We start from the raw sequence: 66,684 nt of genomic DNA, 5'->3' as shown, positions 1-66,684 counted from the left end.
AATCATAAAGCATCCTTATTAGTCAGGAGATGCAGGGAACAGTGCGTCCAAGTGCCCAGTTCCCAGGCGCCAGCCGAGGGCCGGCCTTATAAGCAGCCTTTCTAAGAAGAGCCTCTCGGATCTGCCAGGTTAACTCTTTTCTGCACCAACACACACAACCATAACCTTGCCCCTGCCCGCACTTCCACGGGTCGCCCTCCTTTCAACCCCAGCAAGGTTCCGCAATGGATGGCCTCGGAACACCTGGGAAAGAAGTCAGTATCCCTTAGGAACCGGCATGGAATAACACAATAACAATAATTTGCATCACTGCATGCTGGGTCACTTTTTATTATCCTCACAGCAGCCTAGTGGGGTAGGAACTAGTGTTAATCCCATGTTACAGCTGAGAGCAACTGAGGCTCAGAGAGGTTAGGTGACTCACCAAGATCACACAGCCCTTAAGCGGAGATGCTGCGACTCCCTCCAGACCTGCCCTCCGCTCGCCTGGCCTCCTAGCCAGTGCACGAAGGGCAGCACGCCAGCTCACGTCCTTCCTCTTCCAGCAGGACTCGCGGGGCCATTAATCAGGAAAACGCAACAGACACAGTGAAGCCGGATGTGAAAGAACTTCCATGATTTCCTTGACACTTAACTCGGTGGATTCCAAAGTATTATAAGACGGCCCTCAACAGGAATTTACTGATGAGTGGGCAGAACCGATGACAACCAAGGGAGTGACACGTCACAGGGATGTAGGCTTGGTGTGGTCCCAGTCATGCAGTCCTCCAACCCATCACACCCCATCAGCCCCAGGCAATGCCTGGGATGTGAGGTGCTCCCCAGGCAGCAGAGACGAGCCAGCTCTGGAGCCTCTATTATAGACACTGCCGACCTCTCCCGTTCATTCTAACCCAGGGGTGGGCAAACTTTTTGACTCGAGGGCCACAATGGGTTCTTAAACTGGACCGGAGGGCCGGAACAAAAGCATGGATGGAGTGTTTGTGTGAACTAATATAAATTCAAAGTAAACATCATTACATAGAAGGGTACAGTCTTTTTTTTTTTTTTTTTTAGTTTTATTCATTTCAAATGGGCCGGATCCGGCCTGCGGGCCGTAGTTTGTCCACGGCTGTTAACCCCAACAACTGTGCTGCCATACACAGATGGGCTTGATCCCATTCCAAGAGTGAGGGCGCATGTCTTCCTTTGCTACCTGGAGATTTTATGAAGGGTTGGATGGGAATATTTGAACTCATAATGGAGAATGAGAACAGTATTCAGTTAATTGCACAGTTAATTAAACATAACATAGACACCAAAGGGCAGATGTGCACCCCCTCTGTTCTGTGATGAGCCCTTCAGCTGCACTGGGAGAAGAGAAAGTTCTCTCTCTGCTCTGACCTGATCCAGCCCCGCTTTCTTCGTTGTGATGCGCTTGTGCTAGGCCCTTTGGGTTCTGGGGCTGCACTGCCCTACTCAGGCGCTGCTCCCTGCACCCCACTCTGTCTGCACATGCCCAGCAGCACGGCCTTTAAAGGAGTTTGCTCCCAGCTCCCACCTCATCCTGGACTCCCTGCTAGATGCCTGCGCTAGGAATGCCTTTCTCGCCCTTTATTTAGTCATCCTGGGCTTTTTCTGTCCTCTGAGTTTGCCTGGCCTGTGGCTGCCCCCTCGGATGCAGTTCTAGGAGAAGTTCTGAAATACCTTTCCTTTGAGAGGGAGGAACACCTTTCCAATCAGCCTGTCTTGCTCAAGATTCTTTGGCTGCAGGGCCCACAAGCCCAGGGCCGGCTCCATGGGTGTCCCACTGTACAGCGGCACGGGTCCCAGGCTTGGAAGGGATCCCCACTGGGTCTCATGCTCTGCTGTCACCACCCTGAAATTCTTAAAAATGTTTGACAAGAGGCCTGCTTTTGCAGTGAGCCCCAAACATTGTGGCTGCTCCTGCATAAAGAATGTGGTCAGGCAGCCCAGGGCCAGAGGCGGGGCCTGGAAAGCCAACAGGATCTCAGCAGGCTTCTCTCTGTGTCTCTCTCTCTGTCTCTCTCGCCTCCCTCCCCGCCCCCACCTTATTTTCTCTCTGAGTGAGACAACGCTGATGCCAGCCCCACCAGAGGTTTTGCCTCCTCTGTTCCAGAATCCGTCCCGATGACAACTTCCGAGGGCAGAGACACGGACGGGCCAGCGGGGACCAGGCGTCCAGCGCTGATTCAGTCAGTTCTGGCTAAGGCACAGGGTCCCTCGGCACCAGCACAGCTTCCACGCAGAAGCAGCAAACAGAGTCAGCAGTTGGCACAAACAAGTCTGCCCTGAAACTTCCTGTGAAACACATTCAACAACCCCTTCCCCCCGCCCTCCCTTCCCCTCCTCCGCCAGCGGCTGTAGCAGCCCGAAGTTCACTGCTTAACCGCCTCCTGCTCACTCTCCCTCGGGCTTGCCTTCTAAGGGGTCGTCAAAAAGTAGTTGGTGATGGATGAGTTGACCTTCGACCTTCAGTCCATTTCCAGCTGAGCTATTGATCTGGGGAAACTCATATCTGCTCTCATCATTTTCTTCCTCCTCCTGTTTACTAATAAAAACAAACCAAGCCAAACCAACAGACTTCACAAAGAGGCCGGGAGGTGAACAACGCACATATCTGTGAAAACGGCCGGTCTGGAGAGAAACTTCACACGCGCACCCACGCACAATGCACAATAGAATGTGTAGTTTCTAAGACGCCGAAGGAAGCGATAGATCTTCGGCCCCTCAAGTCTGACCCTTCGTAACTCAATGCAAAGCTTTCTCTGGGGGGCAGGTCCTGTGCCGGGCAGATAGCGGCCTCCCCAAAGGAAGCCGATTAGACTCTGGGAAATAAATCTTCTTTGCTTCCTTCCTCCCCGAGATGATTAGGAGGAAAGTGCTCCCGCAGTCCCCACCGGGAACAAAGGCCCTGTGTCCGGCGGGGCCCCCCCACCTGACCTCTCATGCATTATGAATCACGCCCTCATGGTCACTGCAGAAAGCCGCCGCGCTCTGAATGGCCACTGCCCGTCCTCGCTGCACACTGCAGGAGCCCTGGGCCCCTTCAGGCTGCTGTGCCCCCACTTGGCCCTCACCAGCCCAGGGGACTGCCAACCCCGGCCATCAATCCCAGCCAGGCCCTCAGCTGGTGCCGCCCTGACCGATGCCTCGGGCTGCAGGTTCCCTTCTCTGGAAGGCTCTTCACTCCCTCTGGACGATCTTCCCCTCCCCATGCGAGGGGCCTGGACCTGCAGGGAGGCCTGCTGCCTAAGAGGAGGGGTGGGCGCAGGATTTGGGGGCAGACACAGCAGTCCTCAAATCTGCCTGCTTCTCAGCTACCACATGGGAGGCTACTTCCCAGCTCCCTGCCCCGTTTCCCTGTCTGCTTAAAGGGGTGATGACAATAATGCTGATATCATGGGGGTGGCCACGTGAGTGTGGGATAAACTCTAGCCACGCCAGCTCTGTGGACCCAGGAGGGGGCTCCCAGGACCAGTGGGTGGAGAGCAGCAGGTGCCCTCTTTATGGCAGAGTAGTAGTCCATGTGTAAAGGCACCACAGCCCTTTCATCCACTCATGTACTGACGGGCATTTGGGCTGCTTCCAGATCTTGGTTATTGTCAATAATGCTGCAGTGAACATAGGGGCACACATATGGAGAAAAGGGACCCCTTGTGCACTGCTGGTGCAAAGCAGTATGGAATTACCTCAAAAAATTAAAAACGGAAACTAACAGTAGGCTGTGAGGGCTCAGAGAGAATGCTAAGTCCAATCTAGACCGAAGGTTGGAAACACCGCCCGCAGGCCTAATCTGCCTGCTGACTGCTTTCCTTGTTTTAAAAAAATGCCAATTGTTTTCTGTCACCGTAAAAATAGGAAGATTTCGGCTCAAATTTATCTTTCCCGAAACGCTTGCCTTCTTTTGACCCAGCAGTCCCACTCCTGGGCTAGACACGATAGAAATGTGTTCATGTAGACCCGGCCAGCATGCTGAGTGGGTCATCCGCGCACCGAAGGGCGGCAGGTTCGATTCCTGGTCAGGGCACATACCAGGTTGCCAATTCCGTCCCAGGTTAGGGCATGTGCATGAGGCAACCGACCAATGTTTCTCTCTCACACTGATGTGTCTCTCCTCTCTCCCGCTGAGTGATCTATCATTTGTCCCAAATTGTAATGTGGAGAGAAAGAAGCCGGACACAAAACAACACCCTGAACACCCTATGGGTGAAGTGTTCACCTAGACCAGCGAGGCGGACGTCCTGTGTTGGAGGTCAGGACAGTGGTCACCTCCGGAGATGGGGGGAGGGGCGGGGGGAGGGGGGTGGGGCTGTGGGGGAGCAGACATGCTCTGATTCATGATCTGGCTGCTGACCTGTGTGCTCAGTTTTCAACCATCCACCCAGCTGTACACTTTCGATGTGAACATCTTTTTCAGGTATGCATGTCACACATTCCTAAAATGACATTTTATTAAAATGACAAAAGTCAGTATGATAAACTATTCACATTTAAAAAAGAAAATCCAGAAGTTCTGTTTTCTCTTAAAAACTCCGAAGCTCCAGAAACGTAAGCCCTCGTGGTCCGGGAAGGCCGGTGCCGGTCCCTGGGCTGGCTTGGCCCGGGCACAACCTCCCCATCTGCCTCCCTCACGTCTGAGCGAGGAAGCTGAGACCCGGAGAGAGGAAGTGGCTCACAGGGGCCACACACCAGTGTGGGCGGCAGAGCGGTGGCTGGAACTTCTGTTCCCAGGCCCTCGGGCCACCCCCCAGCAGGTCCACTGACTTCGTCTGGGCTGGAGGGAGGAAAGGGCACACTCAGGGTGAAGCTGGCGTCTCCTTACGACTGCGGTGAATGGAGGCACAGGCCCTTCCCCTCTGGATTCTAAATCCCTTGACTCCTGGGAGGGAGCTGGGTTCCAGCCCTGTTGCTCTCGAGCTTTCTCTCATGTTGAAAGTAACCGGGACCCATTGACAAAGGGGTACTGACCCCCTGGCGAGGCCTAAGTTGACGGGTGACTTTGCCGAGAGCAGGCGCATTGGGTGACCTCCCTAAGGTCTGGGAGACCTGCGGGCGCTACTGCAGGCAGGTGTCCCCTGGGCATCACAGCGACAGGGAGACGGAAAGTCTCCGGTTCGGCCCCTTCCATGACCGATCCTGTCGTTGCAGCCAGTTCTCTGGGGGTGACTGCCTGGAGCAAAGACAGTGGGAGCGGCAAATAGTCTCCCCTCCCTGGTGCCTGAAATTCCACCATGGAAGCTCGCCTCCCTTATCACTGCTCTTCCCTGGAAGGGCACTGCTTCGCTATCATCAGTCCCTGGCACCTCAGTGGAGGAAGGAACTGGGAGCCAGTGCTCTGAGGTGGAGGCCAGATCCTGAGACCTGGGGGCGAGGGAGGACTGGAGAAGGGGTACGAGGGAGGACTGGAGAGGGGGGCCGGGGAAGAGTCCCGCCACACACAGCTACTGAGCACTTGCTGTGCTCCGTGAGGTCCTTGCCCTCCAGAGAGGGCACTGGAGGGACGAAGGACTGTAATGGAGTGATGGACACATGTCCTGGGCACACAGGAGAGGGGACAAATCACACAGATGGAAGAAGTGTCAAAAGCGGCTTAACTCGCTAAGCCTCCGTTTCCTTATCTGCAAAGAGAGGCTAATATGAGTGGCCACTGAGGAGGACTGTTGTGAAGCCAGGATGAGGAAGGCAGGGAAAGCACTGAGCGTGGTGCCTGCAAGAAGAAGGTGCCGGAGGAGGAGGAGGGGGAGGGGGAGGAGGGGGAGGGGGAGGAGGAGGGGGAGGAGGAGGAGGAGGATAATAGCGAAGCAGAGCCCTTCCAGGGAAGAGCAGTGATAAGGGGGGTGAGCTTCCATGTGGAATTTCAGGCACCAGGGAGGGGAGACTATTTGCCGCTCCCACTGTCTTTGCTCCAGGCGGTCACCCCCAGAGAACTGGCTGCAACGACAGGATCGGTCATGGAAGGGGCCGAACCGGAGACTTTCCGTCTCCCTGTCGCTGTGATGCCCAGGGGACACCTCCCTGTCGCTGTGATGCCCAGGAGGAGGAGGAGGAGGGGGAGGGGGAGGAGGGGGAGGAGGAGGAGGAGGAGGAGGGGGAGGAGGAGGAGGAGGAGGAGGGGGAGGGGGGAGGAGGGGGAGGAGGAGGGGGAGGAGGAGGAGGAGGAGGAGGAGGAGGGGGAGGGGGAGGGGAGGAGGGGGAGGAGGAGGAGGAGGAGGAGGGGGAGGAGGAGGAGGGGGAGGAGGAGGGGAGGAGGAGGGGGAGGAGGAGGAGGAGGGGGAGGAGGAGGAGGGGGAGGGGGAGGAGGAGGAGGAGGAGGAGGAGGAGGAGGAGGAGGGGGAGGAGGAGGAGGAGGGGGAGGGGGAGGAGGGGGAGGAGGAGTGGGAGGGGGAGGAGGGGGAGGAGGAGGAGGAGGAGGAGGAGGAGGAGGGGGAGGGGAAGAGGGGGAGGAGGGGGAGGAGGAGGGGAGGGGAGGAGGGGGAGGAGGAGGAGGGGAGGGGGAAGAGAGGAGGGGGAGGAGGAGGAGGGGGAGGAGGGGAGGAGGAGGAGGAGGAGGAGGGGGAGGGGAAGAGGGGAGGAGGGGGAGGAGGAGGAGGAGGGGAGGGGGAAGAGGGGGAGGAGGAGGAGGGGAGGGGGAAGAGGGGAGGGGGAGGAGGAGGAGGGGAGGAGGGGGAGGAGGAGGAGGGGGAGGAGGGGGAGGAGGAGGAGGGGGAGGCGGAGGGGGAGGAGGAGGAGGAGGAGGAGGGAGAGGAGGAGGGGGAGGGGAGGAGGAGGAGGAGGAGGGAGGGGGAGGGGGAGGGGGAGGGGGAAGAGGGGGAGGAGGGGGAGGAGGAGGGGGAGGAGGGGGAGGAGGGGGAGGAGGAGTAGGAGGGGGAGGGGGAGGGGGAGGAGGAGGGGGAGGGGGAAGAGGAGGGGGAGGGGGAAGAGGAGGGGGAGGGGAGGAGGAGGAGGGGGAGGGGGAGGAGGGGAGGGGGAGGAGGGGGAGGAGGGGGAGGAGGAGGGGGAGGAGGAGGGGGAGGGGGAGGAGGGGGAGGAGGACGGGGAGGGGAGGGGGAGGTGGAGGAGGGGGAGGAGGAGGAGGAGGGGGAGGGGGAGGAGGGGGAGGAGGGGGAGGGGGAGGAGGGGGAGGAGGAGGAGGAGGAGGAGAAGCTCAATAAATGCCAGAGGGAGGAGGGGTTATGGCTGCCCCTAGGGCTGGCCCCTGCCTGGTGAATCCTGCTGACAGTCTCACCAGCTACACATTGTTGGCCCAGACACTGGCTGCTGGCTACACCCCCATCTCTACTTGGTCAATTCAGTCCCTTGGCCTAGAAGCCCCAAGAGTATGGGAACCTTAGTATCTTCCCAATGTCTCCCCAGCAGCTAAAACAATGCCTGCACATGGCTGACACTCAGTATTTGGCTGACACTGAATGAATGAATGAATGAATGAATGAATGAATGAATGAACGAACGAATGAACCTTTCAAGGCTGGCTCAGATGGCATCTCCTCTCTGATTGCTGCCTCCCCTGGGCTCCTGTACCTCTGTTCCCTTCATAAACCCTCATACCTCAATGGTCTCTCGGCACCAAAAAAGAATGAGTTGGTTCTTTGAGGGCAGGAGCAGTGCTTTCTCACCACCAGTGCCTGTCGCTGCGTGTGGGCTCAGGAGGATACATGAATGAAATGAGTCAATGGCTGATAAAGGCGGTGAAGCAGGGGGTGAATGAGGAGGCGAGTGATTAGATGATGAACCCATGAGTGTTGAGCCTCTGGCTTGTGGCCACCAGGAAGCCTAGCTTCCTGTGTCCTCCCTCCCCTCCCACCATCTGCATCTACTTCTGTAGCCAGATCTCCCTCTGCCTCCCTTACAAGGACACGTGTGATTGCATAGGGCCACCTGGGTCACCCAGGGCACTCGCCCCCCTCCCCCTCCAGGTCAAGAATCTCAACTTAATCACACTCACAAGTCACTTTGGTCACAGGTCCCCTCGATTAGGACCTGGACATTGAGGAGCCGTTATTCAACCTACACAGATCTCCCCAAAATGCCCCAGATCTTGCATGGACACCTCCTCAGCCTTCAGATGGCAGCCTAAACTTCGTCATCCACAGGAATTTGAGGTCAGAGAGTCCCGAGTTTGACTTCTGGAATTCCTATGATTTCTCTCTTTCTAGCTTCCCGGAGCCTCCGTCAGCAGACAGTCCATATAATGTAATGGATGCAGTTAACGCCCACACAACGCCCAGCACCTCCCAGGCATATAATCAACCCTGGCTCTGGTCCTGCCTTGACGTTCCCCCTGGGAAACCCACGGTTGGATCCTTGCAAACTAGCAGAGCCTGAAGCACATGGCCTTCCACAGACCTCTTCATCCAAGGCGTTATGGCTGCCCCTAGGGCTGGGCCCTGCCTAGGGCACTACCCAGGGTGCATTTCTACAGAAATGCTGCTGGAAGGGCCAGCTTCTGTTGCTGTGTATTTTAATACATTCCAATAAATGCATAGCAACGAACACCATGACTGTTCCTCTGCATGTCCTGGCATCACAGCAGACATTGCCAGTCTCACATCCGTCACCTTTTGGGAAGATGGACGTCACCCCAGGGGATGCTGAGAGCCACAGAAGCAGCGGCCACCCAGGGCCCACAGCTTGTCTGAGGCAGAATCAGCACGAGAGCCGGGTCCCCACACACCCTGTTCTCTGCGGGACCTTGACTCCAGTGATTGCCTTTGGCATTTGACTTCCCTTAGTTGGTGGGGTGTGTTGTTTCTCAAAAGCCTCCTTGGTGAAGACCCCATGATTGCATGTGCAAAAGCTCAGGTCTGGGACCACAGGCCAGTGGTACCATTCTGGCCGGTGACCTCTGCCTGGTGGGCTGGCCATTCCCCGTGTGGGCTCCTCGCCGGTGTGGGGACGCCTCCCCCGCGCCGACACCTGGCACCCGAAGGCGAAGTGGCAATCAGGTCATCCCAGGGTTGAAATCGGAAACTCTGAAACCAGAGTCCAGAGTAGGGTTTCAGGATTGGAGCAGGAGGATATTATGAAAATGGCCTCTGGCATTAGCTTTTTTTTAACTGAAATAAAGTGCAAGTCATGAATAATGAAAGAGGTGTTGTGTCCTGTTCTTATGATGGATTTCCAGAGCATTTGGGGGAGGTGCTGATGTGGTTGTCACTGCCAGGAGCCCCCAAGAGTCAGTCATCACTACTGAGGTCCCCAAGAGTGGTTGTCACTGCGCCAAGGGGGAAATTTATTCGAAGCATCTGCAGCATCTTCCTCCCCACCTGGTGCCTTACCCATCCCCACCCCCTCTTCCCAGGTTTATTAAAGATTCTTTTTACTTCAGTACAAATAATTACTGAAGTCGCCAGTTTGGCCTTTGGAGAAATCTACACAGCCCATCTCACGAAGCCTAATCAACACAAGATGTGGAAAATTTCCCACACACCCTCCCAGGCCTTGTCACACTGCCAACATTTTAGGACAAAGACAGTGGCCCCATTTACTGAGCGCCCATTACGGCCCAGGTGCCCTCCTATGTGCTAGGAATAGGGAAAGGAAGGGAGCAGAACTGTGAAGGAAAGAAAGTTGCCTGAGGGGCAGAGAGGCCTGGAGGCCAGAGCCTTGGGGGCTGCGCATGGCTCCTGTAACCAGACAAACATTGGGTCCGAGCTGCCTGTCACTACCTGAGCCAATTAAGCAGCGACAGGATTGACATAGATGAGCGTTTATTCCAATGCTGCCGGCAGGCCGGGAGAGCAGCAGGTCATCCACAAAAGTCTGCTCTGCACCCCACCAGAAGTCAGCTGCTTGTATTGGGTAGAAGGACAAACGATTACATGGGGAAGTAGCCAAAGGGTATGCCAGATGGGCAGTTAACAGGTAAGCAGGCTGGAGGTCTGCCAAGGCCTGCAGGTGTGCAAAAGGGCTGGGGGTCTTCCAAGGGCTGGCTATGCTGGTTCTGCAGCAAAGTTGTTAATCTTTCCATGATAATAGGCAGCTCCAAATGGGGAGGAAGGGCTGCATCTCCAGGTGAGCTCCCAGGTCCTGCGTGAGTAGCTGCCAGCCAGCTTAGAATGTGCCTTCTTCAATCAGAATCAAACAATCACGGTTAACAGAGCATGATTCCTATTTCTTACAATTCTAGCTGGTTCCCCAACATTCTATTTCCGCCCCTATAACTCCTCCATAAAGAGGGAGGGGAGAAAGGAAGAGGATAGGAAAAAGAAAGGGAGAGAGAGGGACAGGGAGAGAGAAGAGAGGGGGTGGGGAGAAGAAGGCAGAGGAGGAGGAGAAGGAGAAAATTGATGGGAGGAAGGGAAGAAGAGGGGAGAAAAGGAAAAAAAGACAGAAGCATAGACTTTGGAGCCAACAGACTTGGGTTCAAATCCTAGTTGTGCCACCTCCTAGCTTGTGATCTTAGGCAGGTAGCTCCACTTCTCTGAGCCTCAACTTCCTCTTCTGTAAAAGAGTTCAATATCATATCCCCTGTACAGAAAAGTGATATATGCATGACACATAGTAGGCCCTCAATGAAAATGGAAGCTCCTCCTGCAAGGAAAGGGCTCTTGCTCCCCCTCCCCAAACTACCAACCAATCTCTCACCTCGGCTCAGAGGCTGTAGGGCTGTGGGCTCCAGGGCAGGCCCTGACCTGACCCTTCTTGCACAGATGAAACCTGAGACCCTAAATTGGGCCTGCAGCCCTTGAGGCTTCATGTCTACTGTCAAGAGCCTTTTAGAAAAAATTCTAAGCAGGAGCCAGCTTTTAAGATCCCTGAAGGCTTGTGAGAGCCCTGGGGAGGTGGGGGCTGCCTGCACCCCCTAGAGCTCTCCCGCAGGCCCCTCCCTGACAGCTGGTGTGTCCCACCCCTCCCCCTCCCCACCTCGCCTCCCCCTAGCGGTTCTCAACCTGTGGGTCGCGACCCCTGAAAATACATCCTGCATATCAGATATTTACAATATGATTCATAACAGTAGCAAAATTACAGTTATGAAGTAGCAACGAAAATAATTTTATGGTTGGGTCACAACATGAGGAACTGTATTCAAGGGTCGCGGCATTAGGAAGGTTGAGAACCACTGGCTGAGCCTTGCGGTCAGGGTTTCTCCTCCCTCTTTCTCTCAGTCCAGTAACCGCCCAGCCCCCAATGCCATCTCAGCACAGTCACCAGGCTGCGGAGGTCAGAGCCCACCCCCAGCATCTGCTTGGGGTGCTCATAAATCCACCAGAACAATCCCCACCTGGGGCATCTCCCTGTCACAGGGCGGGAGTGCTCAGCCCACATTGAATATTCACCACTTTTCGTCATTAGAAAAGATTACGTTAGTAAGAAAAAGCTCACAATTTAACCACTAGTTTAACGACAACATTTTTTAAAAATATATATTTATTGATTTTTTTATAGAGAGGAAAAGAGAGGGATAGAGAGCTAGAAACATCGATGAGAGAGAAACATGGATTGGCTGCCTCCTGCACACTCCCCACTGGGGATGCGCCCACAACCAAGGTGCATGCCCTTGATCAGAATCGAACCAGGGACCTTTCAGTTTGCAGGTCAGGTCGACGCTCTATCCACTGAGCCAAACCAGTTAGGGCTAATGACAACATTTTTAAAAATATATATATTTTATTGATTTTTTACAGAGAGGAAGGGAGAGAGATAGACAGTTAGAAACATCGATGAGAGAGAAACATTGATCAGCTGCCTCCTGCACATCCCCCACTAGGGAAGTGCCCGCAACCCAGGAACATGCCCTCGACCGGAATTGAACCCGGGACCCTTCAGTCCACAGGCCGACGCTCTATCCACTGAGCCAAACCGGTTTTGGCCATGACAACATTTTTAAGGCACCTAAAGGAAAACCGGTCCGCCCTCACAGGCCGTTTGATGTAATGACCCTGGGAGTCATTTTCAAGACATACTCCTTATTTGCTGTTTGGAAATATTCCTTAATGACTCTTGAGCTCACTCGGCGCTGAGAGGTCCCGGAGGCCGAGCGGAGGGAGAACCTGGAACTGCACGGGCGCAGGCTGTTCTCATGGCCGGGCAAGTGCCTCTGCAGCGGACTCCAGCCTGAAGCAAGTTGTCTACACTGGACGTGAGATCAGAGTCAAGCCTCAGCTGGTGCTGGGAGGTCCGGGCAGCGCACACAGCAGGCAGCCAGAGGGATGGGTACCCAGGGAGGTGGCATGGGTCAGGCTCAATGCAGAAATGACCCCAGTATTCCCAGCGGAAAGCAATTTGGTACAAGATTCGGTGCTTACAGCACTGATGGCTGGAGCAGGTGCAGCTCCAAGTTCCCCTGCAGGAATCAGCCCAGACACCACAGGACTGACCCACCGGGAGCTGCCATGGTCGGGAGGGTAGGGAAACCAGAAAGTTGCTGAGGGAACACACCCCCAGAACTGCAACCCAGGGGTCAGAGCCCCACGGCTGCCCTGCATGTGCTCTGGACACCCACAAAGCTGGACACGGACGCCAGCATCCCGGTGAGCTTGCTTGCCAAGAGGAAACAGAGACACAGAGAGAGATGGTTCCCCCTCTCTCCTGCCTTCCAAATCTCACGTAAATGCCTCTAATTGGCACAAGCACATTTACACCCAGATCCTAGCTCTAGGAGAGTTTGGGGCACTTTTTAAAAAATATTTTTTTATTTATCTCAGAGAGGAAGGGAGAGGGAGAGAGAGATAGAAACATCAGTGATGAGAATCATTGACCGGCTGCCTTCTGCATCCCCCCTACTGGTGATCAAGCCTGAAACCCAGGCATATGCATGACCAGGAATCAAAACCATGACCTCCTGGTTCAGAGGCCGATGCATAACCACTGAGCAACACTGGCCGAGCTAGGGGATTTATTTTTAACTAAATAAAAGCACTAGAAGGAGGTGAGAGTGAATGCTGAGTAGCAAGTATTATTACCCAGGCGGGGACTACATGCCACAGGAGGTCAAGGACCTAGATGGGGGCCCGGGACACAGGGCAGAATCTGGCCCCAAGGCCCAACAACACATTCATAGTCCCAGCGGCAAGGGGACCATGACATGTGGGCCCTCCCCCCCCAGCTTTCTTGGGTAACCCCAGGGTCCTTCACAGTAATGGCGGTTTATGGCCATTCTGAATTGGGTGATAACCATTCTGAATTGAGTGACAGCCGTTCTTAGCCAAGCACTGTGCTGATGCCTCGTCCATGACCATGTTTCAGATATCTTGCAGCAACATTATAAGATGGAAACTGTTGTTATTGTTTATAAGGGATGAGACTGAAGTTCAAAGATGTTTGTAACTTGCCCATAGTCACACAGCAGGGCCCGATTAGAACCCATTTACTTAATGTCTTTGACTTTCTTTTTTAATGAGAAGACAAATCTGTGCTTCCCTAAATGTAGTTTGTTCCCAAATAGGGAATGCATGGGGAGGAAAATAATACAAGGAACCTTCAGTGGGGGAGAAACCAGACTCTACAGTGTTAAATAGCCCCTGTGCTCCATTCAGAGCCAGCATTCTATTCTAAAAGCAAGCTACCTGCTAAACAGCTGTCACTGCATCCACTTGGGAAGTGACTACCGTGGGGCAGGGAGTGGGGGCAGGGGTGCTATTTCCTGGCGGATACTCTGATCATCCCAGAAGCAACCTACTATATGGTCCCACAGTTGCCATAGCAACTCCCCATCTGGGCTGTTTAAATAAAATCGAGGAAGCATCATCCTCTGTCTCCAGGCAGTTGTAGCTTTGAAGAGGAATTCCTTCCTTCATCCAACAAATATTTAAAAGTGTCATCCAGGGTGGCAAACAAATGCTTATAGAAATCAGACCTTTAACATAAAGAGGGTCACGTAAAAGGATGGCCGGGGAATTAACCCGAGAGCTGGGGCTCTAGGGCCCGAGTGCACCCTTCCCCCCAATCTGCGTGGGCTGTCATAACTCAGTCTCAGCCCCTCCTCGCTCTGCAGGAATGTAATCCACATGTTATTGGATCGTCGGATTTGTCAAAAAAATTGTGAGAGCTGGGTTTTTATGTGAAATCTTTTCATTTTTACACATTAGCAACCAATTCAAAATTTGGGGTGGGGCTCTGAGTGCTGTTGTGTAGGTCATGCTGTGTGTAGGTCGTGCTGTGTGTAGGTCGTGCTGTTGTGTAGGTCATGCTGTAGTGTAGGTCGTGCTGTGTGTAGGTCGTGCTGTGTGCAGGTCATGCTGTAGTGTAGGTCGTGCTGTTGTGTAGGTCGTGCTGTGTGTAGGTCATGCTGTAGTGTAGGTCGTGCTGTGTGTAGGTCGTGCTGTGTGCAGGTCATGCTGTAGTGTAGGTCATGCTATTGTGTAGGTCGTGCTGTGTGGAGGTCGTGCTGTGTGGAGGTCGTGCTGTGTGGAGGTCGTGCTGTAGTGTGGGTCGTGCTGTGTGTAGGTCGTGCTGTAGTGTAGGTCGTGCTGTGTGTAGGTCTTGCTGTGTGTAGGTCCTGCTGTAGTGTAGGTCGTGCTGTGTGGAGGTCGTGCTGTGTGGAGGTCGTGCTGTAGTGTGGGTTGTGCTGTTGTGTAGGTCCTGCTGTGTGTAGGTCCTGCTGTTGTGTAGGTCGTGCTGTTGTGTAGGTCCTGCTGTAGTGTAGGTCGTGCTGTGTGTAGGTCGTGCTGTAGTGTAGGTCGTGCTGTGTGTAGGTCCTGCTGTAGTGTAGGTCGTGCTGTTGTGTAGGTCGTGCTGTGTGTAGGTCCTATTGTAGTGTAGGTCGTGCTGTTGTGTAGGTGGTGCTGTAGTGTAGCTCGTGCTGTTGTGTAGGTCGTGCTGTTGTGTAGGTCGTGCTGTTGTGTAGCTCGTGCTGTTGTGTAGGTCGTGCTGTGTGTAGGTCCTATTGTAGTGTAGGTCGTGCTGTTGTGTAGGTGGTGCTGTAGTGTAGGTCGTGCTGTGTGTAGGTCGTGCTGTGTGTAGGTCAGGCTGTAGTGTAGGTCGTGCTGTAGTGTAGGTGTCGTGCTTGTGTGTAGGTCGTGCTGTGTGTAGGTCATGCTGTAGGGTAGGTCGTGCTGTGTGTAGGTCGTGCTGTGTGTAGGTCGTGCTGTGTGTAGGTCAGTGCTGTTGTGTAGGTCGTGCTGTGTGTAGGTCATGCTGTTGTGTAGGTCGTGCTGTGTGTAGGTTGTGCTGTGTGTAGGTCGCTGTGTGAAGGTCGTGCTGTGTGTAGGTCGTGCTGTGTGTAGGTCGTGCTGTGTGTAGGTCGTGCTGTGTGTAGGTCGTGCTGTGTGTAGGTCGTGCTGTGTGTAGGTCGTGCTGTGTGTAGGTCGTGCTGTGTGTAGGTCGTGCTGTTGTGTAGGTCGTGCTGTTGTGTAGGTCGTGCTGTGTTAGGTCGTGCTGTGTGTCGGTCGTGCTGTATAGGTCGTGCTAGTGTGTGGTCGTGTGTGTAGGTCGTGTGTTTGGTAGGTCGTGCTGTGTGTAGGTCGTGCTGGTGTAGGTCGTGCTGTGTGTAGGTCGTGCTGTTGTGTAGGTCGTGCTGTGTGTAGGTCGTTGCTGTGGTAGGTCGTGCTGTGTGTAGGTCGTGCTGTGTAGGTCGTGCTGTGTGTAGGTCGTGCTGTTGTGTAGGTCGTGCTGTGTAGGTCGTGCTGTAGGTAGGTCGTGCTGTTGGTAGGTCGTGCTGGGTAGGTCGTGCTGTAGTGTAGGTCGTGCTGTGTAGGTCGTGCTGTTGTGTAGGTCGTGCTGCTGTGTAGGTCGTGCTGTAGTGTAGGTCGTGCTGTTGTAGGTATGCTGTGTAGGTCGTGCTGTTGTGTAGGTCGTGCTGTGTGTAGGTCGTGCTGTTGTGTAGGTCGTGCTGTGTGTAGGTCGTGCTGTGTGTAGGTCGTGCTGTGTAGGTCGTGCTGTAGTGTAGGTCATTCTGTGTGTAGGTCGTGCTGTTGTGTAGGTCGTGCTGTGTGTAGGTCGTGCTGTGTAGGTCATGCTGTTGTGTAGGTCGTGCTGTGTGTAGGTCGTGCTGTGTAGGTCGTGCTGTTGTGTAGGTCGTGCTGTGTGTAGGTCATGCTGTGTAGGTCGTGCTGTTGTGTAGGTCGTGCTGTGTGTAGGTCGTGCTGTGTAGGTCGTGCTGTTGTGTAGGTCATGCTGTGTGTAGGTCGTGCTGTGTGTAGGTCGTGCTGTGTAGGTCGTGCTGTTGTGTATGTCGTGCTGTTGTGTAGGTCATTCTGTGTGGAGGTCGTCCTGTAGTGTAGGTCGTGCTGTGTAGCTCGTGCTGTTGTGTAGATCGTGCTGTGTAGGTTGTGCTGTAGTGTAGGTGGTGCTGTTGTGTAGGTCGTGCTGTTGTGTAGATCGTGCTGTGTAGGTCGTGCTGTAGTGTAGGTCATTCTGTGTGTAGGTCGTGCTGTTGTGTAGGTCGTGCTGTTAGGTCGGGCTGTAGTGTGGGTCGTGCAGTGTGTAGGTCGTGCTGTGTGTAGGTCGTGCTGTGTAGGTCGTGCTGTAGTGTGGGTCGTGCAGTCTACCACTCTCGGGGCACCAGTCTCACATAAGGTCTCGTGGGCGGAGCCCCTGCTGCGGTGCATTGGCAAATCATGCAGCTCTGCATGTGCAGTCCAATCACGGTGGGGCCAGATCTGGCTTAGGAGTCACCCGCTTGCCAGTTAAGGTTGGCTACACTAATGATTGTGCAGCCGTCCAGCATCCATCTCCCAGAAGTGCTGGCTGTGGTAGTCTTCACTGTGAAGCATTGTTCAGCGTATACTGGTGAGTGGGAAGAGCAGGTTACCATAACATGAACACAGCATACTCCCCGTTTTTGAAAATGAAATTGTGTGTGCTATGTTAGCAAGCCTGGAAGGCTGTACCCCCAAATGTGACAATAGTTACCTCTAGGAGGCAGATTATCAGACCATTTGTATCTTTATCTAAATATTTTGAGGTCAAGGAATACTTATAAAATGAAAAAATGTAAGTCCGTTCCCAGCATTCTTCTATAATGGAATCAATGTTCCTTTTTCAACCAAAGAGAGAGTGTGGTCAAAACAGTGACTCCAGCTCCAACACGGCAGCCTTGCCCTGAGGCTGGCTTGCCCTACCGGCAGGCTTCAGCCCACCTGCAGGGCTCTGACTCCAAGGGTCGGCCGGGCTCCTGTGATTTGCCTTCACCGAGTTCCCAGATGAGTCCCGGACCAGACAGACACATGGAGAACCACTGGCTCTACCCTCTGTAAAGACCTTCTCCTTAGAGGGTCTAAGAATTGCTTGGTAAACTTGCTAAAACTGCAGATTCTGGAATGATCCCCAAAGAGCATGACTCAGTAAGTCTGGGGCAGGGCCCGGAAATATGCATTTTAGCAAACACGCCAGGTGGTTTTGCTGTGGGTATCTCGGGACACCCTTTGAGAAGCAGGGCACTTCTGTGTGGCACAAGCCCATTTATTTGGGTGGCATCCATTTATTAAGTGAGCATTCACTGACTCCTACACTATGCCAGGCACCGTGCCAGGAGCTGTAGGAGCTGGATGGGTGCCAGAGCAGCAAGCACCCCAGTGGCAGGCTTCTGAGGAGGCTGCTGAGATGGGGTGCAGGGATACAGGAGATGGGGGCCTGGGCAGTGGGTGCCCCAGGGTGTTGTTGAGGGAGGCACCCTGTAGGAGGGTGCTCTGAGCATCTGGGAATATTCATCTTTCAGACCAACCGTTTGGTTCTCTGCAGCAACCAGCCTCATTCCGGTTGGCATTTGAATCTTCAAACTCAAACCTCGTGCTACTGAGAAGCTCCCGTCTGGTTGGCCCTCCACAAACACTGGTGGCTTTCCTTAGCTCCCGCCTGCCTCTTCCACCAGTTCCCCCTCAAACAAGGTCATCAGCCCAGGTGAGCGGGCTGCCTTCCTCCCTGTGGTTGCTGGATGCATTACGGGAACACTCTGTTTGCCTGTTTCAAAACCATTTCTGAACTTCTAAGCCAACAGGAAAACAGAAACTAATCGAACAAATCCCCACCTGCCCATTACTCAGATAATTACACCTCATTGTCGGCATTTCCTTCAGCTCCTTTAAAAACAAATGAAACGGACAGACGCAGCTGACACTCCCCCCGCCCCTCCCCAGGGCTCCCCACTCATTCCCAGGGCATCGGTGTCATTTTGCTCAAGTGCACATACTCATATTACTTACTTTGAAGATTTAGCTTCGCTGCAGTCATTCTGTAATCATCATCGTTTTGCAAATTGCCTTTTACATCACCTTTGTGCCTTGGGCTTTATCGGAAGAGTCGCAGGCTCTTGTCTGTGCACGCCATCCACGGCTTTGCGTGTCCTCAGCAGGGACACGAGACATGGAACTGCCAGGGGGTGAGGCAACCCATGTCGAGTCTGCGCTAGTTCCCTTGGATTTACCGGAAATAACCTGCGACCGACTGTTAGCCCTCCATCCAAGGGGACCTCTTTTCTCTCTTCCCCCAACCCCCCCACCCCCAGCTGCAGGGCCAGCTCCCCGAAACCAGCACAGGCAGACCGAGCCTCCTCCCAGCCTCACACAGAAGGTGTCCCCTTCCCAAGGAGACCTGCAGCCCGCTGCAGCCAAGCCCTCCGGAGCCACGACTCCCTGTGCAGCCCTTGGCCAAGGCCCCACACCTGCCCCAGCCTGCAGCACGCGCCATCCTGCCCCACATGATGGTTAAAAGGGGGACGTGGTGAACGTAATCAGATCAGCCCCTGAAGGTGGGGGAGCTGGACAGGGGCTCAAGGCAGGCGGACAGGTACACAAGACACACACTTACCCTCCAGGGGCGAGACCGGGAACAGAGACAGAGGTGGGAGCCGGCTCCCAGTGGAGGAAGCCGGGAGGTCCCTGGCCTCTGCCTCGCTCGACATTGAACAGGCCTGATCCAGGTCTAAGAGGGCTGTGGGTCCCATTGTTTACGGAGCACCCACATGCCAGGCACAGGGGACAGTCCCTGCCCTGGAGAGAGGTTCACAGTGAGCCGGGAGGGGAGCCAATGAGGGAGGGAGTTCCCGGGGCGCCTGTAACAAATGACCACCAACTAGGCAGCTGACAACAACAGAAACCTGTGGACGAAAATAGGGCTCTATGGAAAGTAACCTCGCAGGTGATGATCATAAGTTCCTACGGGGCAGGCCCTGGTGGGGAGTCACGCCCCCGGCCTCTGACTTCGTCAGTGAAAGGCTGTAAGCCAGCGCTGTCCATTGTCCTCACGCATCCAGGTTAGCACACCTTTGAAATGCCAGAAGTGACACCCTGCGAAGGGATATTACGTTTTCATCTCATGGCACAAATAAACTAATTACTAAAATCCTGCAGCACACTAAAATAATATTTTCTTTTGCCGATATGACCAAAAAAAAGGTATAATTTCTATTCATTCACACCAGATGGCTCTTGTTGTGTTGACTGTTGTCACTTTTTTATCTGACAATCTAAGTGTTAAGAGGAGGTCAGTGCCCCTGACTAAATAGTCAGGTCCTGCAGGATTTAAAAATCCTTGCGGACACTGGACACCGTTTGAAAACTGCTGCTGTGACCCAATCTCTGCTGTTTTCTCCCATCTTCCTGATGTTCCCTCCTTCATTTCAAATGCACAAAAGAAGCTGCAAAACTGTTGTTCTTCAGAGCATGTGAGATCTTGCTCCCCAACATATGTCACCGTTTTGGTTCAAATAAATGCTTATAAAAATTATCTACAGGTTTGGACATTTCTTACATCAACAAATATATTCTGGAGGCTGGAAGTCTGAAATCAAAGTGTTGGCAGGGCGAGCTTCCTTCAGCCGTTAGCGGGTCTGAGGATGTCTACCTGCCTCTTCCAGCTTCTGTGGCTCCAGCTGCTCCTTGGCCTGTGGGCGCATCCCTCCAGCCTCCGTCTCCCCTTCACGTGGCCTCCCCCTCTGTGTGCCAAAGCCCTGTTTCCAAATAAGGACCCGTGCACAGGTTCGGGGCAGATCTTTGGAAAACCACCCATCAGCCCACTAAATGGGTGTTGGGGGACCTTCTAGAAGAGGCAGGGCAGGGCAGAGACCAGTCTCTCCCTAGAGGGAAGAGAGGGGCCTTCAGGAAAGTGCGCGAGGACGGCCAGGTCAGGGGTCCAAGGAGGGAAGCGGACCCATTCCTGGCTGGAGAGACATACAGGGCCCCAGGCCCCTGCTGGGGAGTTTAAACTTGATCACAGGGCCGTGAAAAGCTCCTGGGGTGAGTGTGTGTGTGTGGGGGTGATGGTCAGGTTTACAAGGGCACTGATTACCCTGTGACAGGGTCCCTCTACTTGACTCATTCTGGTGTCTTGTAGTTCACATGCCTCAGTTTTGTCTCTTACTCTGTCCCTGAGGCTGGAACTGCCCCTGAGGTGTTGTTTGTTTTTTTGGGGGGGAAGGGGGAGTCTGAGGCATTATGACCCATATCTACTCACAACATGAGCTAATGAAGAAATGCTTGAACCTGGGACTGCCTGGGTTCAAATCCTGGCTCAGCTGCTTACTAGGTGTGTGTGGGGGGTGGACTGTATTTCTGTTCACAGGTATTTGGTGATAGATCCCTGCCTGGTCACATGACATACCCTGGGTACACCTCAGAGAGGCCGAGTGTCCTCCCGAGGTCACACAGCCTGTAAGCGGCAGAGTTGGGGTTCGAGCCCTTCCTCCGCACCCCGTGCTGGCACCCATTACCAGCCCCCTCCCCACCACCCGAGGGTCTGAGAGCCCTTCCCAAGGCTCACCCAGGTGTCAGCCTGCTCTGCAAACACATCCCCGAGGCATTTGCGTTCTCAACGTTATGCCTGCCGAACCCAGAACTGTAATGGTGGGCCCATGGGTGGTGGTGCCGACAAGCAGGGGGAGAAGGATCTAGTTGCTCCGTCACTTCCTTGGTGTTAGGCTGGAAGGTGCTCCCAGCCAAGCCCAGCCCCAGAACAAGGATGGGCTCCCAGGGCTCTACAGAGAGTAGCCACCATACTGTTACGATAACATCGTGCTAAGCGGTTTGCACAGCTCGGTCTCGTTTAGTCCTCATGTGCATACGTGAGGCAAGGCTGTGGTCTGCATGTGTGTGCCCCCAATTTCACAGGTTGGAATCCTAACGCCCAATGTGATGGCATCAGGTGGGGCTTGTGGGGGTGATCAGGTCATGAGGGTGGAGCCCTCCTGACTGGGATCAGTGCCCTCATAGAGACCCCACAGAGCTCCCTTGCCCCTTCCTTCCAGGTGAGGACACCGTAGGAAGTCTGTGGCCCAGGGAGGGCCCACCCCTGACCATGTGACACCCCGATCTCAGGCTTCAGCCTCCAGGACTATCAGAGGTACGTTCCTGCTGTTTGTGAGTCACCTAGTCCAGCTGTCGCCAACCTTCGGACCTCACGGGCCACCAGTGTCCATGGGCCACCGGTTGGCGACCGCTGGCCTAGCCTATGGTATTTTGCTAGAGCAGCACCACATCTAGGATACGGCCCATTTCAGAGGAGGACACTGAGGCTGGCCCCCTGGCTGGCCACCTCCGACCTGACTCACCTACACGCTGAGCTGCCTCCCGTCCCTCAACGAGTCATCTCCTTGCAGTGACCATTTCGCTTCTTGTCTTTACCTCTCTCCGTGGCTCCCTGAAGCAGCTGGGAGACTGTCATGAGGACAACCTGTCCTGGGGGTGGGGCAGCAGGAGGCCTTCCCCCACCATGGGCTGGGCTCCCCTTTCCAGCCTCAGGGAGCCCCCTCGAGAGTAAAGGCCCAGGAGGGAGGCCGGCAAAGTTGAGAAAGTGATGCCTCCCTTGGGATCAATCAGCCAGGAGCAGCCACCCCTCCCACCCCCGGGGACGCGGGAGCACCCTGCAATCCTGGCTTGTTTCCCGGCGGATCTCCTCTGCCCTGAGCATGAGGGCACTGCAGGCCTAGCCCAGTGCCTGCTCACGGTGAGGGGGGCTTGAAAAAGGTCACAGAGGTCTTGACACTCCTCCCATTGAGAGGTCGGGTCAGTGTCTGCCCCGGAACTTGGGAGCTCACGGCCACTTCCCCAGCGGAGTGCAGCGGAAATGCTGCCCCGGGACTCCGAGGCTTGGTCAGAAAAGGCCGTCGGCCTCTCCCGTATCCTCTGGGACACGCGCTCTGTGGGAAGCCAGCAGCCGTACAGGAGTCCACACCCGACCTGTCCTGCAGAGGAGGCCGTGCCGGGCGCTCCGATCCCAGCCCAGCTGGCCTCCCGGAGGACCGAACATCAGCTGCTGGCCACGCCCAGCCAGTCCATCTGAACACAGCCACATGAGACCCCTGCTAGCAGAACCACCTCGCCCAACGCTTCCTGAATCCCTCCCCCAGAAAATCAAGGGCAAAAGCGAACGGTGGTGGTTTTACACTATTCAACATTGGGCAATCTAGAACAGCTATTGAATAACCAATGAGTCGAGTAACTCAGAGTGTATCTAAGCAAGGAGACCGAGTACCCAGAGCTCCGTCCCTAACCCCTACCAGGCCCCGATGGAGGACAGATTGGGCAGGTAAGGAGCAGGTGGAGGCCAGAAAACACCAGCCCCCTAGCAGGTGCTAGTTACCGGGGAGAAAGATGGTAAAGGCAAGGTCTCTCTCTGCCCTGAGGACCTCATGATCCCATCCAAGCCCTGAGCTGTTCCTTCCGTTAAAACCAAGCTCCTGGACACACAAACCCAGCTCCACCCTCTCTGCCCTTCCCTCGGCAAACATCCCCACGGAGCCTGTGTCCATAGCCCGTCCCTCACCCCTTCGCCTGCTTCACTCCTCTCAGTCCTCAGGTGTCACTTCCTTGGGGAAGCCTCTTGGATGCCTCAGACCAGGCCTAGTCCCTTTGTAATGTTCTCATAGAACCTAGGTTTTCTTCCGGGGGGGGGGGGGGGGCCGTGCGGGGGGGCGATGGGACGACTCATCCTCATCTGTAATTGCCCCAAGTTCTCTGACTGAAGCTAAAAGCCCATAGGCCAGGAAGCCAGAGACCCAGTTTGGCTCCCTCTGTTCTGGGTGTAGGGAAAACCAGGGCAGGCATGATGTAACACTGAGCCCCCACGGGCACCCCCAGAACCATGCTGCTCCTGAAGCCTTCCCACCTATCCCAGTAGGTAACATTGTTGCTGATTTTGCAGGTGTGGAAACGGAGGCCCAGAGAGGTTAGCTAACCCTCCTAAGGCCACACAGCTGTGAGCAGAGGAGCAGGCCCTAGCAGTGACGGCGAACCTATGACACGTGTGTCAGAGGGGACACGCAAACTCATTTTTTTGGTTGATTTTTCTTTGTTAAATGGCATTTGAATATATAAAATAAATATCAAAAATATAAGTCTTTGTTTTACTGTGGTTGCAAAGATCAAAAAATTTCTATATGTGACACGGCACCAGAATTAAGTTAGGGTTTCTCAAAATGCTGGCACGCCGAGCTCAAAGTGTTTGCCATCACTAGCCTAGGAGCATGGGCCATGGGAGGGCCTTCAGCTCCGCGCGGCTCTAGGGCAGCTTGGTCCTGGCCTCACCAGCACCTGGCAGGACTCCTTCTCACTCTGACTCTGGTTTCTGCCCTTTCCCCGCACCCTCCCCTCCCCACACTCAGCTCCCCCAAACCCAGTTGTCTGAGTCAGAAACTCCTCCGGCCTGATTCTGAGCTCTGACGTGCTGGAAGTCCAGGTTTCAAGCTCTAGGACAACCTCAGAAAGGATGTCACAGCCGAGCTAAGGAGGGTGTAGTCTCTCGGCTTTCCCCGAAGAGAGGGGAGGCACCTGGCCACTCAGGAAATACCCATGTCCTGCTGTCCCACCATCTCAACCCCAGGGCCTCCCCACGCCCTCACGCGCTTCAGCACAGGCACCAGGAGACCTAGATTCAAACCCCAGCTCTGCCTCTTTCTAGCTGGGTGGCCTCCGGGGAGTCACTTAGTCTCTTAAGTTGTTTGTTAAAAATTAAATAAGATTTTCAATGTGAATGTGTCTCGCCCTCAGTAGTTCCATAAATGCCTATTAAATCTGAAGATGACAATGGCCTCCTTTGATAGAAACTTTATAAGAAAATCGGACAAATTTGTTTTTTTGAAAAACAAAAAACATTTATTTCTGTAAACTGTTTGAGTGCAGGTTTTCTTCAGAACCCCAACACAGCACAGACTTCCTCCCCCCAAATGAAAGGAGCAGAGAAGAAGAAAAAGAACAATATAAAATGTGCTCATGAAGAACCAGCCCAATCTCATCTTTCTCTGAAAAAAAACACAAAAACATCATCCTTCGAACGTGTGGTGCAGGCTTGGGATTAAAACCACGGGTGCTCTGGTCCCCCAGGGCCGGGCACTGCGCACACAGCCGAGGTGGCAGAGAGGCCGCCGGCCCGCGCTGGCCCTGCTGTCGGCAGAGGACCTTCCCGAAAGTGAAGAATCAGTTCCAGTTCTGCAGAAGTTCCTGTTCCGCACCCCGGCCTCTCTCCCTAACCTCCTGGTCGCCGTGGGAGCCTCTGAAGTTAGCCCTAAAAGACTCCTGTCTACTCTGGGCTCAGACCTCTGCCCCCACTCCCTGCCACAGCGAGACTTCAGCCAAAGGGGTGGGGGCAGACCCTGTGGCAAAGCTAATGCCAGGCAACGTTTAAGGCAAATCTCCTCCCTTCTCCTTCGGTCTGAGTCAGGCCTGGGCTTTGCACCGCCGAGCCCCATCTCTGTAGCTTAGGCAACTCTGAATGAGGTGGGGGAGGGCCCGGGAGCACACTGAGGTCTGAGCCTGACACGTGGGTGGGTGCGTGTGCTGATGAAGGCCGCGTGGATGATGCGGCTGGGGCACAGCTGCCTCCTCAGCGGGAAGCAGGCGGGCCAGCCAAGGAAAACTGGGGTGGCAGCACTGGCCCAGAAGCAACATGAGGTGGCGGAGGAGGCCAGGCTAAGAGAAAGGGTCACCACAGGAGGTGCCTCAGAGCTGATGATGTGCATGATCTTGGCATCACAATGATTTTCTTCAGAACAAGAAAGAGAGGGATGAGAGAAAAGAAAAGAAAGATGTTCCATGAGCTTTGCGAGAGAGGACATAGCAGGACTCATGAGGGAAGCAGGGGAGGGGAGTGGGTTGCAGACAGGGTGGCGGGTGTTGCCTCTCATTGCGTCTCCTCTCCCTGGTGGGCTGGTGGGCTGGTAGCAGAGGCCGCGGTCCCCTCCCCTGGAGAGCAGGCAAATGACGTTGGCAAGGGGCAGGGGGGGGCTGGGTTACTCGGTCTGGGCGTCATAATTGGCTCCCCCGGCCTTCTTGAGTTCGCTCTTGATGAAATCTTCCTCTAGCTCCTTCCGATCACTGATCACAAACTCTTTAGCGAAATTCTGCAAGAACAAAATAAGAGTTCCCCGTAAGAAGGGGCAAGATCTACTACTAAGCATTGCTCGGGCAACACACCAGGAAGTCTTGGCACCTAAAATACTAAGAAATGATAAAAATAAATGGTCTGGCAGAAAATAAACCACACACATGACTAGAGATAAGAAAATGGGTAAAGTCAAGTTACTGTGTAGTCCCAAGACCATGGAGATGGGCCCAGGTCAGATGTGGGTTTGAATTCTGGCTCCGTCATTTTCTGGCTCTTTACCTTGGACACGTTCCTTCAACACTCTGTGCCTCAGTTGCCTCATCTGTGAAAAATCACTGCTCAGACCTTCTGGGCTGCGCGATCAGCCCAAGAGAATAACAGGAGATGAGGCTGGAAAGGCAGGCTGCTGTGCTGGTAAATGTTTAATACTAGGAGAGAAGGGAAGGGCTGATTTGTAGCTTTTGCCCATTTCCATGGTGTAAATATTCCCACGGTGGTTGATTTCAAGGTACCAACATGGCATCACTGTACATGGAGCTGGGAAGAGACACATGATCGGCTCTCATGAGCTGGTATAAGCCAGCTTCAGGCGTCCCTGGTCATAACGGTGCAGGGCGTCTGGTCCCAGGTCTGAGTGATCAGCCCAGGCACTGAATGCACAAAGTATGTTACTTGAGGGCAGGGGGCTTGCCTGCATTCATTTAATGAACATCATGCTATGTGATGGGCTACAGTGATAAGCTATATACAGGTCACTGTGCCCTCTTAGGGTGCACAAGTTTCGACCACAAAAGCCCACAGGCCTGGCACACATGAGGTACTCTGTAAATACTAGCGGCATGAATGAGTGAAGCAGGTGACCTGGCTTATCAGATAACTCTGAGCCAGGAGGAATCAATAGTTATTTTACTATGTGCATCATAAGACTTCAATAAACAAAACAATCTCAGGATGGTAACAGACACAGAAAATTTTACCTAAATCTAAATAACAAGTCTGAAGGTCAAAAGGTCAACCACAAAAAAAAAATTCCACAAGGAAATAACGTAAACAATGACCACCATTTATTATGCACCTATGTGTACCAGATGCTGCCACACATTGGCAAACTTAATTCTTTTTAAAAAAAATTTTTAAATATATAATTTTACTAGTATTTATCTCAGAGAGGAAGGGAGAGAGAGAGAGATAGAAACATCAATGAGAGAGAATCATTGATCAGCTGCCTCCTGCATGCCCCCTACAGGGGATAGAGCCCAGAACCAAGGCACATGCCCTTGACCGGAATCGAACCTGGGACCCTTCAGTCCGCAGGCTGATGCTCTATCCACTGAGCCAACCCGGCTAGGGCGGCAAATTTAATTCTTAAAAACCTTTAATATGGCCCAACAATTCCACTCCTGGAGATCTACCCAAGAAAAATGAAAGCATGTGTCCGCACAAACACTTAGACATGAATATTCCCAGCAGCATTATTCAAAACAGCCAGAAAGTGGAAACAATTCAAATGTCCATCAACAGATGAATGGATGAGCAAAGCATGACCTATCCACACAATGGAATATTATCATTCAGCCAAAGAAAGGACCGAAGTACTGGTCCATCCTACAACATAAGTGAACTGCAAAACCATATGCTAAATGAAAGAAGCCACACATGAAAGACCACATGTTACAGAATTCCATTTATATAAAATGTCCATAAAAGGCAAATCCAGAGACAAAAAGTGGATGAGTGGCTGCCAGGAGCTGGACAGGGAATAGGGGGTGACTGCTAATGGGTCTGAGGTTTTGGGGGGGGTGGGGGGATGATGAAAATGTTTTGGGACCAGATAGAGGTGGTGGTTGCACAACACTGTGAATGTACTAAATGCCACTGAATTATATGTTTTAAAGTGATTAATTTTACTTCAATTAAAAGAATACACGAATGCAAAAATAAGTCACCACACCTCCAAGAAGAATGGCTAAACCAGGCGAGCACTCAAGGTCAAGTTTTACAGTATAAACACAAACTGTTTGCCAGGTCAAGCCACCAAGAATACGAACAGGCAGGGAGAAGGGGGAGGTTAATATTTATCAAGCAACTAGTATGTGCCAGGCACTGCCTCACACATTTTCTCACTTATGATGAGACCAGCAAGTTGGGCTTGGAGAGATTGTGTAACCATCCCAGGATGACTAAATATCCTCTCTATTCCCTCCTGCGCTGCTCGGGGTCTGGGTATGTCATCAGTATGAGTGAACACATGAGCTGGATGTAGGAGCCAGAAAGGGGAACTGAGAATGAATGTGTTTCTCAACCCTGAGCCCCAGCGGCGTGGGGGAGGGGCAGAGGGCAGGCCCAGGAGAAGGAAGCCAGCAGCTCAAGGTGCCTGTAGAAGGAAGTTCAAAGTCTGGCTGCTCGGTGATAGCTATATATGGCAATCTAAAGCAACTCCAACACTCCCGCTTGTGTCTGTTAGCCATTACAAGATTCAGGTTCAAAAGAAGTTTGTTTGATAAGGGCTAAGAAATCTACAGAGAACACAGCCCAACCTAAAGCCACAAGTATATGGGAAATCAAATTATGGCCAAAATAAGGAACAAAACAGGATAATAGAATCTAATAAAAACGTAACAATAAATGTAAATGAACAAAATTGCCTAGTAAAAAAGGTCGTCTCAAGCTACAAAAAAAAGCAACCCCAAATCCTATGCTACATATCAGAGACATGTTTAAAATCAAAAGATTAGCAAAAACTTATTTTACCAAACAAAAGTACATAGAAATGCAACCTCATGCACCCCCACTATGGGGACCAGCACCCGAAGGGCAGGCAGGAGGTGGTCCCGGTAGGCCTCACAGGCCTCCCCCCAATACACACAGATCGATGCTCACGCACCCCCAGAGACCTCAAAGGGGAGACGGTTCTTCCCTTCGGGATGTGGACTCTGGAAAAAGTCCCTGAAAGGTCTGAGTCGACCTAAACCCAACTCAAACAGACCCTCTCCCCGCTCCAATTCCAGCAGAACGCGCACTCGGACTTGGCAAGGGCGCCCCGGCAGCCCAGGCGTGGGCTTTCAAACGAGCACAGTGGGCGCTGTGGGCAGCCAGACCCCGACCTGGAGGCAAGGCCGAGACCGGAAGGAGCCTGCAAGGACTTAACTGCGCAGAAAACCACAAGGACATGTCTGCTCAGAGCACGGCCGCCCCACCGCACTCACCTCACCCTGTGTCCCTGTCCCCGGCACTCTCCCAGGGCCACCACATGGCTGCTGGGGCAGGTACAGGGCCCTGCTCGGGGAGGCAGTTCCCTACTAGGAAGGGGACTGTCAGGTCCCGGGACAACACTAACACAGAGGGAATTTCAAATTCTCTAGTGGCCCCTTTGAGAAACGCGAGAGAAAAATAGATGGCATTCACTGCACTAGCGTTTTATCTAACCCTGTATATTCAGTGTTGCTATGTGAACATGTGCCCCACGTACAAAGGCAGTAAGCAGGTGGGCTACATTCTTTCCTCCACGCTCTCTCCCAAGGCTGGTGGTACTGGACACGTGCGGCCCATGGCGACAAGCCAACACTCAAGTGCTCAGCAGCCACAGGTGGCCGGTGACAGTGCAGGTCTAGACAGACCAGAAGAGTCTGGAAGAACATTAACCCTAAAGCTCTAGAGCTGACTGAGTGGGCAAGGAGGGGCCCCTCGGGGGCTGGAAATGTCCCAGGTCTAGACCCGGGCGGTGGTTTCACGGGTATGTACAAAAATTCAAAACTTGAAAATTCAAAAATTTAGCAATCTGTACACCTGAGATTTGTGCGTTTTCCTCTATGTAGGTTATACCTTGTTTAACAAAAAGAAGGGAGGGGATGGGGCGGAAAGAGCCTCTGAAACCCTGACATGCACCCCCTCATTTGCTAGAGAAGCAATGGGGACTCAGAGGTACATCAGGTCCCCCCAGGGCACACGGCAGCCTCTGGGCGGGGACCCAGGTCCTGGCCTTGGTCTCTCTGGGGTCCTCTCTCCCCTGCAACCCACCTCCTGGACTGCTCCAGACTGTCCTTCCCTCCACGGCAGCATGTCAAAGCTGCCTAAACCCTACGTCAGACACTCTAAGCAACATGTCCCTGTGGTTCTAGAAAGATCTTTGTCATGTCCAGGAATGCTGCCCCTGGCTCACAGCTCCCAGGCACCGGGATCTCTCCCTTTTCTGCCACAGCAGGACTTGTCGAAGGAAGAATCCCCATTCAGCTCATTGGGACTCCACGGTGGTTTGGAAACGCACATCAGCCAAGTTCAGGACACATTTTGTTCCTCAAGTGCATCCGTGCTGCGCTTCAAAGACGTGGACAGACTTCAGTCTGCTTCTGAGGAAGGCAGCTCTAGAGAAGGACTGGGGTTAGGAACCGGGATCTACACATAGTCAAGAATCTATTTGCAAAGCTGGTTCAAAAAGTGCATCAATATTTTCCTATCCTTTGTTTTAAATCATCTCTCTTTTATTGTTGTTCATTCTCACCTGAGGATATTTTTCCATTGATTTTTTTAGAGAGAATGGAAGGGAGAGGGAGAGACAGAGAGAGAAACATCGATGTGAGAGAAACACATCAATTGGTTGCCTCCCGCCTGCACCCTGACTGGGCCTGGGGATCGAGTCTGAAACAGAGGTACGTGCCCTTGACCGGAGCTGAACCCTCAACCCTTCAGTCCGAAGGCCGATGCTCAAGCCACTGAGAAACCTGGCTAGCGCTCATCTCATTTTTTAAATGGCTCCCAGCTGCCTGAGTTTAAGCCCCGGCTTCAGTCCTAGAGCATGCTGGGAGTAGGTTTGGGCCAAATACAAATATGGAGAGTTGTCCATGTGCCTCTCCAGCAGCCCGACTGACTGCCCTGGGCCTCAGGCTCCTCATCTGCAAATGGGGACAATAAGAAGACCCACAACCTAGGGCTGAAGATCTGATGAGTGTGCAAAGGACATAGACACCCCATGAGTGTTCCCCGTGCAGAGTAAGTGCTCAAGGATGATTAGATGATATTTTAAATGATCCTAGGTTCACCTTCATTCTCAAGATTGTTAGGGGAGTCTGAGATATAAAGGAGTTTTCTGAAACACTCAAATAAAAGCATGGGGAGTGGCTGGTTCCTCTTCTCTCACCCCACACTGATTTCCCCATCCCCACCATTTATTGTTCAATGACGGAAAACTGGGGAATCTCAGAATAACCAAGACCGTGACACTGCCATCGCCTTGCCCGTGCGGAGAGAAGATGGCAATCCATCTGCACACCCCAAAGCTGGGGACAGGGTGAAGCATGGAAGGACAGGGCGGAGGCCTGCTGGGCAGAACTGTCAGGCCTTCTACCCGGAACCTTAGGTCTACGTGGATGGCTAACCTATGCAGAGAATGTGGGGGAAGGTCTAGGAAGAAAAATGAGCGGGGAGTCGTGGGCAGGTAAGTCTGTGATTTCAGCAATGCACATTTCTACAAAGCAGGGCCAGGTAAGAGACGCGACCTTCACTGTATCCAAGGCAATGTGAGCTTATGCACGTCATCCTCCCAGCAAACACGTGCGTACTGAACACCTATTACACGTCAGATACTCTTTCAAGCCCTGGGAAGTCAAAATTCAGATACTTAGGGGGTATCTCTGAGAGCAGAAGAGAACCAGGGGGCTCTTAAAACGCCTGGAAGGAAGCAGCCAATGGCTCTGGGCCCTGGTTTCCATCTCTGTGAATGAAGATGGACAACAGGTTTTCCCGGCCCTTTTCCCACCGGTCATCCAGGGATTTGCACCAAGATCACGTGGGACAAAGTTCCAATTTGGCACCAGAATGCAAGGAGCAATGGAGAAAACTGGCACAGAAAAGTCAACTCGGGGATGAGAGTTTGGCTTTCATAAAGAGGAAGCTGTGTGCTGGCTGCAGGCCCGTCCCAAACGCTTGCAGAATAATGCGGGGGATAGGATCCCTTCTCCCACCTGTGAGAGGTGGGGCAGGGGGCGGACGAGAGACACGCTGGCCACAATAATGTCTCCCTTCCCCGAGTGGGCAAAGATTAATTATAAACAATGACCGCGGCGTGCTGAGGGACAGCAGGCGGTCTCCAGCAGCTGGAACACGGATGATGAGCCGGATGAAAGGGCACAGCACCAAACCTGCTGGGCGCTCGGCTGCCAACCCCTCCTGGGCCTCCTACGCTCCCCTCCTACCATCTCTCAAAAGTGCTTCAAAGACCGAGGTTTCAAAAATCCTTCCAGCGAGGTGTAATTTACTCAGAAAGAACAGGTTCTTACAAAAGGCATGAGTCATCACAGAAAGGCGAGAAACAAACATCAAGACGGAGTGGTCTCGTGTCTGACAGATTCCGTAACAAAGGCATCCGTGTCACCATCACAGTTCAGGAATGACGAGGCCCAACGTCAAGGAGAGAACGAAGGACAAGAGAGAGGCACGCGCCACATTTCTGATGGACATGGGATAGCCGTCCGTGCAGAGGGAGGACAGGAAGCATGGCATCCTGAAGGATGCTGCGGATAGGTTTGGGCCCACAGCTAATAGGGGCAGCCGTCCCTACGCCTCGAATCCTCACCCCTGCAGGGCCACCCACCTCTTCAGCATTTGGGGGACTTGGAATCTGACCCCGGCTTTCCTGACCACTGACTTTTACAGAAGCCCTGACTCCACTCTGCCTGATTCTGACTATGGCTCCACCTACATCAGGGATGGCAAGAAGGTGAGGAACACACTCAACTCTCTCCTCCATATCTCTGGCAGACATCACAAATCAATCCTGCACTTTTCCCACTGAGATTAGACTTAACCTCAGAATCCTTCTTAACCCAGAGCTCCAACTAGCCCCTGCTATTCATCAGCTGACACGCAAGATTAAATCCAGGTCTAGTCCTTTAATTTCTGCCCGGTCAAAATTGTACCTGGCATTTCTTGTTCCTCAGCCATACTCACCCTGGGGAAGTTTTCCCAAAGAAATCATTCAACAATTAAAAAAAAAAAAAAAATACAGCTCATACTCACAGATGTTCACTGTCGGTAAATACCAGACTGTTTTCACTTTCATCAAAAATTGAATAAATAAGTTAATAGTACCCACACTGAACACTTTATATACAGCAGACACTTATTATATACAGTATCTAGTTTAGTTTTTACAATCCTTTGAGTTAGATATTATCATCCCAAATTTTCAGCGAGCTTGGTAAAAAGCTCTGGAGCACAGGGCTGGCTGCAGGGCTGTGAGTGCCCACATCCCACGCTAAAGAGGTCGCCGTTCCCCACCATCGGGCTTCTGATTCAACAGCCCGCTGGCCTCAGGACTCGTCCCTCCGAACCTTGGTTTCCTCTGTACGCTGGGGGCAGCAGCAGCCCGGGGGTCGTGGCGAACAAGCCTGGCCCTCCACACACACGCCTGCTCCACCTCGGAGAGCTCTGTTTGTCATCCGGTGGTTTGCGTCTTAAACATATGGCACGAGCACCAGAGCGCCCACTGCTGAGCCCAGGCCCAGGTGACGTGCGCCAACACAAAGGCCCTCTCTGGTCCTGTGGAGACGAAGGGCCTTTCCGTGAACCACGGGCTTGAGGAGCATAAACACAACTAGCTGAGACCCTCGGGAGAGCAGTGAGGCGCCTGTGGATGGTCCCCACGTGCTGGGCGACAACTGATGCTTTGCAAGGGGGAGCCGCAGCCCGTAAATCTCATTACATGGAGGCGTGAAGATTCTCCCAGCTCACCAACCAGTGCTCACCTCCGCTTGCTATTGGAACAAAAGCAGAGCCTCTGGAAATTCCAATCAACCCATGTCCCTCCCTGAATGGAACCGGCTCCCGCAATTTAATTCAGCCCAAAGGGCATTTATTGGAGATGTACTAGCCCTCTATCCTAGGAATATACAGTCTAGAACAGGCGTGGGCAAACTTTTTGACTCGAGGGCCACAATGGGTTCTTAAACTGGACCGGAGGGCCGGAACAAAAGCATGGATGGAGTGTGTGTGTGAACTAATATAAATTCAAAGTAAACATCATTACATAAAAGGGTATGGTTTTTTCCCCCAATAGTTTTATTCATTTCAAACGGGCCGGATCCGGCCTGCGGGCCGTAGTTTGCCCACGGCTGGTCTAGAGCCTATGTGAAGAGCTCCATTTATTCGTGTGTGTGTGTGTGTGTGTGTGTTGTTGTTGTTGTTGTTGTTTTTAGCCTCTGCTGTGTGTTTAGTACATAATAAAGTGGTCATAGTCCCTGCCCTCAAGATTACTTTCTAAAGACATTTATTTATAATTTACAATTTGTGGAATCTGGATAAAAAAGTAATTAATTCTGATTGCGGCTGGTAGAATGGGGTCAAGAATTGAGGTTTTGAAGGATGAATAGGAGTTCACCCGTTACCAAAATGGAGAAGCTCTTTTCACAGGGATTGCTTTTCTTCCGTCCTTCCAACAGCTCTGTGAAAATTTACATTCTCTTTTGCGTAAGTGAGAACAGATTCTAGAGGTAAAGTTACTTGCCCAAGGTCCTCAAGCTAACAGTTGATGGAGCTGGAATATCAACCTGGGCATCACTCCCCCTGTGCCCATTAACTTTTCTATTTGACACAGCAGCATAAAAAAAACCCCCAAAAACCCAAAAAACAAAACAAAACACTGAGCTACTTTAAAAAGGCTCAAGCACCAAGAAAAACTGAGAAGCAGGAAATTTAAAAATAAATATAAAAGGTTTGTTTCCTGCAGCACTTCTCAGAGCCTCTCGTGTACCATGTGAGTCTACAAAAGTAGAGTTTCCAACATGCATGTGACCTCAGAACATTTTACTTGGTGCAGGAGGACTTGAGGAAACGTGTAATAAGGTGAGATGATCATGTTGGGGCTTTGGAACCAGACAGTCTGGGCTCCAGGCAGAGCCCCACCATGTCCAAGTGCTGGGACCTGGAGCAAGTGACTCCACTCTCCCAGGCCCCAGGCTCCTCATCTGGGAAATGGGGATAATGACAGAACTGGCCTGGTTGTGAAGAATAAATGATTTAATACGTAGAAAGTCCTTCAAAGTATCAGGCACAGCATAGGGACACAACTATTGATATTAATATTATTACCACACTGGCACACAAAAGTGACCCTACCGGAGGAGTGTTGGGTGCATCTGGCCCTGGGGGCTGGGCTGATGTCCTGAATTTAAGCCGACCCGGCTCCTGGGGTATAGACGTCATCAGAAGACACGCTAAACTGATCACTGCGCCCCGTCACCGAATGCCCATCCTCCTGCCTCCACTGCTTCCTGGAGGAAATACTCTGCTCTTCTCTTTCCCCAACACTGAAAGCTGACACGGGCCCGCCAGTTACTTGGCTCCATGGACATTCAAATAATGTTAAAAAGAAAAACAGCCGAAACTGGTTTGGCTCAGTGGATAGAGCGTCAGCCTGCGGACTGAGAGGTCCCGGGTTCGATTCCGGTCAAGGGCATGTACCTGGGTTGCGGGCACATCCCCAGTGGGGGATGTGCAAGAGGCAGCTGATCGATGTTTCTCTCTCATCGATGTTTCTAACTCTCTTTATCTTTCTCCCTTTCTCTCTGTGAAAAATCAATAAAATATATTAAAAAAAAAAAAAAGTTCCAGGAAACACTACTAAAAAAACAAAAACAAAAACAAGAACAAAAACAAAACAAAAAAAAGAAAAACAAATAAAAGATCATGCAAATAAAGCCATCCTGCAGGGCATCATGGCTGGCTCCTAATCAAGACGGCCGGGGGGCCTGGCGCAGGCAGGTCTTGAACAGTGGCGACAGCACTGTCCCCATACTCCCGCAGAGGTGCAGGACGATGCGGCGGGTGACTGTCCTCGGCACCAGCCTGGCCCTTCTGTGTGGATGACAGTGGTAGACGCAGCCATGTGTGCGTCTGTTCGCCACGTTCCCAGGACTCAAGTCACCATCGCCCAGCCCGACTGGCCCCCCAGCCACTGACATGGCTCAGTTTTTAGGCCTGGCTCTGGATACAGACTAAAGATATCAATTTATCTACATTTACATTCTCTCCATTTCACACAGAGCATAAGGGTGTGGGCATAGAGCTTCTGTTACAATAAAAACCAATCCGCTTATTCTTCATGTGGAAATCATGGCAAAAGGCAGCTGGGAAAGTGATCCAGTCCCCAGAACATGGGATCCAGAATACCTCAGAGGACATCTGGTCCAAGTTCTCATTAAACAACGGGAAAAACATACACACCAGCCAGGATCAGCATGATTGTAGTAACTGCCAAAATTGTTATGCCAGCAAAATTGACCCTCTGTGACTTAAATGGCTATATTTGCAACCATAGTATAAATGTGAGGTTTTATAATAGCTTCAGGTAATAAACCCTTTTAAATGCATACAGGGAAATGCAAAAGGTAATGGTCAAAACATTATATTGCACCTGCAGTTCAAAACGCATCCCAGCTCCCCCACTGGAGCGGACATCTGTGCTTTTCATCTACATACCTGCATCCTCTTAACTGGAATCAGGACAGAGCTGCCAATCACGAAGCCCCACCTCCCTGCCCCACAGGATGTGCATGTGACCTAAGGTGGGCCAATCGGGGCCATATGAAATGATTGACACTGGGGAACCAGGGCTCTCTCTTCCCCTGGGCTCAAGACCCAGAAGAACCATCATGCCTGGACCATTTCTCCTGCTGTACAGAGGCCACGTGAGGCCAACCCAGAGAAAAGAGAGAAGAAAGGAAAATACTGCCTCAGCCCCAGATCCAGCCACACCTAAAGCCAGCCGCCCCTACACTCCCCAGGCCACAGAGCCAGACTTTCCCTTTTTGCTGCAATGTAAGTGAGTTTGCCAACAAAATAATTAGAACCAATACTCCCAACTGAAGGTTCCCGCCCCCAAAAATCCTATTTCCCAAAATCACCCTCATTCACTGGCCCACTTAACCAAACTGAGAAGAGTTCTAGATTAAAAGGAACTCAGCCACCCTAACAGGTTTGGCTCAGTGGATAGAGCGTCGGCCTGCAGACTGAAGGGTCCCAGGTTCGGTTCTGGTCAAGGGCATGTACCTTGGTTGCGGGCATATCCCAAGTAGGGGGTGTGCAAGAGGCACCTGATTGATGTTTCTCTCTCATCAATGTTTCTAACTCTTTATCCCTCTCCCTTCCTCTCTGTAAAAAAATCAATAAAATATATTAAAAAACTAATAATAAATAAATAAATAAATAAATAAATAAATAAATGGAACTCTGCCAAAGGCTAACGGGTACAGAGCTTGCTGTGGGGGTGATTAAAAATTCTGGAGCTAGACAATGGTGATGATCGCACAACACTGCAAATGTACTTAATGCCACTGAATTGTATGCTTCAAAATGGCTAAAACGATCCATTTTGTGTTGTTGTATTTTATCAAGACAATCTGCAAGATTCAAAGCACTGCCCTCCTGGACGTATCCTGGTGAACATTCTCTCCCGGCTTGTTCCCTTTTCTCCTGGCCACCCGGCTGGCCGACGAGGAGAGCTAAGTGTGGACGGCAGAGTTCAGCAGGAGACGTTGGCCAAGGAACATGCATTCCATTGCATTTTTCATTCTGCTGCCATAAAGGAGACTCCCCGCCCCCGAAAGATGGTTAACCATTAAAACCACTTACTGAGCATTTACTATGCCCCAGGCCTGGTGCTAACCCTTTCAGAAGGTCATCTGACAACCCGGACCTTTTAAAAATGATCATCATGCCTGTTAATTCTGGAACCCCACCTCCTGAAAATGTATTCCAAGGAAACAATTCGCTGGGAGAGAGAAGGAAGCTGTGTGTATTAAAATGTTGGCTGAAACATTCCTTATAAAAATAAAAATGGGAAACAACTCAAGAGGCCAACAACAGGGGAACACTTAGTACCTCACAGTGCACTTGTGAAACGGGCAGCCAGCCACCATTACAGAGGCTCTGCAGTCGCATAATTTATGCAATTATGTTAAGTAAAAAAAAAAAAAAGAAGCCAACTAGAGCGTGATTTGCAGGCTGTGTTTGCATCAATGTACAGAGGTGGGGAGCTCGCCCACACAGCTGGTAGGGAAGATGGAAAAATAGGCCGAGATAATGGAATGATAGGAATTTTTGTCTTTCTTACTATTTTTTAAATAAAAGCCTTATTTTGGGACAATTTTCTATTTGCAGAAGAGTGGCAAGAGACTGTACTGAGAGTTCTCATAGACCCTGCACCCAATCTCACAATTGTTAGCATCTTGTGTTACTGTATGCTCGTCACAACTAAGAAGCCAGAATTGGAACGTTGCTGTAACGAAACTCCAGACTTCACCCCATTTCCCCAGGTTTTCTGTACCAGGAGCCAACCCAGGATACCACGTGGCATGCAGCCTATTTGTGTGTGTGTTTTGTGTTGTTTTGTTTTACAATTAATGGCTTTGGGTATATTCGCAGATGTACAATCATCACCGCCGTCAATTTTAGAATCTTTTCATCATCTGAAAAAGAAACCCCTGAGAAATCATTTTGCAAAATGCAGAACCCTTTGGTAAGGAGAGCTCTCTCTCAAGTCAGCTCCCTTCCCTTCGTTCTTCTTTCTGGAATTCAGAGTTTCTTTTCTCAGCATGACGCCATGCCCTAGCCCCAACCTTGGAAGTTTCCAATACTGTCAATTTTCATTATGTCCAGAATGGAAAGAAACTTTACAATAGAGAGCTCTACAAGCAGAACTGCTCAGAAGCCCGGAGACAAAACCAAGGGCACACCCGCCTGGCCCCCTTCCTTTCAGTCAAGTAGGGACTTGGGAATAAGTCAGCCCTGGCCAGTGCCCAACTACCCAGTCTAGGAGTCTGTGCCATTGCTGATAGAACCTTTGTCATTCTATAGCCACCAAAATTATCATAAAGCCCCCGCTGGCCCTGATAATGACATGTATTCATTCAAAAAGTGTTATTGAGTACCTACTGTGTGCCAGGCACTGTTCAGAGAGGGCACACATGACTTCTCACCTTGGGTCCTCATGGCCCCCACTGGAAGTCAACCAGGCTCAGTCATGATCCAAACGGGTAGTGGCCGCCACTTCAGCCATCCCTCCAGCCCCTTCTCTAGGAGCCATCTGCCCCAACCTCAAAGGTGAACTGACAGCCGCCATGCTGCTAGTGGGTGATAGGGTCACAGATGCAGTTACCTGCCTCCTAGTCCGCACTCTGGGAACAATGGTAGCATTTCCCCCGTGGTTCAGAGACAAAGCACAGCTTGCTGAAGTCCCAGCTAAGTCACAGACCCGGGGCCAAACTCTGCCCTCTCTGTCCCTGCTGGGTGTGACCCCCAGATCCAGAAGGAACACAAGGCCAATTACCTGCACGACCTCCTTCACCAGGGTCTTGTCTGTGCCGGTTTTGGCTCGCTGCAGCCCGCTGACGTTCTCGCCGATCCATGTGATGAGGGCGAACTTGGACCTCTTGCTCATGGCGTCCCCGGTGGTGAAGCGCACAAAGGCGAACAATCGGATGTCATCTGCGACCAACAGCAACAAGAGGGCATAGGGCTCAGTTAAAACACCCCAAAAACACATCTCCGAGGAGGGGCTATAAGTCACAAGTGTACCCCGATTGGTGCGATGGGGGCCCCACACTGACCTTGGCCAACATTCTGTCATTTGATCCTGACAACAGCACCCAGGCTTTGATGCCCATTTCACAGACAGGAAATGGAGGCTCAGAGGGGTCACCTGACACTCCCAAGGCCACAGAGATCATTGGAAGCCACGCTGGATGGGAACCCAGCCTCTCTGGCTGCTACACCTGCAACCCTCCCATCCCTCATACAGTCAAAGCTCAAGCTCTGGATCTCACCCAGGGAGGACTTTGTCAACCCTTCTTACCCCCAGCCTTTGACTAGGAATGGGAGAGCCACATGGAGATGGGAACCGGGCTGGGGGAGGGCTGGCCTGGGATACAGCCCTGGGCCCTCTGGCCATGTCTAGCTTATGGCTGGACAAGTAGGCCATTAAGAATTCTTAATATTCTCAAGAAAAAGAAGAAGGATTATTAATACTCTTCCATTAGCTGTGTTCTGCTTGTTGCAGCTTATATATTCATTTCTACAAAATGACTCTCAGGGCTACTTTGTTCCATTGATCTACATTTCCATTTCATTTCATTACCACACTTTTCTCATTATCGTCACTTTAGAATCTCTTCCAGCCCACCATGCTAAGTTCCCCAACCACCACTCTCGGCATTACCAAAGTATTCTCAAGTTTTTAGAGTCCCATGTGGTGTGTATGCGTGTGCGTGTGCATGTGCGTGTGTGTGTGTGTGTGTGTACGCCCCACTAGGATAGACTAGAATCGCTCCACCTCGGAGCTCCTGGCACTCAGGGCTGATCGCTCTGTGGTGGGCACCCTGGGCACTGTAGGATGTTGAGCAGCACCCTGGCCTCCACCCACTAGAAGCCAGTGCCACCCCTCCCCAGCCCGTTATGGCACCAAAAACAGGTCCAAACGTTGCCCAATGAATTTCTAGATACAGTTTATGTCCCCACTTAATCAGATCCTTTGTGTTTTCCACTGAAATTCGGTGCATTTCATTGAGAAATCACATATTCTTGCTCTGCCTAATCCCTAAATAGTTCATATTTTAACTGTACTGATCCCTACCTGGCCACGGCTGGCACATGGGATGCTACAGGTTTGGGTTATTCATCTGTACCAGCCGCTCTGCTCAGCACTGATGCTCTTCATGGCTCTTAGTTGTTAGCTTTAGGGTCTCTCGGGGACCCACTGACAGTGCCGAGCTGTGCTTCTCCAGCATCCGTGTACATTCGAATCGTGGGGGTCTCGCTAAAACAGATTCTGATTCAGCAGATCTAAGGTGGGTCCCTGGGGTCTGCATTTCTAACTGGAGCCCAGGTAATGCTGATGCATTTGAGGTGTTTAATCTATTTGTCTTTAAATCAAGGTGCCTTTCTTCCTATAATCTTTCTGGGTGCCTCCTTGCCGAATCCCACACAATGTATAGGTTTATACTGAGTTACTGAGACCATTAGCCCACTGAGAGTCATGGAGTCACAGTGTGGAGCTGATCAAGTTCATTGCCTGGTTACTGCCTCAGAGCCCAGCACTGTCAGACAACAACTCCACCGTCTCATACGAACCCATCTGTCCCAGGGAAGCTAAGAAACAGTTCTCAGCAGTCCAGGCTCCTGACGCAGCCTCTACAGTCCAGGCCACAATGCTGATTTCTTAAAGGAAACATCCATCATGAGGACCATTCACACTGGCACAGCATCTCTATCTATAAAGCTCGTTTGTTTTACTACTTCACTTGGGGGGGCAGGGGTACTGTCATCACCTTCATCAACATCCAAATCACCGTTCGACAGATGAGGCTCGGAGTCCTGTGGTTCACCCAAAGTAACATACTAATAATGCCAGAGCTGGACTTGAGGCCAAGGACCGGGATAACTCAGGTGCGTCTGTGCACTGGCCACGGAAGTCCAGTGGGCGCCCATCGTGGGACCTGACCGTGGGGGTGAGTGGATGATAAGGCCGTGGGGACAGAGAAGAAAGGGTGGTCTCAGGGACACTTCACAGGCCAAATCCGCAGGATGTGGTGACCACCCCGCCATGGGAAGCAAAGAAGGAGTCCAGCAGATTCCCACGGGAGGGAGGCCTCCGTCGCTTACCCCAAAGACCCTGACGTAGTCCCCTGACATCTGAGCCACAGCTGCCTCATCGGTAAAATGAGGTGATGTTTTTTGGTCCTTCTCACTTTTTTTTTCTTTATGGAAGTAAAAGTCCATAGCATAAAATTCACCATTTTGACTATTTTAAAGCATAAAATTCAGTGGCATTTAGTACAGTCACAATATCGTGTGGTCATCAGCACTGTCTATTGCAGAACATCTGCACCACCCCAAAAAGAAACCCCATCCCAGGAGCAGTCACTCCGCGCCCTCCTCCCCTCCCGCAGCAGCACCAATCTGCCCCCGTCTCGGGGTGGGCCTGTTCCGGATATTTCTCACAGATGGAGTCACACACCATGTGGCCTTTTGTGTCTGACTTCTTTCACTCAGCATGTTTCCAAAGTTCATCCACATTGTGGCGTGGTGAGTCCTGCATAAGAATATTTCATTATATGGATATGCCACAATCTGGTCACCGTTCATCTGTTGGTGGACATTTGGGATGCTTGCCAAGTAGGGTGATATTCTACCACCCTCAGGAGGGGGTCATGAGGATTCAAGGCGAACGCTGTGAAAGCTGCCTGGGTGTCAGGCCTCCGACGTGATAGAATCTTCCCCCAGAAGCTGCAGCCACAGGGAGGAGCTGGGGTGGGGGTGGGGGTGAGGGTGGGGGGCGGGGAAAGCCCAGGAAATGAGGCTGGTGGGACTGAGGAACTGAAATTCAGGCAGCCACATGGGGCTGGTGCAGGCAGCGTGGGGTGAGCTGCCGAGCACTTCCCAGCAGTCAGGGCTGTGTTTGGGAAGCCAGCTTATTGTTTTGAGTAGTGTTATTGGGGGGGGGGGGGGGGAGAACCAGCACCAAAGTGTTTAATTAAATTGCAGCCTTGACCTGAGGGGGAGGCGAGCCGCACATCAGATGCCAAGGCAACACAAGCAAAAGAACAGGCAGTCTGTTTCCATGGGAACCACTCTAGTTCCCATTTCCACATGGGTTGGCTGGACATTTGGGTTCTGTGACAGCATTTGGATTCCAACGGCCCCATCTCTGGCCAAAGCCTCCATGTGGGAAAGTTACAAATCATGTGTCCCAAGTACCAGCTCCGGACCTGGCACAAGGCAGGCCGGTCAGTCACACCTCCCTCCTCCAAGCATATGGGGAACCTGGCCTTGTCCTGCAGGCAATGGCACTGAAGTTATCATGGCAGCGAGGTTGTTTTCCTGAGTGGCTGTTGGGCGCTTACCGGACAATGGTTTGACCAACAAGACTGCTGACCTTTCTGAAAATCCAACAGTCACGTTAAGCTTACAGATGTTTGCATAGATTTGGCCCAACATTGAAAAGTCATCTGAGTCTAAGATGAAAAACCTGTTCTGAGCCACGTTTTCAGAGCTGCCCACGCAGACCTGAAGCCTCTCTCCCCCACTCACCCTGCAGGAGGCTGTGAGGCTACTTTGACCTCAAACTGGTCTGTGCAGGAAAAAGTTCATGTTCTTAGATGCTCTCGGGCCGCCTTCCCTCTTCTGGACAAACGAGGCAGACCAAACACAAACACGCAGCCACGGCACCCCAACAGAAGTGGAAACATCTCATCCCCTCATTCATCTCCTGCTAATATCACTCACACGCACAGGAAAACGCGGGTATATCGGCTGAGAAAGGCATAGCTACCCCTCATCATATATGTATAGTGACGTGTGCATGTATATAGGCATGTGTCTGGGTGTGTGTGCTTGTATGTGCACAGGTATATGTGTATGTGTGGACACTAAGATGGCAAAACTGGCTGATACTTGAGGTTGCTGTCACCTTCATGGTGCCACTTGGTCCCCAATGGGGCCAATAGCACATCTGTCCAGACTGAGGTTCAGGAGTGGAGGGTGCAGCTCCAGATGACCCCAGTGGGAGAAGCCCAAACACTCACACCAGGAGACCCCCTGGGTCCCCTCTGCAGGAGGCCTCGGCCCAGCTGTCCACAACACCTGCGCTCGGGGCCACTCGCCTCAACCTTCGGCTCCATGGCATCCAGGTTGCGTCCACGTTCCAAAACCCACTAGGAAATCACCCCTACTTTGTACCTGCTCTGTGACTTGGAATGTCTCTAAGCCTCAGTTTCCTCATCTGGAAAATGGGTCACACACCTACCTCATAAGGTGGTTGTGAGGATTAAATGGGGGTGGGAGGAAAGAAACATGAAGGCCTTGGCTGATGGGATGGTCGTTATCTTTCTACCCCCCCCTCCAGTGAAACTGCTCTCAGGTCTGCAGCGGCCCAACTGCTGAGCCCAACAGAGAGCTGTCCTAGGCCAGCGATGGCGAACCTTTTGAGCTCAGCGTGCCAGCATTTTGAAAAACCCTAACTTAACTCTGGTGCCGTGTCACATATAGAAATTTTTTGATATTTGCAACCATAGTGAAACAGAGACTTATATTTTTGATATTTATTTTATATATTTAAATGCCATTTAACAAAGAAAAATCAACCAAAAGAATGAGTTCGCGTGTCACCTCTGACACGCGTGTCATAGGTTCACCATCACTGTCCTAGCCTCTGCCTTCTTCACTGGCTTTCTATAGCCACCGAATTTATGTTCACTGCTCTGGGTTTCAAAGCAGGGGCACTTCTGGGAGCACAGGCCCTTTAGTCACTCGTACCAGGAGTGTTTCTTAAGGACCTACTATGTGCCAAGCCCAGCTAAGCACTGGAGGGTACAGATTAAACCGCGGGTCCTAAGGATAGCAGGGGCCGACGTTTACTGGGTGCTTACAATGTGCCAGGCACATCACATTTATACATATTTGCATGTCTCATTTTGACCTCTCTTTGAGGTCAGCACCGCTCACAGTCCCATTTTACAGATGAAATAAAGGCTCAGAGAGGTGAAGCGATAAGGAGCCAGATGACTCCTGCACTGGAGAACTGGTGAAGTGCAGACCAGCAGTTCTCAAAGTGTGGTCCGCGGAACAGCAACATCAGCATCACCCAAGAGCACACTGGAATGTGAATTCGGAAGCTCTGCAACTGGGGCCCGCACACTGAGCCGAAATGAGCTCCAAGGGGGATTCTGAGGCCTGCAAACCTGGAGAACCACTGACCTAGAGGAAGAGGTGAGAAGAGGAAACGATGGGGCTTTGAGCATGGAGAACCCGCTCCACTCCCGGTAGAGAAAGGGGGTGAGGCAAAAGGTCTCGCGGGCAGAAAAGCTGATGTGCCGAAAGCTGAGCCTCCACCCCTTCTTTCCACCCGCACGCCTTTATCTGAAGGGAGTGTAAAGGAGCTTCCTGTGTGGCCTGGCTTCTCAGCAGTGTAATTTACAGAACTAGAGGCAGCCAGGTGTGGTTCCCGAGTGTCTCACCATCAGAGACCATCAGGACTGTCCCCCCAGAGACGCTCTCTCCGCCCAACCCCACAGCCCGAGAACGAGCCACTGAACCGTGGCACTGGGTATGAGGGAGCTCTTTCTGTGACCGCTCAGTCATCTACTTGACATTAGCCGTCATTAACAAGGATTCCCAAAGGCATCACAAAATCCCATGGAGCCTCATCCAGGGAAGGTGTCAACCAATGACAAACCAAGGTCGGAAGTCCCGTCCCTGAGGACTGTCAGTGCCACTGCAGGGCCTTTCAGTGGCGCCAGGAGCTCCAAGGCCAGGTGGACTGCACGTTCGGTGTCCCTGATTTGAGGCTGTGGACACCCTCCCCTTCCCATCCCGTGAGAGTCTTGTTCATGAAAAGATGGTCCTCACATGACATTAATAAAACTCCACTCTCAAAAGAACGTGACCCTTTGGTTAGCCTCTGAAGCCTCATCCAGGCGGGTTGGCAGCATGGGAGAGCTCTGGCCGAGCCCTAAGGCCCCCTGCGAGGCCTGGGCAGGGCTCACCTGGTTCAGTGTCCTACTTCCCCCTACAGGCTCCTCACCTTCACTTACTAAGCAAGTGAACACACAGCATAAAGTCGTCACAGGTGAGGCTCTCAGACACCGCCTGGCACAGAGTAAGTGCTCTAAGCACCGGCTGCCATTGTGTTGAGTTCTCTCCTTTGCAGCCCCTTCCTCCCTCCAGCTCTCTGCTAAGCCTCCTCCTTCCGAGACCCTACATTTTCCTTCGTTCCCTCCTGCCTTACCACCCCCTCACCTCCCTCCATCTGTCCCTTTTCCTCCCCTCTCTCCCCTCCCCCTGCGCTCTCTGTCTAGGATCAGAAAGGAGGGAGGGATTTAGGAAGACAGAGAAGGCTGGAGGAGCAAAGGAGCGATGCTAAGCAGTTATACAAGGGAAGGGAACGTGGGAAGAAACAATAACACAGAGAGGAGAGGCGACCACAACAGGGCATGAGAAGAAGGGGGGGAAAGGGGGGAGGGGTGGGTCAGACTGCTCTGGAATCACCAAGGCCACCAGGATGAGCTGCGTTAATGTTTTCCCCAAAACTACGAATGGCATGCAATCCACACCAACCTTTCAAGGGCTTCCCCTGCCTCCCCCAGCCAGACTTGACAGCTCCCGAGGCTCAGGGAATCCCTGAGGGGCTGATTCTGCCCAACTCTCCCCGTTATTCTCACCAGCGTGATCCCGACACAGGATCCACATTGACTGAGGCCCCGCCTTCTCCCCACAGGGACCTAGCCTTCCCCTCTCCCCGTCCCCAAAGCCAGCCCGGGCTGGAGAAGGACACACCCAGAGGAGACAGGGTCTGCCACGGGCCAAGCAGTGTACAAATGGCTCGCACTTTTGCAAATACTTGGGACAATTTTTTTCGTTACACACAAAACACAATTATTCTAATTAGAGATATAAATAAGCAAAAATAAGGGTCTCACCACCTAAGTAAGCCCTGTGAACATTTTGATCTTCTTACCTACTTTCCCATTTGTCTAGTTCCTGTTGGATCCCACAGTGCCAGGCACAGAGTAGGTACCCAATAACCCCCTGCTGGCCAACAGAAAGGAGAGAGAGAGAGAGAGAGAGAGAGAGAGAGAGAGAGAGAGAGAGAGAGAGAGAGAACTGAGCATTTTATCCTTTTCATCCAACACTGAACTTCAGCAGGAGACAGAGAAAGGGGGAAGGGAACACAGGGAGGAAGTTGCCCCAGAGCTCCACAAGATCCAACCGGTCCTCGACAGACTCCCTGAGAAGTTATGCAAACAAGGATCCGTAAGGAGAAAATGACCCACACACCAAAGAGCTGAGCTGTCAGCTTGCACCAAGCCAGCTCCCTGGAGGAGGTATGAAGGGAAATGGGAGAGTTCTCCTGCCACCCAGGGCAAGGCGACAGCTGGACAGTGGCCACACCAGCACTCACTCCCAGCAGGCTGGGCGGGGGGTGGGGGGGGGGCGGGCAGGCAGCGACTGAATGGCAGGAGGAAGACTTCGGAAGCAGAAAATGTCTTCTCGGGGCCTCACCCCACCCCCCACCCCCTCACCAGGAGACTAAAGGCTGAGGGTCAGAGAAGCCGGGTTCCTCCCTTAAAGGGAGAGCTATCTTTACTGAAAAGCCCCATCTCATTCGCTCTCTCTTTTTCTAAGGGACTTTCATTGTTTCCCTGGTGGGTAAAACCCCTCCTGTCCCACTCAAAACCATTTTTCTGAAAACATTAAAAAGAACAAAAAATTAAGGAAACCCATCCCAGGATAAAGGCCCTGTGTCCATCCCTCAGAGAGCAGGATGGAGATTCTGTTTGCTGCTGGGATCTACACTCGGTGTGCGCCTGTGTATAGTCCAGTCCGCACTGAGATCATACTGTGTGTGCAGCTTGCTACCGTGCCCCCCCGTTCCTCAGAGCAGAGACCTCCCAAATGATTCCTTCCTCTTAGAGTTTACACTAAAAGTGGGGTGACCCAGCTTTCCTGGTCTGACCGAGAGCACCAGAAAATGGAGTACAGGATAGCCGGAGGAGAAGGAAGATGATTGCTTCTGCGGCACCCGCCCCTCCGGGAGTGGGCTGATCTGCAGACCCAAATTATCAGGATAGCTGGTGGTTTTCCCCTAATGACACAGCAACCAGGACCTTTCTTGTAATGATGACTTTTACTTCCTTAAAAGGAAGTCAGTGTGTGATGCCCGACTCCACCTCTGACTTAGAGGTCGGTGGCTGCAGCAGTTCCTGGAGGCTCTGAGTCCATCATTACAGCACCTACAGCGAGACACACAGGGGCCCCTGGCGGAGTCAGGGTCTGGCTGCCTGAGCACTAAACGCCCCTGGTATGCACTGCTCTGCATTCTTGCATCTGCTTTTTACAGTTTTGCTGTTTTCCACTGCCGTCAGTTAGTCATTTGACAAACACTTATTGACACTATGATCCAGAGACTTTGCTGAATAAGACACAGTCCCTATGCTCAAAGAATATGCAATCTAGCCTGGGAGGGGGTGGGGAGGAGTATGTGAACACAATGTAGTTAGAGCCGTAGCAATGAGAGTTATCACAGGGTGAATAAGAACGTACAGAAAGAAGGAAATGAACTCTGCCTTGGGGTTGGTGATCAAGGCAGGCTCCACAGAGGAGGTGATGTTGGATATGGGATTTGAAGGATGACTTGGAGTTCACCCAGCTACCAGCAGGGTAAGGACAAAGGGGGTTCATGTTCACAACTTAGCGAGACTCTGACAGACAAAAGCAACAGCTTCTGCGGGCAAGTTCAAAAAACGCCTGCTTCCACCAGCCCTTCTATTTTTGACTTACCACAGGCTAAAGGGCCATATAATCAGCTTATCATTACAGTGTTTAAAATAAGAGATTAAAGGCTCCTCCAGCTTGCTCACACCTACTCCAGGAGGCCAGGAGTCTTCCCTGCTATCTCAAGTGCCCACAATGGCCCTGACACACTGGTCATGCTCAATAGTACTTCTTGAGTAAATCAAGAGCCTCTGGCCCATCTCCTGTAGCCACGTCGCAGTCCCTCCGTTCAGTGGGAATGCCATTTTATAAGAATAAAACCAATCTCCTTCCTGGATTTTCAAGGTGTGGCTTCCACCTGCAGAGAACAGGAAGGAATAGACCCGCGGAATGAGCAGATATGGACAGGTAACAAGTAACTGGTCTGGACCAATCTGCCCATTAAAAAGGCATATGGGAAGGGGAGACCAGCAACAGGCTGTTCCTAGAGTTAGCGATGCCTGCATAATGTGCGGGGTTCTTCTTTACCTTTCAGGCTCTCAAGGCCAAGTACAATACCCAGAAGAGCAAAGCCAGCTCTAAGCTCAGCAGCCTGAGGGAACCAAGAGACCGTCCGTGTCCTAGCCACCCCTTCCCTCTCTGGTCTCCAGTTCCCTGGGCTGGAAGATGGCTTCTCCGTCCCTGACTCAGAGCTCCGGAGTGGTGAGGATGGAGGCACAGACAGCTTCCCCTCCCCCTGGCTGTTAGCGACATTCCCAGCCCTTGAGTTTGCCCGCACATTTACAGCTGACTCATTTAACTCTATTGATTAACTTACTATGAGCCCACACGAATATCCAAGACAGAACCTCCGCTTTCCTTTAAGTCCTCATTTCGGACGCTGGGGATTGAGGCAATAAAAGCTATTTCAGCACCAGCTCTGTGCAGGGCTGGATCGGAGGATGAAAACACAGTCAAGGGTACGGCGCTGTGTCTGGGAAGAGGTCCTCATCAGAACTAGTAGATGGGGTAAAGCCTTCAGAACTAGGCAAGTGGTAAAAAACGCTAGCTACCCTAGCCGACGTGGCTCAGTGGTTGAGCATCCACCTATGAACCAAGAGGTCACAGTTCGCCAGGTTGCAGACTCAAACCCCAGTGTGGGGCGTGCAGGAGGCAGCCGATCAATGATTCTTTCTCATCATTGATGTTTCTATCTCTCTCTCCCTTCCTCTCTAAAATCAATAAAAATATATTAAAAAACAAAAACAAAAAAAGCTAGACAGTGATGATGACGAAAGCAACGGTAACTGTTATGGAACAAAATGGAGGCAGCCATACTCAAGGGGCTAAAGAGCCGCATGTGGCTCTCGAGTCGCAGTTTGCCAACCACTGCCCTAGCTTGTTTGGCTCAGTGGATAGAGTGCCAGCCTGCAGACCAAAGGGTCCCGGGTTCGATTCCGGGCAAGGGCACGTGCCTGGGTTGCAGGCTCCTCCCCACCCCGGACCCTGGGCTCCTGCAGGAGGCAACCAATTGATTGATGTGTTACTCTCACATCAATGTTTCTCTCTGTCTTTCCCTCTCTCTTCCACTCTCCCTAAATATCAATGGAAAAAAGATATCCTCGGGTGAGAATTAACCAGAGAGCAAGAGAGAGAGAGAGATAGAGAGAGGTAGAGAGAGAAAGAGAGATTATTTACATACCATAAAAGTCACCCCTTTTGTGAACTGTACCCTTAAAGTGTACAATTCATTCATTTGCAGTATATTCATAATGTTGTACAATCATCACCACTGTCTAGCTCCAGGACACTTCATTACCCCAAAAGGAGACCTTGTACCCATTCGCTGTCACTCCTCATCCCGTCTCCACCCCTGGCAACCATTAATCTGCCTTTCATCTCCATGAATTTGCTTGTTCTGAAAACTTCAAGTAAACGGAATCATACAATGTGTGACCTTTCACGTCTGGCTTCTTTCACTCAGTGCAGTGGTTCTGAGGCTCATCCAGGCTACAGGTGAATCAGTGTCTCATGCCTGTTTATGACTGAATAACAGTCCAGTGTGTGGATAGGCCACATTTTGTCTATCCATTCATCAGTTGACAGACATCTGGGTGGTTTCCAGTTTGGGGCTATTGTGAATAATGCTACTGTGAGCATTCATGTATAAGTTTTTATGTGGGCACGTGTTTTCATTCCTCTTGGGTGTATACTAAGGAGTGGGATTGTTAGTCTTAACCTTTTCAGACTGACCTGCCACATCAGCTGTACCATTTCCATCCCCACCAGAGGGTTCCAATTCTCTACATCCTCACCTACACCTGTATTACAGCCTCCTAGTAGGTGGGACATGATATCTCATTGGGGATTGATTGGCATCTCGCTATTACTCATGATAGCGAGCATCTTTTCATGTGTTTATTGGCCATCTGTAGATCTTCTTTGGAGAAATGTCCATTCAAATCCCTTGCTCATATATTAATTGGGTTGTTGTCTTGTTATTGTTGAGTTGTAAGAACTCTATATATTCTGGACACCAGACCATTATCATATATACTAGAGGCTCAGCACACGGATTCATGCAACGGTGGGGTCCCTTGGCGTGGCGGGGATTGGGCCAAAACCGACAGTCCAACACCGACTGCGGCTCCTGCCTGCTGTTCCTGCTCATCCCGGGCCCCGCTGCGCCTACTGCAGGCTCTCGCCCAGTCAGTCCCGATCAAGAGAGGCTCGCGTGGCAGCAGTGCTAGCCAGCAGCGAGCCCGGCCACCTGGTGCCCGTCAATCAGCAGAGCAGTGCTCCCACTGTGGGAGTGCACTGACCACCAGAGGGCAGCTCCTGCATTGAGCATCTGTCTCCTGGTGGTCAGTGCGAGTCATAGCAACTGGTCAACCTGTCGTTCGGTCGACTGGTCACTTAGACTTTTAAATATATAGATGGGCCCTGGCTGGGTTGGCTCTGTGGATACAGCTTCGGCCTGTGGACTGAAGGGTCCCAGGTTCGATTCCGGTCAAGGGCACATGCCTGGGTTGTGAGCTCGATCCTCAGTAGGGGATGTGCAGGAGGCAGTCGATCAATGATTCTCTCTCATCACATCATTGATGTTTCTATCTCTCTCTCCCTCTCCCTTCCTCTCTGAAATCAATAAAAATAAAATAATAAATATATAGATGGTTTGAGGGCCTTCCCTTTTGCTGGGCCCACTCCTCACCCAGATACCTGCATGTCTGGTTCCTTCTCATTCAGATCTCTCCTTGGTGTCACCTCCTTTCTCACCAGACCAGCCTTGCTAACGGTGGCTTCCCTGTAGTCCATCTGTCGCCGATTTTATTTTTTTTATGGTGCTCATCTCCTGAGAGAGCACTTGCTATCTTGTCTATTATCTGTCCCTGTACTTCCAACAGAATGCAAACTCTGTGACTTAAATCACTCAACTTCCCCAGGACCCAGAGTTCCTGGCACATAATAGTCCTCTGTTTAAACGTGTTGGATGAATGAGTAATTACAAATCGCCAAGGAAGAGAGGAAGTTACTTTTCTGGAATCAGGTGCAGCCAGCTTTGCCAAATCAGGAACAGAGCAAGCGGCACAGTTTGGGGCTGCGAGAGCTCGTAGAGTGAACGCAGGGCCAGAGGGGCTGCGACTGCCTGGGCTCACACAGGGGCTGCCACAAGCCTGGCTCTTCTCACTCCTCCCCAGAAGCCCCTGTGTGACCCTCAGGGCCCCTGGCCTGCCTGCGGCAGCAGCTTCCTTCATTTGCAAACCACGAACAATATACTCCATTCTATGGTCATTATAGCAAAAAAAGGGAAGAAAACTACTTCTAGGTCATATCAGATGACCTCCAAGGGCCACCCTTTCCGACAAAAGTAGTGAAGTCAGAATTTCACGCTGGGAAGGATAAAGGCGTTTGAATTACAGCCTTACTCCCCAGAGACCATCACAGGCTTCCCACTTCAACAAAGGCAGAGAAACTGCCTCTGAGCTGCGTGTGCCTACAAATATGACACCAGCCAGAGGCCCTGGCCTGAGGGCTGTCCCTGAGGGTCAAGAAAAGAGCTTGTGGAAAGTTGTTAGGCGAGGAGACCCTAACAGTTCTCATCACAAGGAGAAATATTTTTTCCTTTTCTTGTTATCATGTCTATATCAAACAATGAATGTTAACGGCATTTCACAACACAGGAGAGGGCAAAATTAGATTTACAATTATGAGTACGTCACAGTTTATTCTTGTATTATTAAAATCATAACCTGCATGCAAACCTACCTTTGCCCACCCCTGTATGTGAAAATCAAACCATCATGCTGTACACCTTAGGGTTATGCAATGATGTATGTCAATTATGTCTCAATAAAACTGAAAACAGAGGAAAAGGGAGCTTGACTATGGTCTTCTTTCCTTGTTTCAAAAGAATTCCACCTGCAAGTGTCAGAAAGCAGCAGGATGTCAGGAACGCAGGCACTGGACACAACTCAGCCCCTGTGCAGCCCTGGGCCAGTGCTTTCACGGCCCTGAGCCTCAATTTTCCCATCAATGAATTGGGAATAACAATAGGGTCTACCCCACTAGGTCATAGTGCAGATGAAATGAAATCATGATTAGATGACCGTGGCTGGTACAACAGTGGCCCCAGAGCTCTCTGCATCCTCCAGACCCTGCAACTATGTGAGCTGGCAATGCAAGAGGGACTTTGCAAATGTAACTAACTAAGGTAAGAACCTCAACATGCAGAGATGATGCTGGATGATCTAGGCCAGTGGTTCTCAACCTTCCTAATGCCGCGACCCTTTAATACAGTTCCTTATGTAGTGGTGACCCCCAACCATAAAATTATTTTCGTTGCTACTTCATAACTGTAATTTTGCTACTGTTATGAATCGTAATGTAAATATCTGATATGCAGGATGTATTTTCATTGTTACAAACTGAACATAATTAAAGCATAGTGATTAATCACAAAAACCATATGTAATTATATATGTGTTTTCCGATGGTCTTAGGCGACCCCTGTGAAAGGGTCATTCAACCCCCAAAGGGGTCGCGACCCACAGGTTGAGAACCGCTGATCTAGGCAGACCCACAAGCATCCTCAAAGGGAGAAGAGGGAGGTAGGAGAATCAGAACCTGAGAGAAGGCATTGTGAGAACTCAACCTGCCATTGCACGAGGAAGGAGCCATGAGCCAAGGAATGTGGGTGTCTCTAGAAGCTGAAAAAGGCCAGGAAGTGGATTTTCTCCTCAAAACCAGCCCTGCTGGCACCTTGATTTTATCCCAGTGAGACCGATTTGGGGCTTCTGACCTCCCAAACTGTAAGATGATAAAATTATGTTGTTTTAAGTTGGTGAACATTTGTTACAGCAGCCATAGGAAACTCACGCAATGCCTGGCACAATAAAGGTGCAGTGCTCACCATTATTTTTTAAAGTATTATTATTACCGATTATTGGCAAAGAAACTTACACAAATGCACGGACAATAAAATAAGAATACGTGCACAAGAAAAAAATGAGATAGATGACCATAAACTAAGTCCAGAACTGAAACAGGATCGAAAGCAGGTTAATTTGAAAATGCACTGATGAAATAAAATACAAAATGCTGAAGTACCTGCCCTGCCTTCAGACACAGGCCTCTGGGGACTTGTCCCTGCTGTGCCCACTGAGCTGAAGCTGAAAAGCCAAAACACATAAAATTAAATCGGGGAGGAATGTAGCCATGCAGTGGCTCTGGGCAGGAGACCTGGGCCAGAGGCCAGTGAGGGCAGGGCACCAGCCAGGGAGCCTCCTGCCTGCATCAGGGAACTGGCATTCATGCATCTATGTTCATTTATCTATGGTCATTGATAGACTCCACAACGTCTGGGGAGAATGCCAGGTGCTGTTCTAGGTGCTGACGGCACAGCAAAAAAACAGAGACCAGGATTCGGCCCCTACCCTAGGAGCTGACTCTAGCAGGAAGACAGGTGACAGATACAGGAATGCTCGTGTGCCTATAACTTGGGGAATTGTAAGTGTTGCAGCCCATGACTTGGGCCCAAACAAGGGAGCAACACACACACTGAGAAAAAAGAGATTGGGACTGGCTAACCCTGAGGAGTGGGGATTCCCCACTGAGGACGCTGCCACCAGAGTGACAAAATCCCTCTTTCCGGGACCTCACCATGGCATTAAAGAAACAGACAAGCCCTGGCCGGTTTGGCTCAGTGGATAGAGCGTCAACCTGGGGACTGCAGGGTCCAGGGTTCGATTCTGGTCAAGGGCACATGCCCGGGGTTGTGGGCTCGATCACCAGTCTGGGGCATGCAGGAGGTAGCCAACCAATGATTCTCTCTCGTCATTGATGTTTCTATCTCTCCCTCCCTCTCCCTTCTGAAATCAATAAAAATACATTGGAAAAAAAAAGAGAGAGAGAAAGAAACAGACAGGCCCACAACCACTGCGTGCACAATGAGGTGACATCACAAAGGCAAGGAAGGCGTCTGAGCAGAGGGGTTATTTACGATGGGCCTTGATGGATATAGAGAAGTCCTCCCGGAAGGCAAAATGGATGAGGACAGGGCAGGAACACTGTCCACAAGTCGTGAGAAAGGGGGAGGGGAGGGCAGCACAGTGCAGAGAGGAGCTGGGAACCTCGGACACAGATTTGGTTTCAAAGTCCAGCTTTTCCACCGACTGTGCCACCTCAAGCACGTGACTTTTGACTCCAGGGACACCATGATTCCTCATCAGTAAAACGGGGATAACTCCCACTTATGGGTGTCATGTCCTCTTCCATTACATCCCTCATGGATGAGAAAAATTTTAGATGAGACAATACATGCAAAGCTCCATGCAGTGCCTGGCATTACGACATCCATGAGGTCTGAATCCCTGTGTGGGGAACATGTCTTTTGGGAGGGTCGTTAGCTGAGGACCATCTGTCAGTAAAATTCCCCCAGGTGTACTGGAACTGGGCCTCAAAGGAGAACACGGCCAAGGGACCAAAGAAAGAGACTCCAGAATTCGACCAAAGAGTTTATTAAAGGAATGTACGGATAACTTGGGCAAGTTGGTGGATGTCCGCACCCAAAAGGGAATGAGGGCTTGAGATAGATAGATAGATAGATAGATAGATAGATAGATAGATAGATAGATAGATAGATATCCTCCAGGAACACAGACGGCTTGTAGCTAACAGGCACATGCTTGTTAAGAGCTGCACATTCCAAAGCCCACCTCTCCTGGGATGACCTGGAAGTCACATCAAGCACTAGAAACCATTTGCCTAATAACATCCCACCGTAAGGGCCATCCATGTCACCTCTAAGCATTTGGGCCTTATGGGCAAAAACTACAAAAGGTTCTTAAGGGGTGAGGAGCTGATGCAACCTGATGCATAGTTCAGAAAGCCACCTCTGCCTGGATTGCACATTCACTGGAGTCAGGGAAAGTGCCCAACTTAGTGCTCACACTAAGGGCTTGACACACAATAGACACTCAACAAGCGCCCTAGAGAAGGGAACACCATGAGCAAGGGTGGAGCCCCAGGAAACATCTACACTTACGGGGCAGCAGGGGAAAGGAGAACTGGCAAGAGGAAGTGAGAATAGAGATGAGAAACACAGAGAGTGCACGAAGGGAGCACTGCAGGGCAGAAACAAAGGGAAGGAAATTATATTTTCTGTAACTAAAGGTCACTGACAAATGCTTGAGGAGGGTAAAGTGGAGCAAAGACAAAGAAATGGCCACTAAGTTTGGCAACCAGAAGATAACCGAAGACCTATGCATGGGGTCTCATGCTCTGGGTGTCAGGGTCCATTCTATATAATAAAGAGCTAATATGTAAATGGTCATCACGCCCTCACGCCGTAAAGGCTCAAACACTCAACACTGGGGAGAGAGGAATGGGGACCAGCCAGGCACAAATGAGCTCACGAGAGAGGAATGGGGACCAGCCAGGCTGCAGCCCAGGAGCGATCAGGCTGGCAGAGGGAGGCAGTTGGGGGCGATCAGGCCAGCAGGGGGAGGGGGGGCAGCTGGGGGCAATCAGGCTGGCAGGGAGGGGCAGTTGGGGACGACCAGGCCAGCAGGCAGAGTGGTTAGAGGCAATCTGGCAGGTGAGAGGTTAGAAGCCAGCGGCCCCAGACTGTGAGAGGGATGTCCCAGACTGGAGAGGGTGCAGGCTGGGCTGAGGGATGCCCGCCCCTCCGTGCACGAATTTTGTGCACCGGGCCTCTAGTCAAAATATAATGAGGTAAAGAAAGGAAAGGAGGTAAGTAGGTGAACATAATATCTGCACGACCCACAAGCAATACTTTCAAAAAGTTTGTTAACTCCTAAAGCGTTGCAAGGATCAAACACTCAATTCAATTCAATTAATTGAACACTTTTTCTGAACAAGGGACACCTACTTACCAGGAAGACAGACCTCTAGCAACCTTCCCCGTGGAAGATGTGGCCACAAACTCAAAAGCAAGCACAAATATCACCAAGAGGCGATCTAAAAGAGAGCTGCCATCGCCCATGCACTTTATGACACAAACCACTCCGTGTGGCCCTGGACCTGCCAGGAACAGGTGTGGGGAGAGAAGGCAGCGGAGACTGAAGGTTGCGGAACACTATGAAGGCAATGGCTCCTAGCCCTCCAGAGTTCTACTGAGAAACCATAACCCAACGTTGTTTCTGGAACAAAGCCAGTGCTCCGTGAATGTTTGTTAAATGCATAACTGACAGGCTGTTTAGCACTTTACAATGTCCAAAGCACTGCCAGAGACTTAAAAGCTTCCTTTGCCTGCATATTCCCTTAGACTCACAAGACAATTTCTCCTTGTATTCAGAGCTAAGCCCAATTTTTCTCCCCTACTGCGAAATCTCATTGCAGTGGCCCCCTACACCTATCACAACAGTTCCCCTGAATAAAGAATGCCTTACCATTCTTTAACAAGTGCCAGAATGAATAATTTTTTCCTTTAACAGTAAACACATCCCCATTTTCCGTAGGAATCATCCCAAGGCCAATCTCAGACCAGGAGAGGCTGACCCCCTGCTAGAGGGAAATCGCCCAGGCCCACGTTAATGCATTTTGTCACTCTTCCTGATGTAGAATCACCAGGGGAGGGGCTGTGAGAGAGAAGAATGTGCACAGTCAAGGAGGGCCTCTTCCAAGGCCTTCCTTTTTTTTTTTTTTTTTTTCCTTAATCGTCACCGAGGGTGTTTTTTCATTGCTTTTAGATAGAGTAGAAAGGAGAGAGGGAGGGAGGGAAGGAGAGAGAGGGAGGGATATGAGTGAGAAAGAGAAAGGGGGAGGGAAGGAGGGAGGGAGAGAGAGAGAGAGAGAACCATCAACGTGAGAGAGACACATTGACTGGTTGCCTCATGCACAAGCCCTGGTCAGGGCCAGGGATCAAACCTGCAACCCAGGTACGTGCCCTTGACCAGAATCACACCTGCAGTTCTTCAATCGGCAGGCCGGGGCTTTCAATCCCTTTCTTAAACATCTATGTCAAGTGGCCAAGTAACTTCTCCTGACATAACTTCCACAATGAGGGTCTCACTACCTCCAGTGATGGCCCATCCTAACTTGAGGACAGTTCTTCCTCACATGAACCCAAAATCTATCCCTGAAACTTCTACTGCTTGGTCCACCTCTACCACATGGGGTTGAAGAAGTTCCTGCCTTCCAAGTGTCAGTTCTGCAAATATCTGAAGACAACATTCATGTCCCTGAGGTGTCCCTCCTCCAGGTTGAATATGCCCAATCTCCTCAGTCAATTCTTACATGAGAGGTTTTAAATTCCTTACCCAACCTGGATTCTCCTCTCTTGGCCTGTTACCACCTGCCTACCCTGGAGACTATGGCCAGGACTTTTTAGATAGAAATGATAAAGAACTCAGCCAAGGTGGCTTAAGGAAAAAATTCAATTGGCTCAAAACAATTCAAATGGCTGGATCCACGAGTTTAAGCCATGTCATGTGGTCTCCATTCCCTATCTTTGCCTCTGTTCCTGAGTTCTTAGACAGGTTCTCTCTCCAAACGGTAGATGGGTCCTGCAAGTGCCAAACTTTTATTATGCTTACATGCCTTAGCCCCAGAGAAAAACAAAGGGATTCTTTCCCAACAACTCTATCCAAAGTCTCAGAGATGAATCTGATTGGCTTGACTTGAGTCACATGGGCCCAACCCTGAACCAATTTGTTAACAGAGGGGATAGCTTACTCTGATGTACCCTCCCAGTGGGGAGGGGCAGAGTCAGCCACACTGAAACTACATTGGCTAAGCAGGATTACTGTGAATAAGAAGGAGAAGTTCCGCCAAAGAATGGAAAGAGGAACACACAAAAACATAAAACCCCCACATCTCTCTCTGAGTGACATTTTAAGCTGAACACTGTAGGCTTACCACAGCATCATGGGAATATCATCTATACCCAGATCATCACCCCGCCAACATCACAGTGCATCTACCCCAAATCAGACTTCATGCTGGCATTGTGCCCTATGAATGCACCTTTTCTGGTAGCCACCCCACACTTCAAGTTTATTTCAACTTGTTCACTGATGTACAACACCTTCTAAGAAGGTGCTATATTAGCCACATTTATTGAGCACTGATTCTATACCAGGCGTTGCCCTGCAAGTTTTATATGCATCATGTCAATTTATCCTTGCAATATCCCCGGACATTATGTGCAATCATTATCCCCGTCTTACAGATGAGGAAACAGAGAATCTGGGAGATCTGCCTAAGGTCATGCAGCAAGGGTGCAAGTCAAGGCAAGACACCTGGCTCCCCCATTAATGCTTATAACCAATCGGCTCTAAAATTTACGCCAACAGAAAACTGGATTCATTCCCAGATGCCTGGATTCTTTCCAAAATAAAACTGCTTACAACTGAGTACTCCGAGGTCCATCCATAAAGGAATGATTAAACAAGGTTACATTTATATGAGGGAACATCACGCAGCCACTTTAAAGGCAGGGCAATGGCAGGGCAATCCGCTTTACGAGGGCAGGGACCTTCATTGCTTCTATCTTTATTCTCGGCGCCTAAAATAGGACCCTACAGAGTAGCCAGTCATGTCCACTGGAGGGAGGGAGATAAGAAGGGAGGGGAGAGAAAGGAAGGAGAGAATGAAGGACCCAACAAATGAATGAACAAATTTCTGCATCGTAACTATAACTGATTTTTATTCTCTTTTTTTTTCTTAATCATAGTTTCTGAATATTCTAGAAGAAACAGGTATTACAGCTCGGCCGGTGTGGCTCAGGGATTGAGCCTCAACCTATGAACCAGGAGGTCACGGTTCAATTCCCGGTCAGGGCACATGCCCAGGTTGCAGGCTCAATCCCCAGTGTGAGGTATGCAGGAGGCAGCCAATGATTCTCTCTCATCATTGATGTTTCTGACTCTCTCTCCCTTCCTCTCTGAAATCAATAAAAGTATATTTTTAAAAAACCACACAGGTATTACATGTAAGGTGGGAAAACAGAATGTGATTTCACAGAGAGCCCAAGCCACTGCCTCCTCACATGTAGGTGATCCGTAAGCCCTTTCTGCTTCGACCAGAGAAATCATGTCCGGTCACTATGAAAAATGGCTCCTTTCCTGTGACCTCTGTCAGCAGAGCCCCCGCTTCTCATGGTTCGGTGGCTCTGTCAGGGGAACCAGAGACCACCCAGCAGCTCAGACCTCCCACCTTTCTGGTGCTCAGACCACATACACTACTTCAACACTGATTAAATTCCACCAATAAGAGAACCACAGTCATTAGCATTTATGGAGCACTTACTATGTTCTAGGTACCACAGACTTGCTTCCTTACTCCTCCTAATGACCACATCATAGCAGAAGGATGACCAGGTGGCTAACTCACCTGCTCTAGGTCACATGACTGGCAAGTATGGGAACCCAGACCGTCCAGTGCAGCCAAAACTTCTAATGACTAAGCTAACCACCTCTTACCACGCTGCACATGGAAGTTGGGTCAAAGGTCTAATGTGTGCCCACATGGAGCCTGATGCCTACTGCATGCCAGCCTAGGGCCAAGCACCTACTGTGAGCTAACCTGGGATTGCGGGCTTACTGTGTGCTGAGCTGGAGCATGCAGAACAGAAAGCACAATGTCATTGTAAGTGCTATAAAAGTAAAAACAATGATATAAAGTAACAGTAATGATAGCCAACGTGCATTGGGGGCCTGTGCTTTCATTTTAGATGTAATATATGTAGCCTTCCCAGTCACTCTCAGAAAGAGGGACTATCAGGATCCCCATTTTACAGACCAGAAAACTGAGGCACAGAGGAAGGGATGTCCTTGCCCAAGGACACACAGCAAGTGAGAGACAGAGTTGGGATGTGAATCTAGAGCGTTTCTGATTCCCAAGTGTCCTGGCTGTTGAAATAAAAAAAAGGGCTAGCACTAGGCTGGTGGGTGGCTGAATCCTAGATGGGCTGAGGAATAAAAGGGGAATTCCACCTGGAGGGAATCTCCAACATCAAAGTCCTGAAGGCTGGGAGTGTTAGTGTCAGGCTGCAGGTGCACACGGAAGGGTGTGGGGAGCTACTGGACAGGAGATATGGGTGGAGACAAACTGATTGGAATGCCAATCAGACAATCTGTGCTTTAATCAATGTGCACAGGGGAGTCATAGAAGGTTAATGAGCAGAGGAGTGATATGTGCATTAGGAAGAGTTAATCTAGCAATTAGGGGGAAGGGGTGTAGAATGATTATAAGACAAGAAAGAACAAGGGTTAAGAGACTCTTACAATAAAAGGGAGAGGGTAAGGGGCAAGGGACTTGTTTTTGGTTTGCCCCTCTTCTAGAATCAGTATGCACTCCCACCCCCCACACTCTTCCCTTAGGAAGCCACCCTCTGTTTCCTGATCTGGGTGTTTGGTGGGGCTACCCTCACCCACTCCAAGGGTGGGCACTGACCCAGGTGTAGGCAGCCAGTCCCAGGAATTGGTTCAGGATGGGCACATGAACCCAGCCAGGCTATGGAGAGTTTGGAGACTCCCGAAATCATTGGCAAAGGGGCTCTCTCTCCCCAGTGGGGTGGCTCTATCCATGGCCTGGAAGCTGGGGCAGCTGGAGGCTAGCTATCATCACTCAGGGGGAGCCTACTCTCTTGACCACAGGAAGGGTGATAAAGGAGGAAGGCAGAGCTGGGAGGAAAGGGGGCTTGAGTTTAGGCATCCTCACCTGAAGTAGCACTTCCCTGGACTTGCTACGGACCAATCAATTTTTTTTGCTTAAGCCGGTGGTTCTCAACCTTGGCTGCACATTAGAATCACCTGGGAATCTTTTTAAAATCCTGATTTCTGGGCCTCATCCTCCGGAAATTCTGTTTCTTTGTTATTAATGTTGTGGCCCCACCCCATAACAAAGAAACAGACTTTCCGGAGGATGAGGCCCAGAAATCAGGATTTTTAAAAAAGATTCCCAGGTGATTCTAATGTGCAGCCAAGGTTGAGAACCACTGGCTTAAGCCAATCTGCACAGGGTTTCTCTCATTGCACCTAAAAGACCTCTGGCCACGTGCACAGACTGAAGCTTCTAATGTGCAGCCAAGGTTGAGAACCACTGGCTTAAGCCAATCTGCACAGGGTTTCTCTCATTGCACCTAAAAGACCTCTGGCCACACGCACAGACTGAAGCTTGGGGTGGAAGCAAGAGCAGAGATGGTGAACGGCTAGTGAAGGAGGAGGTGCCAGGTGTGTCCATGCGCCAGAAGAGCCAGTGCAGGGCCCCAGAGGGTCCATATCCTGCCAGCAGAAAGAAACAGGAGAGAAGGGCGCAGAACTTTCCAGAAAACAGCTGCAGTGGACAAGGAGGTCAGGTTTGGGGGCTGAGGAGAGATGAGAGCGGGAGGCTGGGCAGGCAGATCCCATTCTGGAAAATGCTAGGGAAGGACAGGAGAAGGAAGACAGTAGCCAGAGAGGAGAGAGGAGAAGGAGGGTGTTTCAGAGAAATAATGACTCAGGAGGGACTGTCAGAGAGGAGAGCGCCCAGGAGGAAACCCACACTCCCATCCCTACAGCCCCATTGTGACGAGGCAGAGACCAGCTGCGCTTTGCAGACTTCCAGGTCCTCTGTGCACATTGTGAGATGTTTGCGAACAGGAAGCCTGTTCTAGAGGGACCCTCAGGCCTGTCAGGACACCTGGCTGGGAATTAGGGCCCCAAAGTGCCCTCCCTGCATCACACAAATGGACGAACTTGTGTTTTGTAACTGCAAACAATCCCACAAGCTCCCATCAGAACCTGCTGGACCACTGAAGAAGCCTCAAGGCTTGGAGATGAGAATCTAAACCACTTCCTTAGAGTGAAGAGGCCAAGAGCATGGGCCTTGGAGCCAGTTTAGCTGTGTGATCTCAAGTGAGTCACTTAACCTCTCTGGGCTTTGGTTTCCACATCTGTGGAAGGAGAACAATCTCAGTAACAAAGACAAGGCATGCCAAGTGCAGGGACTGATGGATAAAGTTATAGTTCGTGTTCCGATTCTTTTGACATTGGGTTAGGAGGACAGAGCAGTGGGAAGGAACAAGCTTTTCCGAGAGGAACCAGAGCAGACACAGCGCCCATAACTCGCCTTTACATTTGTCCAACAGATGGACGAGGAAGGAAGGCGGACTTCAGCCAAAGCGGACGGAGCTTTCGGATCCCATGGTCCATTCATAAGATCAACAAGACGCAGGGAAGGCATTTTTAGTTCGGCCGCCAGACACTCCCCACTCCCATGCCTGTGCTTGGGGGAAGGGTCAGCGTAGAAAACCCACAAAGCCCAAGGGAGGAAGGAAGTGTTCTCTGACCCAAGCAAGTCCTTCCAGCTCTGCAGGCCCAAGGGCCAGGAGCATGTGTTAGGAATCTATTGACCGGATGGCCTGTCTTCCCCAGGTCACCTTCTCCTACTTGGTGGAGAGAACAATAGCTTCAGAGGGGGAACCCGTCTGATGCGAGGGGAGGGGTTGTGATGGATGGCCAGTAGGAGGAAAGAAGCTGCTAATTTACTGTCCCCAAGTTCAGGACGGAGGGAAGCTGGCCTGTGAGACAAAGCTTCAGAGCCGGCAAGGCAAAAAAATACTGCTGAGTCTCCTAGTTGTGCACCCAATCGGGAGAAAGTCAAGAGTTTGCACTTATTCTACTTGCAAAAGCATCCGCCACTGTGGTGGAAGGATGGAAGTGGTGGAGACAGGGCTCCTGAGTCCAAATCCTGACCCTACCCACTCTCTGTAAGAGGCCCTGTGCGCCTTATGAAATCTGAATTGTTATAGCATTTTATGCACCCAGTATTTTGAACCAATCCTTTACAAAGGCAATGGGTGAATATCCAGAGGCAGCACTCAGGGAGACATTTTAATTGGGAAAACATTAAAACACACACACACACACACACTCCAAAAACCCTAGTACTACTCAGCCCATAGCACACACTTCAAAAATATTATTTGAAATAGGCTAAGTATCATGTGATTAAGGAAGCAGTTAAGGGAAGGAGCAGTCCCGCGATGCTTGGCACCATTTTGTACTTTTATTTATTTCAGAAATGACCATGTAGTTTGTATGGGCGCGGTCCTGAGCACGTGGCACCCATTGACTCACTTACACTCACAACAGTCCTCCAAGATTACAGGTGAGGAAACCAAGGCCCTGGGAGGTTAATTTGCCCCAAACCATACAGTGAGGAAGTGGCCACTTGGGGATTCAAACCCACCCAGCGGGCTGACTCAAGAGTCCCCGCCCTAACCTTCAGGCTGCACGCTCTTTGTCTGAATGTATCTGCTTCCAAGCTACAGACCAGAGGCCAGAAAGAGCCCACCCACTCTCTAAACTCAGCTACAAAGGGTCCTGTCACCAGTAATGCTGAGCCTTTGCCTCCATGGAGGGGTACGGTTCTGCACTCAGGTGTTCCTTCCTCTTAATGATCTAACACACCGGGGAAGTGCACTGCGTTTAAAAATCGCATTTTGCTTAATGATTTCTTACATATGTGCACACACTGTAACCACCACCCCCCCAGACTGAAATACAGGGCCTTTCCACCCCCACCCCAGCCTTCCATGTGCCTCTCCCTGTCAGTGGCCATCTCAATCCGTCCCCAAATGTGACCACTAGTCTGACTTTTCACACCACAGGTTAGCATTGCCTTTTCTACAATTTCATGCAAATGGAATCATATGGGCCTTTATATCTGGCTCTATGTTCTTCAAAAAAAAAACAACACACAAAAACACACATAAATAGCCCGCACACTGACAATGATTGTGGTTGAAAGGAGGGTGCAGTGAGAGTTTGTTTCTCCTTCAGTGAGCTCCAGGATTGTCTTTATTTTGGCTCACTGACCCATCAAAGGGGAAGATGAGAGGGCTCAACACTGGCATGTGGACCCTTGGGAGTTGACCGTGGAAAACCAGTGATCCGCAGGGAGCAAAGGAGCTGTGCTGGCTGGAGAGGGTACTGCGGAGCCAGGAGGTCACCTCTGGTTGCTCTGAATGACCAGAGGGGAGAAGGCTCTGGTTCTAAAACGCTCAAACCTGGTTCCTCCAGCGCCCGAGGCACCCGAGGTGGCCACAGGCTCCTCCTCCCAGTTTGGCCTCTGCCTCTCCTTCCCAGACAGGGATAAATTTCCCAAAAGATCAGTAATTCCCCCAAAAGGCGCGTCTCCTACCTGTGCACTGTTGGATGAAGTCCTGATATTCTGCTCCCTGCTCGCCGGGGACGATAGTGGAGCCGTCATATTTAAAAGTCACCCTTTGGATTGGGAGAAGAAAAAACACACACACACACGTCAGCGTTGGTAGCTGCATGGTGCCGAGCTTCCCGCAGGACAATCTAAAAGATGCTCTGGCTGGGGAGAAGCCAGCGCTGGCTTTCCACGCGTCCTGGGCTAAGGCTGCGGAAGACAGCACAGGATGACCCTTAATCCGTCCCATCTGGAAGACGGCTCCGTGCACCCGGCCCATCGCGAGCTCGGGGCGCGGGGCCTGCAGAGCAATGGAAAGTTCCTCACCAGATGACGGCCGAGCCGTCGTCGCGCACCAGGTTGTACGCCTCCCGGCAAGCCTCTTTGTCGATCTTGGTGGCCATCACTGCGGAGCCGCAGGGGGGACACTCTGCCCAGACAGACCGAGCGCGTCCCGGGCCGGCTGCAGGGATTGGAGCGACGCTGCGGCGCGCAGAAAGCTGGCGGGAGACGGCGGCGGGCGGCGGCGATAGCAACGCGGAGTGGCGAGCTGCGAACTCCCGGCGCCGCGGCGGGTGCGAAAGTAACCGAGAGCGCGCCTGGACTCAGGCCGCGCCGCCCCGCCCCCCGGCCGTCCCGCCCAGGTCCCCTACGACCATTGGCGGCCCAGGCCGCGGACGCCACGCCCCCCCTGTTCATTGGCCGTTGGGCGTCAGGGGCGGGGCATCTTTGCTCCTTGGCAGCCAATCTCAGCCCGGGCGGGTTGCGCAACTCCTCAGTGGGGGCTGAAGAAGGGGCTTTTTCCTCCTCCCTCTCCGTCCTCCTCCTTTTCTCTCTCCCTCGCTTTCCTTCTTTCTAATTCCCTCTCCTCTTATTCCCTCCCCCTCCGCTCCTCTCCTCCTCTTCCCCCTACCTATTCCCTCCCTCTCCTCTTTACAACCTCCTCCTCTCCCCTCCTGGCCTCTCATTATCCCCACCCCAGCTCTTTCTTCCTCCTCCTCCTCTATTCCTCCTCCCCCCTTCCCTTCTGCTTCCCTCCCCCTGAACCCCCTTTTCCTTTTCCCTCCCCCTTTCCCCGCCCCCAGCTGCCGAGCTCCACAACTCCACAGGGGACCTCTTAGTGGGTGACTTAATGCATCAAACCAAAGGCGACAGCCCCACCCCCACCCCAGTGTGTGGCTTCGAGGTTTCTAGGTGGGGAGGAATTGGACGGAATTAAGCATTTTAAATAGGAGGCGATAGAAAGTGGACTGCTTCCAAAACGTTGGTGGGATCACTGTTTACTTTGTATTCGGGTTATTTGCATTCAGGTCTTATCTCCCCCTTTGGGTTTCTCAGAGTGCAAGAGCTGACTCATTCTGTCTTCCTCATTTCCTCATCCAGTCATTCCACAAAGACCAACTACACTCAAGGCAGGTAAAAGGGCTGGACCCTGGAGACCAGTCTCTCACATTGCATCCAGTGCTGTCACTTTCTCACTGTGGATCTTTGGGCAAGCCTCAAAAACTGAGATTACTTTTCTGGAATCCTATATTGCAGTGGTTCTCAACCTTCCTAATGCCGCCACCCTTTAATATAGTTCCTCATGTTGTGGTGACCCCCAACCATAAAATTATTTTCGTTGCTACTTCATAACTGTAATTTTGCTACTGTTATGAATCGTAATGTAAATATCTGATATGCAGGATGTATATTCAGGGGTCGCGACCCACTGGTTGAGAACCGCTGTAAGAGCTAATATGCTAATTAGACCGAACAGCAGAACAACCCTCCCCACGACCTTCTGGAGGAAGCCAGGGCTGTAAGGGCCAGTCAAAGCAGGTGGGACTGTAAGGGCTGAGCCCCTTGCACGAATTTTGTGCTTGGGCCTCTAGTAGAATAATACAAGCACTAACATTGTAGGTTTGTTTATGGTTAATTGAAATGATATGAGTAAACAAATATATTAGCTAGTAATAAAAGGTCATCACTGTTGGTTATTAAGTAATTAAACTAAATCCCAAAAGGTCGAGGAATAGTAAAATTCTCAGTGGTATACAAAAAAAAATCAATAAATCAATTAATCGATGGGTGAATGGAACCACATTTCCAGGAAAGTAGGAACAAATGTTGCTGTTTGTGAGGGAGGGCCAAACACTCTTCTACCCTCAAGGTCCTTTTGGCTGATCTAATAATCAGATGGGCATCAGACAGCTTAGCAAGAGAAAATAACCAAGTTTAATACATACATATGCGTGGGAACCCCGCATACATGAGAGGTTCAGATACAGAAAGGGAACACTGGGTATATAAGACATTCTGAGCTGGGGATGAGGTAAGGTATCTTGGAGGCTTCAAAGGATTATTGCAGGATAAGAAGAAGAGCAGATGCTTGGCGAATAGAGTTTGTCCTGCCCTACAGATAGGTCAGAAGAGGTCATGTCTGATAGTGACTTATTGTGGTCAAGGACCTTAACTCAAGTTCTTCTAGGTAGTTAAGGGATGGGTAAGAGTTTTTCTTGAATCCAAAGCTACAATTGCCTTTAGCTCAAAATAATCTGCACACCACAGAGGCATATCTTGGGGTGACTTGTTCTGAACCCCTGCGCTATA

At 51.3% G+C, this 66,684-nt stretch overlaps 1 protein-coding gene across 1 annotated transcript; it reads right to left on the bottom strand.

Annotated features, from left to right (window-relative positions):
- Positions 1–23,939: 23,939 nt before the first annotated feature.
- Positions 23,940–64,686, bottom strand: COTL1 (coactosin like F-actin binding protein 1). The gene is made up of 4 exons (XM_036346099.1): positions 64,420–64,686; positions 64,078–64,160; positions 38,513–38,670; positions 23,940–25,210 (listed from the first exon to the last, which is right to left on the bottom strand). Exons 1-4 carry the CDS (start codon positions 64,494–64,496, stop codon positions 25,100–25,102), a joined length of 429 nt encoding a protein of 142 aa, XP_036201992.1. The 5' UTR covers positions 64,497–64,686; the 3' UTR covers positions 23,940–25,099.
- Between the last annotated feature and the right edge of the window lie 1,998 nt (positions 64,687–66,684).

This window comes from Myotis myotis, unplaced genomic scaffold (genome assembly GCF_014108235.1).
Source record: "Myotis myotis isolate mMyoMyo1 unplaced genomic scaffold, mMyoMyo1.p scaffold_m19_p_19, whole genome shotgun sequence".
Classification (NCBI taxonomy): domain Eukaryota; kingdom Metazoa; phylum Chordata; class Mammalia; order Chiroptera; family Vespertilionidae; genus Myotis; species Myotis myotis.
This window is presented reverse-complemented; position numbering and strand designations above follow the sequence as displayed.

Coding starts and splice junctions, on each gene's coding strand:
- COTL1 (XM_036346099.1), bottom strand. CDS start 64,496: ATGGCCACCAAGATCGACAAAGAGGCTTGCCGGGAGGCGTACAACCTG. Junction 64,161..64,419: donor GACGGCTCGGCCGTCATCTG/GTGAGGAACTTT, acceptor CCCAATCCAAAG/GGTGACTTTTAAATATGACG. Junction 38,671..64,077: donor CTTCATCCAACAGTGCACAG/GTAGGAGACGCG, acceptor TGTTGGTCGCAG/ATGACATCCGATTGTTCGCC.